At 40.8% G+C, this 72,089-nt stretch overlaps 2 protein-coding genes across 2 annotated transcripts; both read left to right on the top strand.

Moving 5' to 3' along the window:
- Positions 1 to 16,191: 16,191 nt before the first annotated feature.
- Positions 16,192 to 21,051, top strand: IL22 (interleukin 22). Its single transcript, XM_004583009.2, has 5 exons — positions 16,192 to 16,408; positions 16,821 to 16,886; positions 17,003 to 17,146; positions 17,993 to 18,058; positions 20,772 to 21,051. The coding sequence occupies exons 1-5, from the start codon at positions 16,226 to 16,228 to the stop codon at positions 20,847 to 20,849; spliced, it is 537 nt and encodes a 178-aa protein (XP_004583066.1). The 5' UTR covers positions 16,192 to 16,225; the 3' UTR covers positions 20,850 to 21,051.
- A 14,899-nt stretch (positions 21,052 to 35,950) lies between these two features.
- IL26 (interleukin 26) lies at positions 35,951 to 53,988 on the top strand. Its single transcript, XM_058673762.1, is given in 8 exon segments — positions 35,951 to 36,020; positions 36,023 to 36,120; positions 36,205 to 36,244; positions 36,247 to 36,260; positions 36,440 to 36,574; positions 50,250 to 50,315; positions 50,398 to 50,459; positions 53,814 to 53,988. Coding segments are annotated over 8 exon segments (660 nt in total).
- Positions 53,989 to 72,089: the final 18,101 nt, after the last annotated feature.

Raw genomic sequence — 72,089 nt, 5'->3', positions numbered from 1 at the left:
AGTTGGCTTTCAGAATGCATCATCCATGAACCTTTTGAAGAATGTTCCTATTTTTTGGTTGCTCACATGTCCCTGACACTGTTTTTAAGATTTGGAAATATACAACAAATATGGCAGATGAAATTCCTTTGGAGCTTGTGTCCCAATCATATAAGCCAAGCAATAAATGGACAAGTGAAATATGTTACTGTCAGGTAATAATGAATATCTTGGAGGAAAATAAAGCATGAAAGAGATTGTGATTTTCAAAGTGTGCCTGGATTCTTTACTGGTTCTCTTTCTAATAGGTTAGTCAATTCCCAAGAGTGACTTGGTTCATGTAAAGAGAGCAAAGCCAAGTAATGGCTTGTGGCTTTGGAGCCCACATGTTTTGAAGGCTCTCTAGAGTCCTGCATGGTGAGGAATTACTGTCTCCCTCAGCAGCCATTTGGAAACAGGGCCTGCAGCCCTGACCAGCATCTTGTTTACGGATTAGAAACTGCTTGACAAAGGTTTGCTGCTCTAAGCTGCCAAGCCCCAGGATAATTTGTTACACAGTAACTGGTAATTCATACAAAAAATTGATAAGGAGTCTTCAGCAAGTTAACTGGAAATGCCTATTAAGATATAAACTGTGCAAGGATTTCAAAAAAGTTTTGTACCAAATACATTTGTCTTTTAATTTTGTTTTCTCATAAACTTTATGACATGACTCTGCATAGGTTGGGTGGTGTTACCAGATACCAAGGTGCTTATGGGAGGCCTCACTGAGAAGGAGTTTGGAGCACATCCCAAAGGTGGTGATTTACTGAGGCACGAGTACATCTGGAGAAGATGGCCAATCATGCTTCCTGTTGTTTTGCCATTTTTGCAGAACTTGTCTCCCTTGTTGGAGCATATCGCTTTATTTTTCAACTCCTGGCTTTCCCAAAAATCACCTTCTCCATCCATAAGTTACCTCTTCCCACATTTCCACATCACCTGACCCCACTCCTGGTGCTGGCTGTCTCTAACTTGTTAGTCATTGATCAATCTTAGCTTGGATATCACTTTTTAAAAGACAGTTATTTGTGACTGCCTGTACTGGGGTAAAAGGCGAAAGATTTATACGATCTGAAGAGAAACCAGAGTATTGCCTGTACTGGGATAATTGTACCTTCTATGTGTTTCCGTGTGATTCCCATCATAACATTTGACACAACGGATGATGGTGGCCTTTGGTTTGTTGTTCATTGCATTGATTTTAGACTGTAACATCTTATGGAAACAGTAAATATTTATAAATTGCCAAAGACAATTTGCTTTTGAGACAACTCCACCACTGAATAGAGTTCCTCAACCCTGCTCTTTTCCATCTTCCCTCTTCTAAGCTGCCTCCCTTGTAGGAGGAAGGTGAGAATCATAAATAGGCTATGTAACTCACCTAGCACAGCAAGTTCTATGGAAGCAATGGCCATATGTTTAGTGATGGGAATTTGTCACCTTGCAAGCTTATTTTGTTCCATTGTTACAAATTCTATTTAGAAGGATACTCTTGCAACTGGCTAAGCTGAGAATAAATCGGAGGATAAATTCCTTCTTGAGGAAGGCTTCATTTTGATTTTTCTCAATAACGATTTAGTGGATATCTTAGGATACAAGAGTGAAATCTAACCTAAATCCTTCCTTCCTTCATCAGATTGATTGGAGGATAACAAACATAAAAATTCTAAGAATTTTGACTAATATATGTAGTCCTGCTACTGTTACCAGTTAGTGGGATTTCACTGTATACTAATTCTGTGTTGATGACAACTCAAAAATGCACTCTGCCAAAACGGGAATCTCCAATTTCAAATAGTTAGTCTTGTTTCTCTGTGTTTGGGCCTGGGCATCCAGGTTCCGTCTGTGCTGATGCCTGGTTCCTACAACCTAGAGGCCGTGATCACCAAACGGTTATTCCATTCTTTCTGATTCCCCTTACCATTTTTCAGAGCAAAAATTGTGGATGGGCAGGGATAATTCTTCAGATTCTCTTGAGGTCTTGAAAGCAACTTTCCTCCTCTTGTCTAACAAAAATAGAAAAGTAAGAGATTAAGAATTTCAAACCAGCAGAAATTTTAATGTGAAATTCGTTCATGTGTGCATTTCCCACTGCAATCTGAATCTGTCCTACTTGACGTCAACACCATCATTTTAATGGTCTCTCAAAGCTTCTTTGTCTGTGCTTGCTTCCACTCATTCGGTTAAAAATGAAGAATTTGCTAGCACAGGGCTAGACACTCTGTATTCGTCCAATAGATCAACACTCTTTGGAAAGAATGACTTACTGGGAGAAGTGGTCTTTGGTTCATTTAAGGAATGATCCTTGCAGATAAATCAGGATTTACAGATAGACTCCCATTTAGAATGCCAGGACTTAGAATTTGTTATGAATAATGAAGCTCTTGCCAGTTTGAGTGTAGTTTCATTACTCATGAAACAAACCACCTTACCACACAGAGTAAGAAACTGGAAGAAATAGGTAAAGTTTTGTTTCTTTCTGTGGGTGCAAAGAAATGAAAGAAGGAAGCTTTTGTGGCTCTTGAGGTAAAGCGATGCTAGCTTCCAGTTCTTTCCCCCAATTGTCCTCAGCTTCGAAGTCATTGTCGAGAATACTAAACCACTAAGGCGAGACCGGGGAATCCCATAGGTGAGCATGACATTAGCGTGAGGTTTCAGAGGGCCCTCTGGAAAAGGTTTCCTGGACATCCTCGAAGAGTCCAAGGCTCCCTGGAAGCAAGCATGCAGTGAACTCCCTTAAATCAGTGTGGTGCCAAGTGACACAGTTGTCCCCCCCCGGAACCCCATACCAAAGTGTCAAAGTACTCTCCAAGGCAGTGAATACAAATAACCACAAATATTTCCAAATAGGTCACAGAAATTTTAATGGTATAAGAAATCCAGAAGGTCAACAATAGGGCTTAGTCTAGCACACATGTGTAAGAGGTACAAAAAGTAGTCAAGAAACAGTCATGCAAAACTTTTATCCTATACACTCCTCAATTTTCCCATGTTTTCTGTTACCTATTCCTTTGTCATGAGATGTGAAAGAATCCTTTTTAAAAGTATTTTTTAAAAAGAAATATTTATTTTTATTGAAAAGGCAGATTTACACAGAGAAGGAGATTCAGAAAGAAAGACTTTCCATCCACTGGTTCACTCCCCAAGTGGCCGCAACGGCTGGAGCTGAGCCAGTCCAAAGCCAGGAGCTTTTCCTTGTCTCCCACATTGGTGCAGGGTCTAAGCCTTTGGACCACCATCCTTTCCTGCTTTCCCAGGTTACATTCAGGGAGCTGTATCATATATTGGGAGTGGAACAGCTGGGATATGAACCAGTACCCATAGGGGATGCCATGGAGGTGGAGGATAAGCCCGTTGAACCATTGTGCCAGCCCCTAAGATGCAAAAAAAAAAAAAAAAAAAAATCTTGCAAAACAGTGTGCATGTAAGCTTTCCTCATGTCTCCATGCGGGAAACAGGAAACCCTGTACAGCCTGGGCATCAACATAAGGGCCATCAGGACTGATGGGAAAACAGGGGGGAACTGGGTTTAAATAAAACGATTGCATGGTTGTCACTGTGGTTTAGACCTAGAGTGCCTTCAAGCTGGCCCTGCAAATGAGGTGGTGAGAGCTCAGTGGTGATCTGGGGTGTCACTGTCGCCAGGTCACTGTGGGGGCATACAGCGAGCAAAAACTGCAAAACTCCCTGGAAATACAGAAGTCATCCCTGGGGACCCAGCTTTCCTTGGCTGGGACCCCAAAGCATGGCTTTAACCCAAAAGATAGGATGCCAAGAGGCTGGGTCACTTGAATGGGCTGCTTACCTCAGGCTGCACGAAATGAAGTAGTGGGTCCCTTGCTTTCTCTTGGCCCCTCTTGGCACTCTCCCTCTTTCTCCTTGTCATCCTCTCCATCCTTCTCAAAATCTCTGCTCCTAAAGTGAAGGAGCAAATTATAAACTCCACCCCGTGACATCAGTGTTTAATTTGGTAATCTTATAGTTTATTGGAAGTCTGGAACTGTCTTGCTTCTTTCTGTTGTTCTTATTTTATTCCAGATCATCACTATATGAAATATAAAATGAGAGAGAGAGGGGGAAGAGAGCAAGAAAACGAGAGAAAGAGGTATATATTACTAGAATTACAAGAAGTGAGTAAAATCAAATGCATGCTTCCTACCCTGGTGGAAGCAAGTGAGGGGGCATATAAGCATTCAGTCGGACATGAGTGAGTGAACATAAAGTACCTTAGGCAGCAAGTGGTCTGACTTCATGGTTTGCAGCAAAATCTTTGCTGCCTGTGTGTCGCCTGCCTGGATCCCTCCTGTAAGTGGAGAGGCCTTTAGCTTGGCACTCTTCCGTGAGTCACCACGGGGAGTAGAAAAGCCCTTTTCTACTCCAGATTTGTCATTGTGTAGCAGTGTGACTTGGAGAAAACAGTTTTACCATTGTGAGATTTCTATTTCTTCTCTGTAAAATAGGAACCACATGATTTGACAGGCCATTAGGACAATCACCTGAGAAAGAAGCTAGGGAAGGAACTTGAAATTCATGAACGGTGTGAGTTTTATGTTTTATGGGTTAGGGTACACACAGAACAGCTTGGGGCAGAAGGAGAGGCTGAGAGAGAAGGAGGAGACGTTGGTGAGTAAAAGGGTACTGAAAGAAAGAGATGAAGGTCCTCTTGTTTTGTTCTGCAGTCTTGCCTCACAACAATCCTGATTGGAGATAACAGGTATTTTTGGAAATGTAGCTAATTAACCCTGGTGTTAATGAAAAAAAAAAAAAAAGAAAGAAGACTGATTTGTGTTGATTGTGTTCGTGGATACACAATCTTCTCTCCTTCCAGCAAAAATGATGTCAACGTCATCTAATTTCCTTCTTTTTTCTTTCTAATCCCAGAGAGTCTGGTGGAGTTACAGAAAGTTCCATAGCACTACAATTTCATGGATTTCTAAATGGTTCTGAGAACAAATCAGATTCAGAGACCAAAATGATGACATGTGTGAAACTCAGTCCTTGGGAACCTGAAAAAAGTCTTTTTAGGGACAGCAGGTTCGGGAATGGGGAAAAGAACCAATAGTATGTTAAAGTTGGGTGTGTGTATGAGTAATGAGATCATTCCTCAATAATGTGGATGAAACTGGGGACGTGTGTTTAGGGAAATATGCCAGGCCTAAAAAGGCAAACACCACACAAGCTCACTCAAGTGGAATATAAAAAAGTTGATATCCCAGAAGTTAAGGGTGCAATATGGTTATGAGAGGCTGGGGAGAGGTGGAGCAGGAAGGGGTGTGGGAGCTATTGATTAACCGGTATGAAGTTAGATAAGAGAAAGAAACGCTGTGTTCTATTGCCTAGAGAGAGAAACTATCGATAATAATAATAATGTGTTCTATACCATTTTTCAAGAAGAAAGAATTTTGGATCTTTATTCCATAATTAAATGTTAATTTTTAAGAAAATGGGTGTTTACCTTGATCTGAATATCTTACATTGAATACATGTATCAAAACACTACACAATACCAAAAATATTCACACTTTCTATGTATGCATAAAAAGTGCAGCAGCAGTGACATCCAGAAAGAGGCCATTCTAATGATTTTCCTTGAGTAGGAGCATTCTGGCTGTTTCCTTAACTTTTCTGGATAAAAATCCTATCTTACATAAGTGGTGGTGGACATTGGCTCAGTGGCTGAGGGGGTGTGGAACAGTTGCATCCCGTGTGAGAATGCCTGGGGTCAGGTCTGGCTTTGCTCTTGATTCTAGTTTCGTACTAATATGCACCCAGGGAAACAGTGATAATGTCTCTAGCGTTTGAATTTTGATACCCATATGAGAGAACCAAATTTAGCTCTAAGTTATTGGCTTTACCCTGGTCCAACTCTGGCTGTTGTGGGCATGGGGGAAAGTGACCTCATGATGTGAGTTCTGCTTGTATGTATGACTCTCACACAAGAAATAAAACATTTAGCATAAATCAACTTCCTTTGTGCTTCTCTCTGCTGGCAACATGCGGAGCTGGTAGCAGCAAGGGGCAGAATGGGCATCGAAATCAAAGAAATCAGTTCTGATTACTCACTTGACTCCTTACTGTCTGAATCTCGAATGAGGAATAGAAGTTTTGGTTTGACTCAATGCTTGGTTTTGCTCAGGTTGTGTTGAGAAGTTGTCAAAACAAAGAGCTGAAAGCAAAGAATCTCTGCCAACCAAATTGTTATTTGGTTTTCACCAGAGTTCTGTGGCTTAGTTGCGAGGCCATCTATGCAGGGGTCAATACAATCCACAAGCCCCAAACACATGATCTCCCCAGGCCCCAGACTCCTTTGTCCATAAGGAAAGCAGAAGTCGATCTTTGCTCTGGATGGTTCTCCCACCTGTAACTGTAGCTAAAAGAGGGAGGGGTATCATGACTGACCACTGGAAGAGCCCTTGAAGCCACTGTCTCAGTTCTCTGGGCCCAGGAGTGATGAAGAGTAAGCAGTCAGGAGGAGTTTGGGTTACTGTAGGTGCAAGCAGAGGCAGTAGCGATCCTATCTGAGGTCTTTGGCCTCAACTTCTGAGTGAGCAGCTTCTACTCCATTTGTCTTCTCTGAGGAAGTTGTGTCTTTCTCATGGGATCTCCTTCCATTTTTCATCTTTGAATTCTGGAGGTGCTGACTATTTTCCAGGTCTTTCTGTCATGAATCAGTAGTTTCTAACACATCTTCAAGTCAGCTTCCTGCCCTTCCCCCACATCCCAGCACTTTTTCCCCCCGCATTGCCTCCCTTATAGTTTTGAGAAAATGTGTATAATCACTATCTCAAATTAATGTTAAGTCTGAATGTGTGTTAATAAGCTGAATCTTACCCTTTAATGGCCCAAACATTTTGTCTTGCAATCATTCCTCCTTACCCCATTAATAGTAGCAATTTCTCCTACTGCTATTGGAAATTCTAAGAGGCAATAATAGGCAATGGCTTAAGTGACTGGGTTCTTGTCACCTATATGGATGATCTGGATCGAGGCCATGCCTCCTGGCTTCAGCCTAGTCCAGCCCTAGCTGCTGGTGGAATTTTGGGAGTGAACCAGCAGATGGAAGCTCTCTGTCATCCCACCTTAAAAAAATAGATTTAGAAAATAGAAAATCAATTTGTATTTGTTTGATAATACTACCTAGAGTTGTATTTTTCTCCTTGGATAACTGTCATCTTCAGGATTCTCTGCTCCAAAACAAAATAATGTGCCTCATTCTTCTTTGCATCCTTAATGTTCGGTCCAGTGCCTGGTACACAGCTACAGGGCTGAAATGTTATAGAATGAATGGTGTTGCTGAGCTCCTGGAGGGTAGGGCCAAGTTCTAGTCATTTTATATCCTTAAAGCCTCAGACAGTGCTAGGCACATGGCAGTTATTCAATAACACTCCACTGGGTACTGAAAATAAAGAAGTAAGAATGAACGTGTGTGATAAGATTGGAGATTAAATCTAGGGTGAGAGAAGTCAGTTTTAGTAAGCAAAAGTGTTTGTGGTTTAGTCCACAACTTAAGAAGAGAATCCTGAACAAGTTGTAAAGGCCAGCACTGGCCACTTCCTGAGAGTGTAGGACCGACTGATGAAGTCCTGGAAGTTAGGGTGTAAGTGAAAGGAAACAGCAATGGACAGACAGCTCAACAGATTGAGCAGTTGCGGAGGAATAATGACTCCACAAGTCCTTTCCTGAAACTATAAAATATAGGGACAAAAGTGAATAAATCACAAAGGTGTAGTCAATAAATTACACCAAACATACCCACCTTGTCAGCTTGATGCACAAAATCATACCAGCCTTCTAGAAACTTGTCTTAGCCCCATTCCAGTGCCTAATCACCCCGAAGGTAACCAACCCTTCTTTGGTTACTGATGCATTAGATCAGCGTTGCCTGTTTCAAACTAAACTTTATATAAAGGGGAATAGATGCTTTATATTTTCCTGTGCTTAGCTTGTTTTTAGCTAGGTTTATTCATGATATTTATCCCTAGAATAATGTTAGAAATATCATGCATATTTACATGTACAAATTTATACATCCTATCATTGTATAATATTCCAATGCATAACTGCATTACAGTAGAGGAGGAAAGAGAATTCATTCCATCAATTAGAAGGATACAGACTTAAGCATCTCAAGTTGTAGGCTCTGTCTCCTTACTTTTAGTTAGCTTATCACCATTTCCATTATTTTTCTCTCAGTTGTTACATGTTTTGTCCAGGGAAAAGCTCCTGTTTTTAACAGCTAATGCTTCTTGGACAAGTGCTGTGTTCCAGGCACAAATCCCACATACTTTATATGGATGGTCAACAACTCCAAGAGGTAAGGACTATAATTATTCTTTTCATATGAAACATTTAGGCCATTTACCTAAGGGTATCCAATTAATAAGAGAGAGAGAGAGAGAGAGAGAGAGAGAGAGAGAGAGAGAGAGGAAGGATTTAAATCTACATGGACTTACTAGAGAGCCCACAATCTTCATGATTGCCTTCCTGCTGTTCCGCATACTGGACTTCATGTTGGCCATAGCTCTTCTTATTTAATTCAAACTAAACCCCTGCCTCATCAAATGCATGTGACTTCAACAATGAATATGAAGAAGAAAATCAATTTCCTAGGATTGAAAAAGAGACAGAAAATCAAAGAGACAATAAAAGCAGTTGTTTTTGAGTTAAAAGAACTTATCTGTGACTATGAGATTCTTGGAAAATCACACACACAAAATTTCCCTGTAATGAGGAGATAAAAAAAATGCCGCTTTTACATTAGGGGTTAACTACAAAGATGACATGAGACCAAATGGATGAGTTACTTTTTGAATAAACCTTATTTGTGTCTTTTTCTAGGAGAATGATTATTAAATGCCTGATGAATGATGGGCATTGTGCTAAGAGCCTAGAAAAGCGGAATGGTTAAAGGAGATTTATTTCAAGAATGATGAAGTCATCTGCTCTTGTAATTCCCTCAGTCATCCAACTAGAGATCCTATTATGTCCAGGAGCTATTCCAGGTATACAATGTTTACTTTGCTTGCTTGCGTTCCTGGCAGCTGGGGTGTCACCATTATTCTCTGACAGCCCAGCTGCTGCCAACATCACTCTCCAGAGGAAGGAGGTGGGTAAGGAGGTCTCTATTCCACGGCTCCTCTAATGCAGACTGTCCACAATTCCAATGGTGATAAACCACTCAGGAAGCAATTGGTTACAAAGGCGTCTTGCAGGAAAGCAGTCTTAGCTGGAAGGATGAAGAAATCTCATCTTTAACATGCCCAGGACCATGGCATTTCTACAAAATGAGACACTAGCAGAAGGGTGCTGAGCTTCTGACTGACCAACTCCTCTTTCAGTGTCTGGTGTGAGAAATTGCTCAGGATGTCAAGAAAGATCTGTGTTCCTGAGTGTGGCTGTTTGATGCTTTGCAGTGGGCAAGAGCATCCTACCTGGTTGGCCTTTTTGAAAACACTAGTCCATGTGCTATCCATGACACACATGTCACAACTAAGCTCCAGGTCATCCAGCCAGTGTGTTGCGTGCATAGTGAGTGTGCTTTAGAACCCACTAAGATGGGAAACATTTGACTCAAGATTTTTTCTCCTTTTCCTGTTATTGGTAATTCTGAAAATTATTTATCTTTTCCATGGGGGTCAAAAAGGTCCCTAATGCATATGATCGCAAGTGGAAAAATAGAGGACAGAACTCAGGTATTGGCAGTTTTTCCATTATCATTTGTGTGTGAATTTTTAATATCAGTGTGGGGACATAAAGCATGAATGTAAGTCAAAATGTTTAGGTGAACAACTTTCAGCAGTTCAGCTTTAAACAATTATAAATAAACCTGTTACATTGCCAGAGTTTGCAATTTTTAAAAACAGGTGCATATTTCTTCTTGATGCAGCTAAATGGTGTTTGTAGCAGGTTTGTTATATAATAGATTCCATCTATTCACTATACTTTTCCGAGCCATCCTGCTTATTTTTAACGTTGTCTGTCTTCGAGGCAGTTTTTGCAAGTTTGCTGTTACAATATATTAAACTATTAAACAATAAAGTCTTTTGTGGAGGCTGCTGTTATAGTGGATGAATGAGTGAGCAGATGAATAAATGTATTGTTAAGGTATATTATCCCCTTTTGTCTTGTCTAGCACCTTACACACGGCTGTTTGTCTAATGTTTTCAAGACAAATCTCACTGAGAACTTTTCTCTCATACCCACGCACTCTCACACTGTATGTTTTGACAAATGATCCCACTTGTCTTCTTTATTACAACTTATCCCTTTTCTGGCAGGTCAAGTATGAGTATTCTGAGCACTCTTTCTGTTTCTAAAATTAGATTCCCCCCACCTCCCAAGTCATGCCAGTACTTCTGTTTTCTCTAAAGCCATGTTAATTAACTGATACATGTACAACTTAAATTCCAGATCTCTAATTGATATTCCAGTGTTTTATCTTAATCAAGTTTACTTTCCTTGGGTAACACAACACAACAACACAACACAATTTTAGCTATTTTTGTACAAAACTTTTAAGTATCAGATGTGGGTCCATGAATCTCTGCTTGTAAAAATGCTTGAAGAGCAACAAAATAGACATTTGTTAAACAGATGTTAAATCTTATTTGAACTAAGAATTTGGAAGTTTTAAAATATTGTACCACCTTTAAACATGAAGCATGTGGACTTGTCTGATTGAGAGAGCCGTTGTGTCCAGGTAACCCAAACTTGTTATGGTTCTTCCCATTTACAGCACACTCAGCCTTTGAATTTAGGACAGTGACAAAGATCAGGGAAAGGGGTCATTTTCTCAGGATTGATGGTTGTGATGTTTTGAAACCAAATCACCACAAAAATGTGACTACATCTGATTATTCATATTTTCAAAAGTTCAGTGGGGTTGTGAGACTATAGGAAATGATTAATTTCTCTGTCTTATGATTTTCCCATCAGAAACTGAGAAGGTTGAATCTACACCAAATGCAGAATTGTGAATGTGAATTTTTAAGGGTTATGTTTCCATAGCATATAAACTAACACAGCTTATTTTGAGTTTCCTGTGACAAATATTAACAATCATGAGGCTAGTTAGAAAATTGAAATAAAATATGATTGAATATCTAGTATTATAAATAGGTGTGAATATGATTCGCTATACCTATTTAGCGGTCAATATAAAAACAGAGAGCAGTGTTACGGAGCGAATGATTAAGCTTTCACCTATGAGCTTTTAATACAAGCACCTGTTTAAGTCCTGGCTTCTCCATTTGCAATTCAACTCTCTACTAATGTACCTAGGAAGGCAGCAGAAGACAGGCCACTTACTTAGACTCCTGCTACCCATGTGTGAGCAGTTCCAGGTTCCTGGTTAGGGCACTGCCCAGCTTAAGCCGTGGTAGCTATTTGAGTAGTGAATCAGCACATGGAAGATCTCTGTAACTCTGTCTTTCAAACAAATAAATATCTAAAACATAAAGCAGATAATGGCTTAAATAGTTGTGTCCCTGCCAACCATCTTGGAGATTTGGGTTGAATTTTTATTTTCCGGCTCCATCACGGCCGAATTCTAGCAGGTGTGGATATTTTGAGTGTGTACTAGCAGTTGGAACTCTCTCTTTGATTCCTGCCTTTTAAATAAAATGAAAATTAATTCATAAAGAAAAAGAAGAAATATGATGTTGATTCTTAATCTGTGGTCTTCAGGGACTGGTATTGTGGAACATCATATTAAGCCACCATCTGCAATGCTGGCATCCCAAATGGGAGCTGGTTCTATTCCTGACTGCTCCACTTCTAAACAAGCTCCATGCTAATGGCCTGGGAAAGCAGTGCAGGATGGCCCAAATGTTTGGGTCTCTGCATCCAAACTGGAGACCTCAAGGAAGTTCCAGGTTCCTGGCTTTGGCTTGACACATACCTGGTCATTGTGGCCATTTGACGAGTGAACCAGTGTATGGAAGATCTCTCTTGCTTTCTCTGTTTCTCCTTCAACCCCCGCCCCCCGTAATTTTGCCTTTCAATACAAATAAATCTTTAAAAAGATATCTGATCTTGTGCTAGAAGGGGAGAGTGGGTGTGACTGACAAGTGTCTCTGTTGACAGACTGTTGGAGGATGAAAGGAGCCTGGTAGGACCTAGTTCTGGGTACCAGCAGCTCAACCTAGAACAGAACAAGGAAGTAAACGAAATTGATGTTTGGAAACCATCATCTGTACCTTTGGTTCTTTTCTGGTACTTCTGTCCTGTCCTCTCTGCTGACCCTGGAAAAAAATCACTTGCTGTTCGCATTGTCAGGAGACTAGTATCCCTACAGTCTCTTTCACCAAGCTAACTTGGGGTGCATTCACAACAAGGTGACAGTGGCTAACAACAGCTTAACATTGTACTGCTTCTAAAAAGTAGCTAGTAATTAAAATTCATACATAAGACCCTAGGGTGGAAAGTTTGGTACTCTATCAAGTGTGATAAAGTTGATTTTAATGCAAAGATGGTCAATGTCCTTGGAAAAAACATTAGAAAGAGGAGTTCGCATTAGAAGACGTTAATTCTTTTCACATTGACCTTTAGATAAAATGAAAATCCACCCAAAAATCTCTGCTGCTGCATGTTTCCAGGAACTTGACAACTTTTGATTCTACAATTTACGTGAAATATATCTGAAAAGTCCATGATTACTAAATTGAGCCTCAGAATGTAGAACCAAGATGTAGCCTTTGCTCTCCAGATATAATGACACAAATAAAGACCCAGCCAGGAAAAGAAACACTATGGAATAAATAGGATATAAGATAGAATGAAACACTTGAGACCCAGACAGTGAGAAGCTTTTTAAACAAAGCTTTGTAAAGTACAAAACCATATAATGAAAAGTAATGTTTTGGAAGTTAAATTTCCTGCTTAAGAAACACCAAACGGACCAAGTCAATAAGCAGGATATTCTCTCTATTATGCCCAAAACAAAACACAGGGCAATAAGTGAAATCCAAGGAGAACACCCATAAATCAACAACAAAAATCACCAAAACCTCCTAGAAAAGTAGACAACTAATATAAGTAGTCAGCTCATAAAAGGGGGAAATTCAAGTGGTTTGAAATGTATGCAGCAAAATGTAACTGAGAACAATAGCGAGATTCTATTTTAAACCTCCAGAGGCTGGTAATGTTAAAGCTGGATTGACCCAGTTGGGGCTGTAAGGCAACAGACAGAAATGGCATTCACTGAGGTGAGATAGGAGATTGGGCCTGGCTTTTTGGAGAGCAATCTGGGAGTATTCAGTAAACATTAAGAATCCATTCCTGTGATTCAATGCACCTACTCTTACATAACTATTTCTATTATATTATCCAAAAATGCTATTTGAATGGCTTACACCTACATCCCATATTAGAATACCTGGGTTTGAGTTTCAGCTTTGTTCCCAATTCTTGGACGTCACTGGGCAACATGGAGAGCTGTATTACAAGCTCTGTTTTAGGTACTAGGGGTCATCCAGCAAAAGATATGGCAGAAGTCAGCCTCCTGGTTGGGGACTCTGATTAGCTCTTCCTGGTGTCACAGCAGTTCAATCATTGCGTGCATCTCAGAGTAGCCAAGGGTAGAATCTGAATGGGGCCTGGGAGCTTGGTGTACTGGTTGCCCTTTACATTGAGGGATTATGAAAGACTGGAAAGGAGACAATTAGAGGGAAGGTCCATTGTGATGTGAAGTTCCTTAGCACAAAGACACTTGCTTGTGTTTTCCATTGCACAAGCGATATATAATCTCTCTGAAAAGCAAATGTTTTGAGATTCCTGATAGAACTTCGTGGAAATCCACACAGGTCTCTGTGGTGGATTTTCATTTTTCGGAATTTGGTTAAGCTCATTGAAGCCTTAGATCTTGGCTTTATTTACAGTGTCTTACCAAGTTTTGTTCACCAGGAGCCTAACAAGAATAAGAGACATATTATTGTTACTAAAGACTACTTCATAATTTTCTGACATTTTATTTCTTATTTGAAAGTGATAATGAAGCTCATAAGTAGGACAGGACAAGGCTCAGTTTTATAAGTCTCCAAACTACCTCATTTTTCACTCCCAGAGACAACTAACACATTATTTAGGTACACAGATCTATTTATTCATTCATCCTATATAGTTTTATTGATTCTTTCCCATGCACTATTCTAAGTGTGGGTGATACAAAGATGAAAGAGACAAGACATTCTTCTCCCAAAGGGATATGATTCAATAATATCACAACTTATACCTGGGAACAAAATTATGTGTGATTCTCTGGATTCCAGGGGAGTCAACAAAATCCCTGTCACTCACAGAATCACTTAAATCTAGCACTGATTGAATCATGCAGCATTCCAGGCAACAAAGGCTATTTCTCAAGTGGTAGGAAACCACAAAGAAAGTTTATTCATGTCTTCTTGAGCTCATGAACAGTCCCAGACAAATATTTTAATGAGTCCAGAATGTCTTCTTTGAATTTAAAAGGGAAATTATTTTATTTTAAAATTGACAAGTAAAATGGTGTATGTTTAAGTATGCAGCAATTTTGGGAATATGCGTATATTGTGGAATGCTTACGTGGAGCTAACATGTGAATTAGGTCACATACTTTTTTTTTGAATCTGTGTTTTTAGAGATTTTCAAATGGACAATATATATTGCTATTAACTATGGCCACCAGGATCTATTGCAGATGAATTCCACTTACTCCTCCTGTCTAAATGAACTTTTTTGTCTTTTGATCAACCTTTTGCTACCATCCTGCTTGCAACCCTTGGTAACCATCATTCTATTCCTGCTTAGTGAGTTTATCTTGTCTGGATCCTGTGTATAAACAAGATGATGCAGCTTCATTTACTGCCTTTGACCTTCCACTTTGCATCTTTTCCCTTAGGCCACCCTCCCAACACTCACCGTCTTCTCTGGAACTCTTCTCTTAGGTCTGTGCCATTTCACAAAATGATCAAGACTTTATAATTCCTTTATCTCCCCTCCCAGTTGAAACACTCCTATCTTTATTAATCATGAGGAGAAAAGGCTGCTGAAATTAATTTGCAATAATTCGCATTCTTTGCCCTAGCAATAGGCACTTTCATTTGGTTGTAGCTGCCCCTGCTTCCAGGTTCCACTTGCTGAGAGAGCTTCTAGCTGAATTTTTCGATTCTCTCTAGGACTCAATTTATTTCAAATTGTTTAAAGTTAACATGGAACCACTAACAGATCTAAGAATCTCTTCTTCAGACATCCATCCATACAATAAAAAATTGTTAAGAAATTATTTCAAGATATTACTTTGAGGTTTGCATGTTGCTTAGAATTACTGCAAGTAAAATATCAAAGATGAATTATTCCATTGATGGGATTCTTGTATTGAAAGATCACACATATGTTGAAAATGATAATCAAATTCTTTAGTATTTGTATCTCCAAACTTAAACTGGCATTGAATATAATGCAGTTTTGTGGCCTTAATACATATTTACACCTACTAAAATTGTGTGATCACTCATCAAAAGCCCTGAAATGGAAAGAAATCAGTGATGAGATTAGCTGACCCTACTATTATTTTTAAATGTTAGGTCTGGTTTAGAATTCAGCGTGAGCTAGTCTCTCAGCTTATGCTATGATGGACATACCATGTGGGTCATTTTCTTTTCTGGTCACCTCTATTGAGATAAGAATCTACAAAGCTGATAGGAAAATCAGTCCATGACCAAAATGCTTACTCAGATTTTACCAGAGATCAAAGGACATTATACTAAACCTGGAATCTACTAAAACAAAGCAACTGCTTTCTTTGAAAAATGTATACAGCTGAGAAAATTTCTGGGATTTGTCTGTGAAAGTACCCTCTGCGCCTTGCTAGTGACGTCTTAGGGAAATACGTCTCTCATTGGGAAGGTTGAGAGGTGGTGTTTTGTGGGCTCCGATGGTGGTTGTGTAGTTCTGAGAAGACAGTGCTGGAAAATAGATAATTGCTGATGTCATATTTTTTCACAATAAAAAATTTTTTGGTGTCCCGGGGGGCTATAAAAGCTGTTGCTTCTGCCGTTCGCAGCACAAGCAGAATCCCCCACAGGTGAGTGGCTCAGCACACCGGGTGCTGGTTTCTCTGGTGTGATATTTCTTGGCCAAGTTCGTGGCCTCATGTGCTTGCCTCTTGTCCTCTTGCTGCAGGTTCTCCTTGCCTCTTTGCCTGTTGTTCGGGTTAGATCTTTCTGTAATGGCCGTCCTGCAGAAATCTATGAGCTCTTGGCTGATGGGGAATCTGGTCGCCGGGGGCCTCCTTCTCATGACCCTGATGATGCACCGAGGCACAGCCCTGCCCATCAGCTCCCGCTGCAGCCTCAACCAGTCCGAATTCTCATCCTATATCGCCAACCGCACCTTCATATTGGCTGCCCAGGTATTCATCTCCGTCTGTATCTCTTTCTCAATCTATCGAATTGGAACGCAAGTGGTTCTCAAGGGATTCCTCAGAACATTTCTAAGATCTTTAAGAATCCATGGTTTATCTACATGGATAGGCACTTTCCTATGGGTTTTCAAAGGCTCCAGGAATTTGAATTTGAGCAGGATGCTTTCCTTCTGTTCTGGCCTTTAGGATATGTACCTTGAGTTACACCCAGCAAGGAGCCACCCAGTGGCTATATAACTGAGTCTATCCTTCATTCATCCATGCACAACAAACCCATGTACACAACTGTGCTCTGTCTTTAGTCTTTATGGGGCTGCTCTGGGCAGAGGGGATGGAGCATGTTTCCACTTACCTTCCATCTCTTCAGTTTCTGCAAACTTAGCTTTTTCTTCTCTTCCAGGCAAGTTTGGCAGATAACAACACAGACGTTCGTCTTTTTGTGGATCATCTGTTTCATGGAGTCAATGTAAGCTCTGGTTGTAAGGGCGCCAGGACATCCATGGTACCTGGAGCATGGGGTTGAGGTTTGGTGTCTGCTGGATGTCCCCTAATGCCACCCCTGCTGTTTGCTTCTACCTGCAGATGACAGAGCGCTGCTATCTGATGAAGCAGGTGCTCAACTTCACTCTTGAAGAAGTGCTGTTACCGCAGTCTGACAAGTTCCTGCCCTACCTGAAGGAGGTAGTGGGCTTCCTGGAAAACCTCAGGAACAAGCTCAGCCTATGTGTAAGTTTCTCAGCCTGTGTCCATCCACTTGTCATGTCCATGTAGAGTTCTTCTTCCTTGGTCCTCACTGCTCTTCCTTAGACTCCAGCAAAGTATCTCCCTGTCCTGAGCAATCATTTAGAACGATGATGGTGGTGAATGGGATGTGGAAAACCAGTACAGAAAAGGCTAATTTGTTTGTTCTTGAATAGAAGGGAACTGAGGCTCTGTATGATGAGAATGGTGATGGCAGCTGTATGGAAAAGACCTCGGTGTGGATATGAATCCACTGAGTGTCAGCTGTAGCAGCAAAAAGAGAAAATAGAAGAAAAAGGGGCAAATGGGAAAGTTTAATGGTGTTGGTGGTGGGCAAACACTGTGTCTCGTTTAATGTCATGTGAAGTGACACAAACGGAGTAGGGTGACTGATGATCTGGGCCTTGAAAACTATGAAACCAGGGTGACGCAGGGTGGGCAGAGCAAAGGGGCCCTGGAGTTACTGAGGGAGGCCACCTTTCCACAAAGCTATTTTACCGGTGGCTCTTGTACTGAACAGGCAGTTTTAATGAAGTTAACTGTTTTTTTTTTTCTGGACAAGATTAATATAATCTTTTCCACCCTTCCCACCAACTTAAACAATAGTAGGTTTTCCTAAAGACAAAGAGATGTCCCCTGTAAGGACTTAGATGTCCAAGGGAATTCAAGAGTGAAGAAAATCTAGGTCACTGGCGAGATGTAGGTCATTGTGGGCAAGATTACTAAGAGCTTTAATTCCAGGTGCATGCATTGTCATGCACCTCAGATGGGCGTTGAGGCTACTAACCTTTCGACAACGTTACAATGGTGACTCTTGCTTTCATTTTGTAGCATCTCAAAGACGATGACCAGCACATCCAGGAGAACGTGCAGCACCTGAAGGACACCGTGAAAATGGTACTGTTTGTATCTATTAAAATTAAACCATACGGTGGGAGAGATAATGCTTTTCTTTATTTTTTTTCTTTCGTTTGATGCTTTTAAAAACTTGGGTCTCTTCTGTCATTCAGTGAATTACTTAAATGCATATGTATTTAGATTGTCTCTCTCTGTCTAATCTCTCACCTATCTAGAACTCAATCTCCAAAATGTTACAAGTCATAGAATACTAGTAATGGTTGGGAAGTTGGATCATCTAGCTTCTTACCCCATGTTCTGGGGATAGGCTGTGGAAGAGCCAGGGTTAGACACAGGTGCCCTGACACCTGTCCTGCATTTGCCTTGGAGAACATGTATTATGTGTTGACTTTAAAATGGGTTGATCTCTGGAAAGTTTCAGATCCCTACTTACTTGATGAATGCCTTGTTCAAAAGCATAAAAGTTTATGGGGGCAAAATTATTTAAAATTATTTTTGAAGTTATCAGTTTGATGCTCTGAAACTTGGTGAATCACTGACACTTTCACTGAATTATCGTATTATAATTGCCAACATATTTTTATTTAAAAGCAGAAGTATAGATCCCCTGATTTCCTTCACATTTCCCCCAATGGGTTTGTTTTAGAGAGATGAATGTCTGAATTGGAGTAACTTTCTTCCTCTATTCCTTTCCTTTGCTTGCTGGTTTCTTCCTGGACTGTCAACAAATTTCTAGTTGGCATGTCTCTCATGAGCTGGTATACTTGTTGATGGTGAATGGTGCTGTTAGATTGGCTGTTTGTGGGAGGCTCACACTAGCCACTGTGACTCACTGCCCAGCCAGGGGAATGATTTGCAGCAGCGAAAGTGATGCTTATATAAGCAGGTGCAAGTACACACTCAGAAACCAAGGGCTTTGAGTTGATCGAATTTTCAGTAACTAGCTTAAACTCCAGCCCTTTCCTCTGTCTTGATTTCTTCAAAACGTATTTCTTCTTAAGGTTTATTTGAGGGTGGTGATGGTTTCATCCTTTGATAATTTATGGCTTTGTGGTTTTTCATTGTGAAGTTCAGATCTCTTGCTGGGGTACTGTTTGCTAGACATGAAGGGTTGAATACCAGCAGGCCAGAGGTGGGCTTTGCCTTTCTTGTTTAAAACTTCCCCAAGGACAACTTACTTAGCCATCTTCAGAAAATTACAGTGTGAGAGAGAACAATCTCATGGTGATCTCTGTGGGAAGACAGGGATTCTAAATCCTTTAATCCAGTTGAGAACTCCAACTTTTGTATGTGCAGTGGGTTGCCACATGGAAAAGTGATCATGTGTTTCCCCCTTGTAGCTTCAGAAAGCACATACAAGAGAGGAGAACATGCAATGAGAGTTCAATAGGTGAAAAAGCTGGTCAGAGCTTACTGAAAATGGAGGATAGGGTTGGGACGATCGGCTCCCTGTCACTGCAGATATAAGCAGACAGCAGGCACAGTAGTGCAATGGAAGACACATTTTAAGGCACATTGGGCTTTAAAATTCTATATAGTGTTTGGGATATAAAAATACAATCTTTTGGCATATGACAAAGGAATGGGAAAGAGGGATAGTGGAGATCAAGAACAAAATATAGAGGACAATGATGATAAGAATTTTTTTTCTTCTTAAAAAGCAATATTTATTTAAGAGGCAGAGGATGGAGAGAGAGAGAGAGAGAGAGAGAGAGAGAGAGAGAGAGAGAGAGAGAAAACCTTCTATCTGATGGTTCAAAAGGTCGCAGCAGCCAAGGTTGGTACATGTGGAAACCAGGATCCAGAAACTCCATTTTGGTCTCTTGTGTTTGTGTCAGGAGCCCAAGCACTTGGGCCATATTCTGTTGGATTGGAAGTGGAGCAAATGTCACTGGAATTGGTGTTCTGGTACAGGAATAACGGGAATTTTCCTGAAATAATCCAGATAAATATCTGGATATATGCTATCCAGGTATAGCAGATATGGAGATGCTTTGATTTTGAATTTTGGATTTCTCTCCTACTCAGTTTGAGAAACTTAGCTGCACATAGTTTGGAAGAAGAGAAAGAGGGCTAAGGCATATTTCTGGCTTTTGTAAACTAAAGCAACCAGAATGGATATATTAGGTGTTTTACCAGAAAAATGAGTCTTTTTTTTTTTTTTTTTGCCAAGAAGGTGGGAGTGTAAAAAGCCGAAGTATTAATAGCTGTGCAGTTTTAAATCAAAGCTGTTTGAACTGAATTGTTATAAACTCTTGGTCACAGGCTGTTGTGGGCTGTGTGTAAGGGCAAGCCTTAGTGGGTGGCACTCAGGACCTGCTGAGCCCAGCGTAACTCCCGCTTGCTTTCTCTGATTACAAAGATGTGGGCAATTCTGCTGTAATTCTGCTCCCCTATTAGGTATTTTCATTTCATTTTAGTTTGCAAAAAATGGTTGTGTTTGTTTATTTTTCACCCTTTGATATTTTAATATCTGTATGTGTTTTTGAATCAATCAGCCTAATTAACACATCCATTAACAGCTTCATTAGTGTGAGATAGAAATAAGATTGATACCCTTTCAGCTCACATAGCCACAATTTGAGGTTTTTGCCAAATCATACTAGGTTGTTGCTGAAAGGGTGCGTTATCAACCCTTTGCAGTATATCAAAACTTGGTTTCTGTCTCCAGCAATTTAATCATACCATTTGCCTCTAACTTACTACTCTTCAGAAAACCCACTGTAAATCCTCTTGTGCTCTTATTTTGCAGCTTGGAGAGAATGGCGAGATCAAAGTCATTGGAGAACTGAATTTGCTGTTTAGGTTCCTGAGAATTGCCTGTGTCTGAGCGAGCAAAGCTGGAAAAGGAATAATCACTCAACTTCCTGCCTGTTAAAAATCCCTATAAGATTCCTAGAGGGAGTGTTTTTGTTTTATTTTGTTTACCAAAAGGAAAATGGAAAAACCTCATGGGGGGGTGGATTTCTGACAAATCTTTGCTTACTTGATAAGGAAAACCATGCCGCTTTTGTCCAGAAGACCAAAGGTAAATTTCCTGACCAAAAAGTGATTTATCAATAACATGTACTTGAGGCCAGTGTTTCACACACAGAAAAATATTTATTTTTTAAATAATTGTCTATTTTCACCAAAAGGTTACTTCTTATTCCTTTAAGAAGAAAATCTTGAATAACTTCATGTTTCTATAATCAATACTTTATATTTATAAATGTATTTATTGTTATAAGTATGCATTTTATTTATATGGGTTTATTTATAGAAACAATATTTCATATTGCCACTCAAATAAAAGACTGATGTTAATATTTATGACAATAATTAATGAAACTATGACATGATCCTAATAAACTTATGATATCCTCAGTCTTGTGGTTTGTGATATTTCTCCTTTAATATTGTTGCCATTGTCATCATCATCATCATGTGATCATTAGTGTGATTTTATTCTTGATTCTAAGCAAAAGAAGGTAGCTTTCATTATTATCATCATTTTCAAAATGTAAAAAATGGAAGCAGAGATATGTTAAGAGATATTTTATAACTAATGTCTAAAAGATTTCAAGACTTCCTGCCACATTGCCTGGATTTATGTTGATTCAGCACGCAATGCTACAGGAGATAATAGAGGAGATCAAAAAGATTCCATCTACTTTATTGGCAATTGTGGATAAAAGAAAGAAGTGATGTTGCTGGGAAGAACCACATGTAACTCTTCTTGTTTTAGAGGAACAGCTCTAGTCCTGTTTCAAGCCTATTAGGGAGGGTATTCTCCAGTCTCTCTGTAAATAAGGCAAGAAAAATAACAAGGGAGCTGTGTTTTGGAAGTCTTCCTTACCAACGGGGTCCAGCACTGATAAAGAAGTCATGGGAGATAGGCAAATATCATGAGAGAGAGAGAGAGAAAGAGAGAGGCATATATATTTGTACGGTGGGATTGAGAAGAGAGGGCAGAGGCAGAGAAAAAGATTGGATTAGCCCTCCCTAGAGGAACAGAGCAAGGATGCCAGCATGCAGCCGTTTCTTGGGAGAAGCGTTTCAAGAGATTGCATAGATATTTCGGTAGAAGGTCAGAGTATGGTCAGAAGTTAGGGGTTAGCACTCTGAAGAGTTTCCTTCTCAGACAATCTGAAGGCATAGGTTTATTCCACACATTACCCACAGTTGCTTGCCAAGTTCCTACATGTTTGGTCTTACTTGGTGTTGAGAAATTAGTACTTAATGTGAATTGCATATTCATGTGGGGAGTTAGTGCTTCCACGTTTGAGCTCCAAATGCTGGAAAGTGTCAATGTTAAGCTTCTGGAATAATGGAAATGTAGTTATTTCTGTGTAATATGAGGCTTCGAACTTTTTCCAACTGAGTCCCACTGGGGCAAGAACAAATCCAAGAGTCTGGATGGAAATGAGGCCAACACTATGGTATTGAAAGTTTATCTTACACCTGTGACACCAGGATCCTGTATGGACACTCACTTGGGTCCCGGCTGCTCCACTTCTGATCCAGGTTCCTGTTTATGGCCTGGGAAAGCAGGGGAGGATGACCCAAAGTCACAGATTAGGTGAACAGTGTTGTAGAAGAGACACTAACAAGATGATGATCGTCATTGGAGAAAGTGCCAAAGACTGATAGAGCTCATCATTGAAGGATGAAAAGGACTTTTTCAGGTCCAAATGCATCCTCTGTGAAGTGGTAGCTTTGTCTTTCCATTATCGACCTAAGTATCGCTGTTTGTTCAATTTTCAGGAATCTCGTGGACTAATTTGTACCTCTCTGTTGGCTTTTATCACATGGCAATTTAATCACTTGCTCTTGGGTCAGTTGAAGGCGTTCCAAGGACGGAAACTGTTCACAACTGTGTTTTGGTGTGTGAAAATGCTGGACACATTGTGGAAGATTGTTCAATGCTGGGAGGGAGGTAGATCAAGCTTGGCAACTGTCACTCATGAATACTTCCCCTTACCAAACACCTCACATGATTGTTAGAAGCTATTGCTGCTGATGGTACAGAATGAGTTAATTCAAAAGGCTAAATAGAAAGCAGTTGGGTCATCTCTGATATAGTCATACAAGAGATGTTACCACCAGGGAAACAAACTGTCAGAGAACAGCCTCCTTGGACCACTACTGTTGATGATCACTGATGCCCGAAGGCTCCTGGGAGCCCCTGGACTAAAGCCATAGTCTGTATTGTCACCCCTTGGTTCTGTCAAACTCTGTAGTTTTGTCCTCAGAGGGTAATTCCAGTGTCTTATGGCTTGTGAGTGAGATCTGCTCTCCACTGTCTTGTTTAGCAGATGCTTTGCACTTCAAATGAGGAGCTGACACCTCCCCACATACAACAGCATTATTTCATCTTGGCTGGAAGTGGAATTCTCTAGATTAATTTTGTGGCTGTTCAGAAGAGAGAAATGAAGTGCACGCATGTCCCTATTTGTCTCACCCTGACATGGACCCAACCCAGGGCAGATGTCTCACATCCTTTTTGGCCCCAAACTGCTCATGTGGACTGATGCTGTGGTGCAGAGTGTTAAGCCATCGCATGGGACACTGGCACCCCATAGTGTAGCGCTGGATTGAGTCCTAGATACTCCACTTCTGATTTGGCTCCCTGATAATGCACCTGGGAAAGCAGTGAATGATGGTTCAAGAACTTGCTTCCTTGCCACTCACATTGGTGATCCAGAAAAAATTCCTGGCTCTTGACTTCAGCCTCCCCCAGGCTTGGCTGATGTATGCATTTGATAAGTGATTCAGTGGATGAACTCGCTCTCCCACTGCTGCTCTGCTTTAGAAATAAATTTCTTGATTTTAAAGTACTGCTTATGTGCTTATGACAATTATTGGTTTAAATTAGGGAGGGAGAAACTTTATAGGAAAGTGAAGAATAGCAGATATTTTTGGCTTTGTGGGACACCCTGGCCTTTGTTGTATATGTCTGCTTCTTCTTCTTTTTTCTCAATCCTTTCTAAGCGTAAAAACCCTTTTTGTTCAAAGACTTACAAACCCAGGCTCTGCAGCCTATTTTAGCTGTAGCTTTCTGATTTGAAGCTTAAATTACTCACAGTTCATTTTCAGTGATGTGAAAACATAATGTCCATGTGTCGCATGTATGTGTGTCTATATTCATTTACTGAGCACCTATTAGGTACCACACAATATTTTATGCACTGACCAAGACAGAGCAAAAGTCCTTTCCTTGGAGGTAGGCACATTGTCACCCCAACCAAAGCTTCATGAGCAAGATACAAAAGGAATCATTTTGAGGGTAACTAAGATCTGCAATGAATATCAGATTGACATGTGTATGCACCATTGAGTGTATTTCAGAGTTAACAAAAATTGCATTAAATTTCTCTATCAACTATAAATGACTGAAGTGGAACAATGAACTGTAACTGAGTACAGTACTATTTTTTCTTGTGAGTCATCTTAAAAATTGATTAATATTTTTTAAAGAGTTTTAGGTTCACAGCATAGTGAGGCAAAAGGTGCAGAGTTTCTATAGACCCCTTGTTTCACCCATGCGCAGCCCTCCCATTATCAACATCCCTGAGTGAAAGAGAGAGAGAGAGAGAAAAAAAGAGGCATTAGTTACGGGGGATGAACCGATGCTGCTATTACCTGTACTTTGATGATCATGATTTTTCATTCTTACAACTGTAAAAGGTAAATCTCTGTGTCATCATATGAGAATCCTCCATCCCTGCACCATCTGGCCAGAGCTGAGCTGATCTGAAGGAACCAGGAGCCCAGAGCTTCCTCCGGGTCTCCCATGTGGGTGAAGGGTCCCAAAGCTTTGGGCTGTCCTCGAGTGCTTCCTCTGGCCACAGTTAGGGAGCTGGATGGGAAGCAGGGCCGCCGAGATTAAAACCAGAGCCCATATGGGATCCCAATGCGTTCAAGGTGAGGGCTTTAGCTGTTAGCCTATAGTGCCGCGCTCCCATCCTGGGTTTCTATTCACTGGGGAACCCAGGCTTTCCCACTTTCTTCCATGAATTTAGGCTCTATGAGGTAAATGGTGGCATTCCATATTGCTCAGTGCAAATGATAGGGCTTGGCACCTAATAGGTGCTTAATAAAAAGCAAATAAATCAGCATACACATATTTGTGCTTTAAAATAATAAATGCATTGATTCACAGGAAGATCCCTGGAAGTTATTAGCCCTGAAGCAAGTTTGCAGGAAGAAAAGGAGATCTCCTAGTGTTGATTTTCACTACCAGAGAGCAATCGTGCCTTTGTCAGACAGAAATACAGATGTGTTGAACTGCAGGAAGGGCAACAGCTGATGTGCGGGAAGACATAGAATAAAACGGAGCAGTGAGCATTAGCCAAGGTGACACTTTGCTTGAGGTTCTGTCTCACCCAATGCTCAGCTTTTTTGACCAATGTACCCTCTGATTTCTGGAAATGCAGAGGCCAAACAGAAAGCAACGATAAAGGCAGAGGAAGAGAGCCTGCTGTGGGCTTGATAGATCTCTTTTTGCAAAATTATAAGCTATAGAGTTACTTGTGTCTGCCTGACCCAGCTCAGAAATGACTAGAGGAGAATATTCTAGAAAGGTCCTCCCAAAGCAATGATTCTTGCCTTCTTGTCTAGCACACCTGCATTTCTCCATTCCTCTCCTTTGGAACCCTGACTTGCCTTGGGTCTTTCCTGTCTCACAGCGCATTGTGGGATAAGCACCTGGGTGAATATCTGGAGATTCAACAATGTTCATTGAGCACATGCCTCATACCAGTCAGTGTTTAGGACTGGGTAGCAGCAAGGAAGAAGCAGAGCAAAATTCCTGCCATGATAGAGCTTTGATTGTAGCAAAGATGGAGAAACAGTAAAAGAAGTACCTAAGTAAAGGATATCATATGTTAGGTAATAATAATGGCTTTGAGGAAAATAAAACAAAAATACAGAGAGAGGTTGTAGCATATGGCTGTACCAAAATAGCTGAGGCTGGATATTCTACGAAAAAAGAGGTTTATTTAGCTCACAGTTATACAGGCTCAAAGTCCAAGGTTGGGCAGCCCCATCTGTCCAGCTTCTGGTGAGGTGTTTGTCACAACAACGAGAAGAAAGACTTGCAAATAGCCACCTGCTCAAAGGGTTATGTGGATTGGGTGGCCTCATTTTACAACAGCCTGCTCTCTGAATGATGAGTAATTCATTCCTATGAGTAGCACACTGATCCTCCTCAAGGGGAAGCCCCCATGACCTAATGACCTTCCCTTAACCCCTATCTCCTTCTTAAAGGTTCCACCATCTCAACATCACCTCATTGGGGTCCAAGCTTCCAGCACATGCATGAACCTTGGGCTGCATACTCAAACCAGACCCAGTGCTAGCTGAGAAGTGAGAGTAGGGTGCATTCTAATTAGGGCATTGTACTTGTTTGCGGGGTTGCTATCGGCAAGTACCAGGGATGGGAAACTTCAACAGCAAAAACGTATTCTCTCACGGGTCTGGAGGCTGCAAGTCCCAAAACAAAGTGTCAGCAGGGTTGGTTTCTTCTGCAGCCTCTCACAGAGGGATGCACTCTTGTTTCTCCAGATGTCTTCCCCCTGGGTTTGTTTGTCCTGATGCCTCTTCTCGTGAACACCCAGTCGTATTGGCCCACCTCAACAATCTTCTTTAATCGGAATCATCTCTTCAAATATTCCACCTCCAAATACATTTGCCTTCTGTGGTACTGGGCCAGGGGTCATAGCATCACTTATTGAATCTGAGGCAAAAGATGACACACACACCCAGGGAAAAATCCCAGTGGGAAGGTGATGTTTGAGCAAAGAGTTTAAAGAGGTAGCCATGCCGAGATTTAGGGGAAGAGCAACCCAGCAGAGGGAATGGCAAGTGCCAAGACCCTGAGAGCAAGGCTTGCTTGGGAAGGGGAGGAAATGGAGATCTAGAAAGCTCTCCTAGCTGCAGCAGTTGAGCAAGAGGGAGGAGTAGGGCAAGATTCCAGCAAGGAAAGGTGAACAGAAAAAATATAGCAGGTCCAGGGGAAAGGACATTGGCTTTAACTCTGAGTGCAAAGAGGAGTCAGGGCAAGGGATCATGTTGCTAGTGGCCCACAAATTCAGGCGCCAATACACTGCTCACCCTGCACAGAGTCTATCAGGTGCTCATGCTGCTTGCTGCAGGCAGAACAAACAGGTGGTGCCACACTACCAGTTAAGACACTTAGATAGAAAAGAGATGAGAGGCCTTCAACACATTCATGGGGATGTCTGTGTTGTCTCAAATCCTGTTTTCCACAGAGTTTTTGGAGCCCCCTGTGCATCTCTTTCTGATGTATAATGGCAAGAGTAGTGGAGGTCGGAGTCATATCGTCCTCTTAGAAGCTAATGCAAAAACCTGCTTGATTCTTATTTATTAGAGAGAGAGAGAGAGATCACTTTCATGTTCTGATTCACTATCTAAATGCTTACAGCATCCAGGATGAACGCAGGAGCCAGGAATGCCATCTGGGACTCCCATGTGGATGGTAGAGATCCAAACACTTGAGCAACTCCCCTGGTGTGCACTAGCAGGAAGCTGGAATTGGGAGAAGCAATATGAGTTAAACTCAGGTACTTTGATATGAGATAAGAGTGTCCCAAGTGGCACTTTAAGCCAAAGAGCAACCCCTGATTATTTTTTGTCTGTTTTTAAATTTAAAATTTGAGTTTCGTTTCTAATTTTGTGAATGACATGCCTTTTATTGCACAACTAGTACGTATGACACCAGTTTGTCAAATCTGAAAGGGCTAAAATAGCTAGCAACCTTCAAAACTATGTTGAATATCAATAATGCGTAAAAATGATATGAATGTACAATGCTATTAATGATAGATTTGTTTTCACACTGCGCAAGACACCATGTACAAGTCATGCTTACTTGTTGGCCTCAAGGCAAGCTGCCACAGTGATCATCCTGCTAGGTGTTTGAGACATAGATTAAGTCACAGGTTTGCTATTCTCAGCTTTGTGTTTTCAGGCAAATCATCTAACCATTTAAGTGAGTCAACTTTCCTTCCTGCCATCCCGAGAAAGTAAGGCCGTTTTGGTCTCTTCCAGAACTATTGGAACCAAAGAAAGAAATGTCTCTGAGAAATGATATATATAACTTGACACCACTACAATGTAATGTCAGGAGTATAAAGTGTAAGTGCTAAAGTTGTGCTTTTCCTTGGATTTTCTTTTCTGGTTCAATTCATTCATTTTTCCTCTGGTCAACTGTCTCATCTCTCGTTTTTGTGATGTGTGCCACAGTCACAGATCTGCTCTGTGTCTGGCTCTGCTGTGTCACAGAGGCCACATGGGAGAAACATGTGCTTGGAGGATTGCAGGATTTCATGTCTCTAAAGAGCATTTATATAAATTGATTACAAGAAAACAGAACAAAATATTCTCTTCTTCTTAAAAACGGTTTTCCCACCACCCCAGGGCTGGTGCTATGGTGCAGTAGGCCAAGCTTCCACCTGTGGCACCAGCATCCTATAGGGGTGAAAGGTCAGTGTCCCAGCAGCTGCTCCATGTCCCATTCAGTTTGCTCGTTGCAGCCAAGGAAAGCATGGGAGGATGGCTCAGGTCCTTGGACCCTGAACCCATGTGGGATCTGGGATTTCTCTGATCTCCTCCCCAGTGTTCCCTCCTCACCGATTTCCTAAATAGTGCTACAATAGTATAGCTCTTCATAAACAATCATAAGTCCATCACTGCATGCATGGACAATGGCAGTGAGTCCAGCTTCCTATCATCAAGATATATTTAACAGTTTCATTGGGAGTCCATCTTTGATCTGGAAGTAGAGATGCATACCGCATTGTATCCTCAAATCTGGATATGATAGGCCCCATTACACAGTTACTACGCATCCCTTACATGAAACATCACAAAACAAAATCAACAAGAAGAAAAATAAAATTTACAATTCCATCCAGTTAAATAGCATGCTACTGAATGACTAATATGTCACCGAACAAATGAAAATCAAGAAACTTTGTGAAGAAAATGATGCTACTGTATGACCTATGAGTCAGTGAAGAATCTAATATGAGAAAAAAACTGTTTTGAAGAAATGAAAATGAAAATAAAAACATAAAAATCCATAAGATACAGTTTCTATTGATCTTTGTTGGTGAGATATATCTCCTTTAGGCAATAAATAGATGGGTTTTATTTTTTGATCCAGTCTACAAATCTATGATGTTTGACTCTATTTACAGTCAGGGTTAAAATGAAAAGGTGGTAATTTGGCCCTCCCATTTTAGCAATGGGTTATTTATAGATTTAGTCTTCTGTTGTTATTTTACTGGGATGTTTTTGACATTTGCCTTTGGTTTTGGTGGGTGATATTTCTTTTCTCTGTGAAGAGAACATCTTTAAGCATCATTTGTAGGGTATCTGGAAGAGGTATATTTTTTGAGCTTTTCTTTACTGTGGAAGAATTTCATTTCTTTTTCAAAGACAAAGAAAAGCTTTGCTGTGTATGTTATCCTGTGCCAATAGTGTTTTTGCTTTTAGAATCTGGAATATGTTACTCTATTCTCTTCTGGCCTGTAGAATTTCATGTGAAAGGTCAGCTGTAAGGCTGGGATTCCTCTATAGATCAATTGATTTTTTTATATGTACATTTAAGAATTTTTTCCTTATGTTTAAGTGAAGAGAGCTTGATTATCATGTTATGTGGTGAAGACTGCTTTAGGTCAACCCTATTGGGAGTTCTGTGCCCCTCCTCTATTCTGTTTCCCAATTCTTTCTCCATATGAAGGCAGTTTTCCTTTGTTATTTGATTGACTATCCCTTTAAACCCAGCTCCTCTTTCTGCCCCTTCTGGAACTCCTACAACACTTGTATTTTGCCTTTTAATAGTGTCTCATAATTCTTGAATCCTTTTTTATCTTGACCCAACTCTGCTTCCAGCTTTTTGATTATTTCCCCATGGTGACACGAAATATCTTCCAATTCTGAAATTCCTTCTTCTGCCTCTTTCATTCTATTATTGAAACTTTCTACTGAATTTTTAATTTGTCCTATGTCCTTCATTTCCAATAATTTGGCTTGATTTTGTTTCAGTGTTTGCTATTTTCTGTGTGATATATAGCTTAAGTTCTTTGAACTCCTGTATGTACTTCTCATTGTTGATAAGAAGCTTTATGATGAGTTTTCTAAATTCTGTATTCCCCATTTCCTTGATGTATTCCTTAGTTAACTGTGAGGTTGACAAAAGCTTTTGCTCCTTTGCAGTCCCCTGTAATATTAGATTTCAGTAATATTACTTCAGTAAAATTAACCTTCAGTAATAATAAAAGTCTTCAGTAATATTCATTGTGCCTCTGTCTCTTCTTTTGCTCTTAGTCATTGTACTTCTGGTTAGCAGGTTCTTTTTCTTAGGGCAGGTTTCCAAACTGTGTCACCCACAGTCTACAGTTCAACTTGCTGATTGCATACTTACTGATTGCATTTGGTACCTGGTCCTTGGTTTGCAGTCACTTGTGCCACACCCTCCAGTGAGTTTCAGGCCTGGGTTCCTGTGTAAGGCTTCCACCATAGTCTGTGAAGCTAAAGCTTCAGCTCCTGGCCATGACTCTCCACCTCCTGTGATACTGTGCTGTGGTTGCACCGTTGTCTGTACAAATTTTCTCCCGTTTCTGGGTCAAGCAGTTCCCAGTAGTAGAGAGACATCAGGTATCCTAAATAATTAGGTTGTTGGTGATACTGATCTTGCCAGGACGTTGATGATACTGATCTTGCCAGGACCTGCTGGCTGTTAGGTCTGAGGGCAACACAAACCAATTTTGAGTTGTAAGTTGTCAAAGTCAGTATTATTTTCGATGTGGGACCAGTGCAATACACTGAACTCAGTGAGTTCACTTCCAACTCAGTGCATGTATAGTTCACTATTGTCCCTGCAGTCTCAAAGCCTTTACCATACCATACAAAATGATGCCTAATGTGCCACTGGTAGAATCCTTGATCTGCTGGCCATTAGTTCTGGGGTCTACGTGGACCTATTTTGGGTGGAACCTGCAGTTTGCAACATTGGTGCAATGCACTGAGCCAGGAATGAGTTCGCTCTCAGCTTAGCGCATGTGCAATCCTGTTCCGTAGCCTTTGCCTCCCTACACAGAATGATGCCCTTTTCTATGTATCTAACACAATATCTTCCAGAGGACTTTTCCCCAGTAAGCTTGTTGACTAGCTGAACTGAGGCAATATGACCCAGTGATTTAGTCCAAAGACTCTTGGAGTCGGCTATGTGGGTTCAGCCATGGCTTTGTTTTCTCTCTGTTGACTTTGAGGAAGTCGCTCACCTTCTCTGCTTGTTGCCTCACCTACAAAAGATAATATAAATAGTAGCTGTTTCAAAAGATCGCGCAGGTGCCAGGATTGCAGTGCAGCAAGTTAAGTTGTTTGCAGTAGTGACAACTCTTATTGGAGCACTTTCAAGTCCCAGCTGCTTTGCTTCCAATCCAGTTTCCCTGTTAACATGCTATTATCCAAGTACTTGGGTCCCTGCCACCCATATGGGAACTTAGTATTAGTTTTAGGCTTCTGGCTTAAGACTGGCTCAACGTGGAGGCCATTTGGGGAGTGAATCAGCAAATGAATGACTCTCTCTCTCTCTCCCTCTTCTTTCTCATTCTCTCTTTCACTGTGTTACCCTGCTCTGCAAATAAATAAATGAAAATATTTTTTAAAAGTTCTCATAAATCTATATCATCAATCGTGCAATGCCTGATGTATGAATGTGTAGTCAACAGTACTAGCACTTCCCAATGTTCAGCTCTAGCCACACTCACAATCGTTGTTAGTTAAACAATGCCTTGTGGTTTTTTTTTCCTGGCCGATCAATTGAGGGCATGTAGCATTTGTCGCTTCTGAACCAAGGCAAAAAGTGAAGTCCCTGGGAATCTTTCCAGTTCTCCTTTCTTGTTCTTTCACCACAGTTTGCTCCCTGGCTTCATCTCCAAGCCGTAGCTTACTTCTACCGTTGCCTCCACTATCTCCTGGTTTATGATCCTCCCCATGTCCCTTTCAACACCTCTCTCTATTTACTCTATTTTACTCATCTCCAAACACCTATTATTTCTCAACTTTATTTAACTTATTTACAACACATGCCTGTTGTTTACTCCTTGTATGCCTGTTCTCGCCCCAATCCTAATCATTATTTACCTAAAGTAAAAAATGATGTCTGAAAAAAAAATAGGTAGAATGAATATTCTGATCTGCATGAATATTCTGATTTGCATGTAGGAAGCATGCCAGATAGCACACATGCCAGATCAGGAAAGGTAACATGCAACAGGATTGGCCTTCCAGCCATTAGACTTCGTTCTTTGCAGCTATACTTTCAAGAGTGATATCGTAACAATAATAAAAAAATAATGCTCTCTCTCTCTCTTTCTCTCTCTGTCTCTTTCTCTTTTTATAATGGATCCCAAACCCTGAAAGAGCCTTAAAGATGACAGGCAATCAGTAAATATTTGATGAATGGGTGTATGAATGATGCCGAAAGAAGAACGGAAAGTGTGGGGTACAGGTCCTGGCTCAGGATCAGAGCTCGCAGACCCAGGGTTTCAGGGAGTTTTGGTCCATTTCCTGTCTTTCTGATTCTCCGTTTTTCTAGCTGTCACATCTCCTACCCTGCATGAGCAGTCCATTTGCAGTGACTTTCATTTCTTCTCTGTTCTTCTCTATCTTTTTGTAACATGCATGTAAGATAAACAGGTTTCTGGGTGAAGCTGTACAATGGAAAGGGATCAACCTTTTCTAGAATGACAAAACCAGGGCATCATTGTCCTGAATGTATATATATTTTTAAAAGTTCTATCCTGTGGAGCACAACTGGAAAAAACAAGCTGAATACTCCTAATCCAAAAACATGAAATCTGGAATACTCCAAAATCTGACACTTGGTCAGCACAAATGGAAAATTTGTGATATATTATCACAGTGGAAAATTCCACACCTGATGTTTTGCAATAGGTCACAGTCAAAGCACAGTGTACTAACAGTGTTGAATGAAATTACCTTCAGATTAGGTAAGATGCACTTGAAATGTAAACAAATTTCATATTTAGATTGGAGTCTTATCCCCATCATATCTCATTATGAATATGCAAATATTTTAAAATCATAGCAATTCTGGATCCCAAATACATCTGGATCCCAGACTTTCGGATAAAATATATTTAACTTGTATTGGCTTTAAGCTTTCCTTTCTTTCTTTGCTCCCCTTCTTCCTTCCTTCTTTTCTTTGTTTCTTTCTCTCTCTCTCTCTCCAATAATTGGTTTCAAGTAGATTCACTGATTTCTTATATATGGCCTGCTATATTGCTATTAGGATTTATGGCCCCAAGCTATAATATCAATCACTAGGCTTACTAAATGCTGCATTTCAGCAAATTAAAGATGTCATATGCTGAAGCTGAAGCACTATTCTACCTACCACTAAGAAAGCAGCAACAAATGCTACTGATTAGACTGTGATGTAATACGTTTGTAAACTTTAGAAAGTAGTTGCTACATTTCAAGCAAATGTACCCTTTTGGCCACACATTTAAAAGGAAATGCTTGCTTCTTGAATATCCAATCGCACTTTGCTTCAGTCTGTGTCTTTCTGCGTGTGCATGGATTTTCGTTTCAATGCTGACACACAGAGCATTCTGTGTGGACATTTTAACAACAATTTACTTGCACAGCTATAGTCACAATCATATTCACTGTCAGCTGGAAGTGATTCCAACATTAGTGATTGCAGGCAAATTCCAGACTGTGCACAGTGGAGCAATTGCACATGGATGCCAGTGAAGTGACGTGAAAATGCTCTGCAGTTTGCAAGACAAACTGTGATTTCTGAAGCATTAAATGTGTAGGAACATGCATTTTAGAGTCATCTACATGGATCAGTAATTTAGGAATCCCGTTTGTTCTTTCTCCCACAGAAGGAAGGCGGATAAGGTCGTGTCACTGAAGACTTGGGGGGAGCTGTGATTGTTGTTGGCTTGAGTTGATGAATGTGTTTTGCTCACTCAGTGTACTGGGCCGGCAGAGGGCGCTGTTCACATTCTCACGAGTGAGAATAGACAAATTTAAAAGGAAACGACTACCATGCTGGGTCTAAGAATTGCAGCTGTCAGATTTTGGGGCAGACCAGCGAAATGAATATTCTGCTAATTTCATGGGAGTGGCTTTCCTAAGACATCCCCTTTGTGGGGTCAGTCTGCCTCTGGATGGGTGTGAGATTAGTCGAATGCTTTGGGATCAAATGAAATATGGGCACACTGTCGGATTGTTGCTTATTCTTCACTTTTCTCATTTTAAAAAAGATTTATTTATTTTTATTGGAAATCCAGATATACAGAGAGGAGGAGAGACAGAGAGAAAGATCTTCCATCCGATGGTTCACTCCCCAAGTGAGAGCAACGGCTGGAGCTGAGCCAATCCGAAGCAGGGAGCCAGGAGCTCTTCCAGGTCTCCCACATGGGTGCAGGGGGCCCAAGGCTTTGGGCCGTCCTCAACTGCTGTCCCAGGCCACAAGCATGGAGCTGGATGGGAAGCAGGGCCACCGGGATTAGAACCAGCGCCTATATGGGATCCCGGGTGTGCAAGGCGAGGACTTTAACCACTACGCTATAGTGCCGGGCCCACTTTTCTCATTTTCTCCAATGATTTCTCAGTGTTTCCAAAGGCGTAAAATGAACCAGAAAATTATCCAGAGTGTAACACATGCATTAAAATGGGGCAACCGCCATTCCTTCTAGAGTCTGGATGTGAGGTGACAAATACTCTATTGGCATTGACGTATGTTCCCTTATGATGGTCCCTTAAGTAGATCTAATTATCATCCCATTTTAATGATGACCAAAAAGGAAGTTCATAGAGATTTTGTGACTTCCCAAATATTCAGACTTCAGAACCGAATCTGTCTGTTTCTATATGCAGAAGTTGTGGAAGTGATAAGCATCCAAGCGTCTGATGGACGCCTCCTGGCTATTATGCATTTATGTTCATGGGTCTTTTGTTTCTTGGGATGCTTTTGCAACTCCTCTTGGAGATGTCTTCAGGACCTGTGTTTTGAGTGCCTTTTGTGGTGGTTCATCCTGTGAGATCAGATGTGGTCTTCTTCTTAAGGATACCGGGGGCAGGTGTGCAAGTGAAGATGGGATGACCATGGGCAGCGGGGCGGTGCAGCCTCTGCACATAGCTGCTGTATTTGCTGTGGTGTATATATTTGCTTTTGATATTATGGCTTTAGGGGATGCCTACCTCTTAGGAAGGAACCTCAAAGTGTTTGTTAAGAAGTAGAATTAAATGATAGACTTATTTTGGTGCAAGAAAACTTGAAATCCGTGCTTAGGTTTTTTTCTCTCTTTTTGGTAATATGTATTTGAGTGAACTTTTTAGGACCACCGTGTGTTGGGGGCTGTATCCTCAATGCCGTTCAGGTCTCAGTTGTAACAGGTGGGAGCTGTTGCACTCATCTCGGGAGTGAACCAGCAGGTAGTGACTCTGCCTGTCTCTCTGCCTTTCAAATAAGCAAATAAGGAAAATATCAGCATACAGTCCCAGAGGTCATGCTCTTATTGGCACTGCAGGACTTTAAAAGATGATGAAATCTGCGGTACTATGCAACTTTAGTTTTGAATTTTGGGGGAAACGGAGCCCTGATATTATCAGTGACTTAAGCCTTTTCATCATGTCACAGATGGTGTGTTCAACATTTTTGATTAGGAAGCAAGCAAAAAAAAAAAAAAAAAAACCAAAAACCAAAAAACAAACAACAGGCAAAGAGGTCTTTCGCTATGTATACTGTAAGTCACTCTTAGTATTTCACTACAGAGGCAGTTTTGAGGACTGATCTAAATAGGTTATCCTCCTGTCTAACCAAGCTGCTGGCCGTTTGGCTGCTGCAAATGCTACAAGGCCAGAGTGCGGAGGAAGGAGATGTGGGTCAACTGCATTGTGGGGTCTGGGTTGCTGCAGGTCACCCCGTCTTGTGCCATCTCCTCACACAGGCATCGCCTGTCACCAGAAGTTGTCACTCTTGGGAATCTCTGTCCCAAGTTGTGGACATCCTGTACGTCAAGGTAGCACGGCTCAAAGCCACAGTGCCAGTAAGTAGCAAGCTCTGGTTGAAGAAGGGTTCCAAGGATATTTCCAACCCTGGACACAATTTACTTCTCTTCGTTTTGTTACAGAAAGACCGCATTAAAAATATACGATTGCTAAAAAAGAAGACCAAAAGCAGTTCATGGTAAGCAAGAGAATCTTTTTCTCTTTGTGTTTCTAGTTGAGGCTTTCTTTTTTTTCTTCTGTGTTTTAGCTTTTTCCAGCTAATCATAAAGTAATAATCAGGGAGATGTATCAGTGGCACTAAAAATACTAAAATGTTCACGGTTTTATCTTTTGCAATGTACGGTATCTTATTGGTAGACAAATTACGCATCCCGAGAACAGCTTCTGTCCTTCTTCATGGAAGATGTTTTTGGTCAACTCCCACTACAAGTTTTCAAGGACATCGACTTTGTGGAAGACTCTCACAGCTTTAGGCAGAAATTGAGCCGTTGTGTAAGTATGCACAGCAAACACAGTGAGTATGATCCCAGAAATCTGTCCAGGATGCAGCCCAGGAAGCTGTCTCCACTCCAGTCGGAGTAGGAGGACCGCTGTGACAGCTCGCTGGGCGTCTGCGGGGAAGTCAGCCACTGGTAAGCCGCATCAAAGAACTACATGCAACTCACAATGCCACTGCATGATGTCTTAAATAATAGTATATACGACACATGGGGAAGAGCTAAAATGGTAGGAAATGGATGTAAAATAAGTATCTATTTTAAATCATTCTCTTGCTATATGATTTCTAAGAATTCATTCGTTCATTTGCCAATTTTGAGCCAAGCACTATGCCATGCTTTCTCTCTTCTTCCCCGACTTACTCTTTTTCTGTTTTCTTTTCTGATAATTTTTAGATTGCATTTTCTTTATTTAGCCATCTGCTTTTAAAAGTATTTGTACCTTTTAAAAGGCATAATCACATTAAAACTATAGGACACATCTTTGATACCTAAATTATCCCCCATTGTCGTACAAAAACAATGGGGAACAAATGAAGAAAGGAAGAGTAATTACATTCTACAAAAATGTCCGTGGTGGTAACATCTGGTGCAGGAAAATAAAAGCCAGTGTCAGTGCAATGTTAGTTTGGTTGGTGTAGCAGAGGGGGTTGAGTCTCTTCTGTAATTTTTGTTGAGGTTTCAACAGTGCTTTGTATAACCTCCTGCGATTGTATCTTGCAAATGTGGAAAGATGGAAGTGACCCTGATTATATTCTTGGTTATTGGGCCAGATGGTTTATTCCTAAGGAGCTAGAAGGTTTTTTTCCCCCTGTTTTCTAGGACTCAGTGTTAAGGCATTTTAGCAATAACAGGTGATTAGTTAGGAAAAAAACTTCAGTAAATTCCTATTTCTTGCTTGTTTGTGTAATGTCTTATTTAAGACTTCCATTGCAGAATTAGTCGCAAGCTCTAGTAATCACTTGATCTTAGCCTAAAGGGCAAGAAGTGATAAGCTCTAGTATTCCATTAAAATAAAAACCAATAAATGTGGCACTCTGGTACCTCTTGATACAGAGTGTCCTGGGCCAATTCCCTGGTTTGAAACAATGGAAAGATCATCCTTTGTCTTGAGTTCATTCTATTTTTCATCTATAAAGTCATCTTTTAAAGACAGTAAGTAGCAGCAAGTAGTGTCTAAATTGTAAGGAAAATTACTGTAGTTTTTAAGAGACAGTTTTCTAAAAAATTGTTTATTTGAAAGGCAGAGTTACAGAGAGAGGGTAACACACACACACACACACACACACACACACACACTCTCTCTCCCATTCACTGGTTCACTTTCTGCATGGTTACAACAATCAAGCCTGGGTCAGCTCCAAGCCAGGAGCTGGACGTTTTATTCCTGTTTCTCAGATGTGTGGCAGGGCCCCGCCTGGTTCACCAGTTCATTAGTAGGAAGTTAGATTGGAAGTGCAACAGTCAGAACACAAACAGGCACCATATGGGATGCTGGTGTTTCAGGAGGCAGCTTTACCTGCTACGTCACAACCCCATATCCTACTGAGTAATTTTGTGTTTCATTTTCTTCAAGTTGGTTGTTACTATTATTGTTCCACACCTGTAAGAGATTTTTTTTTTTGCCAGTAAAATACTTGACAAGGGATTGGTATATTTAGTCTAGGGGTGAAGATGTTGCTTATGATGCTTTGGTGGCTTAATCCTGAAGTTCACTTCCTTACGATGTAGACTTGGGGAGGCAGTGGCTATGGTACCTGTGCTCACATGGGAGACCTAACTGGGGTTCTTGGCTCCCAGTTTTGGTCTGGTTCAGCTCTGGTTGCTGAAGGCATCCTTGAAGCAAAGCAGTGGATGGAAGTGAATTCCTACTCGCTGTCTCTCAAACAACTAACCAACAAGTAAATATATGCCAATAAAAAAACAAGACTGATGATAAGGAGAAAGAAGGACTTGGTATTTAGGAAAATACCAAGATGAACGGTCCTCCCTGTGGGATGGAAAGGCTTCTCTAGGGACAGAAGACAGACTTTTCCATTTCAGTAAGGGAGACACAGGGGCCTTGGCAGCAGCTGAATTTAAAGAAGCATCTTGTTTTTCTTTTGGCGAAGTCCTTAGTTCCTCTGTGTATGTGTCTTCCATTGCATTAGCCATTTAAATTGACTTGATGTTATTCCAAATGAAGTTGCTAATGATGGTGGAACTCTGCAAAAAGTTTTTGCCTGGCACAGTACCGTGTATCCAGACAAGTGGAATTCCAAAGTGCATGTCTTTGGTTTCATTGGTTCAAATAGCTGGAGAATACCCAATGATAGTGACATCCCAAACCAGTTAAGACTCTGCAATAAAAAACTTCTATCTGATTTATTTTTGGAGTGCTTTCCCACAAAGGGAAAAAATCTGTCCTTTGCATGCTTTTTTGAGAGACTTGGCTCCCGAGTCGGGCGCTTACCTCTCTTGGCTTTGTTGTGCTGCTCACCAAAGTGGACTAGCTCCTCCTTGTGGCTGAATGCTGATACATCATCCTTACGGCCTCTCCCAGGGCTACCTTGTCTGCCTTGTTTGACCTTCTTGCACTGGTCCGTCTTGTTACCAGTTAATCGTTTTCATAAACTATGGAACCCATGCCCTAGAACAAACCAAGCACTCCAGTGATGCGAAACAAGAGGATTAGCCTGAGATTTAGAAACTGTCTTCAGACATTAGGGAAATAGTGCTTGGGCCAATCATTGTCTGCTATGTTTGGCAGCAGATGCTGGACTTTGTTTACTATAAATATGCTGAGATCCTGCTCCATGAGGAATTCTGATCTAACAATCGTGGCAGGGCGTAGCAGGGAGAAGTTATACAATGTGGGTGACCCTGGAAGTCATTCTGTCATGTATAATAAGCCAGGCAGAGAAAGACAGATGCCCCATGATCTTGCTTACATACAGAATCTGACAAAGCTGATCTGCAGGGGACTGAGATTGGAATGGTGGTTATCAGAGAGTCAGAAGAGTAGGGAGGAGGGAAGATGGGAAAGTTGGTCAATGGGCATTATGTTAGAGTTTGAGAGGAGCAAGAAATTCTGATATCCTGTTGCACATTCGAAGCACTGCAGATAATAAAAACATATTGTTTGCTTATTTTTCTTTTAGTTTTAAAAATTTATCTTTTTTTTATTGGAAAGTCAGATATACAGAGAGGAGGAGAGACAGAGAAGAAGATTTTCTATCTGATGATTTACTTCCCAAGCGGTCGCAATGGCTGGAGTTGAGCTGATCTGAAGCCAGGAGCCAGGAGCTTCTTTTGGGTCTCCCATGTGGATGCAGGGTCTCAAGGCTCTGGGCCGTCCTCTACTGCTTTCTCAGGCCACAGGCAGGGAGCTCAATGGGAAGTGGGGCTGCCAGGACAGAAACCGATGCCCATATGGGATCCTGGCATGTGCAAAGTGAGGACTTTAGCTGTTAGGCTACTGTGCTGGGCCCTGTTTTTTTATTTTTCTAAAACAACAAATAAAGAAAGTAGAGGTGGATATTAGATGGGGCACCGCCTAGGTGCTTGGCGGTCTATGGCTTCTGATCCAGGCCCATGCCAACGCACACCCTGGGAGGCAGTAGATGATAGGTCAGGTCCTGGGGACTCTGCCGCTGAAGAGGGGAGCTATATGATGTTCCTGGCTCTAGGATTCAGGCTGCTGTAGCTTTAGCTGTTGTGGGAATTGGAGAGAGAACTTGCAGATGGAAGATCTCTGTCAGTCTCTTCGTCTTTCTGGTTTTCAAAAAGAAGAAAAAAGAAAAGGAGAAAATTGCAAGAAAAAATTTCAAATTATTTTACTGTAAAATATTATATATTTTAGAGGATATGTATGTTTACCCTGATAGCATATTTTATGCGTCCATGTATGGGAATATCACAGGGAACCCTACGTATATGCATAACTGTTATGTGAGTTAAAAAATTTAAAAGCAGGCACTGTGAATTTAAACTGTGCATTCTTAATAAAAATGGATAATTCATAAAGTTAGTGCAAAATGTGTAGAAGCAAATTGTCCCTGTAGGAAAATTAAGTACAACCCTGTCCTTTGCTGAAGGAATTTTGCTGCAGCTTTTGTAGAAAGCAGTATGAAGGTTTCTTAAAAAGGTGGAAATAGACTTACCATTTGGTCTATCACTCCCACTGCTGGGCATGTAGGGGAGAAACCCGACCACATCGAACACATCGTATCAAAGTGATACTTGCTCTGCCTACAAACCTGAGAGGGCCTCCCTAAGAGGCCGTTGAACTTGAACTGGACAAGTGGGATGCTGGACTCTGCATGGTGTAAACTTTTAATTAGGGAATCTCAACGGAACTTGAGCTGTGGTTATGCATCAAGGTGAAGGAATTCATGATGGGGGAAGGGTTTGAAGTGAAGGGGGGGAATCCCAGTACCTATGAAATTGTGTCATGTAATGCAATGTAATTAATGAATAAATGAATATTAAAGAAAAATAAATAAATAAATAAAATGAAAAAAAAAAAAACAAAGTGATACTTGCTCTGTATATTTCTGAAGAGCCCTTCTATAGCTGGATGTCAAAAAGTTTTTTCACCAAAATAAACTTGCTTTTAAAATTCCATCCTTCCATGAACTTCTAAAAATGCCCTCAGAGAACCTCAGCACCCAGGGTGTCCTGGAGTCCTTCCATCTGCACACCTGCCCTGTTCACCCGACTTGGTCACTTCTGCTCGGAACTTTGAGTGCTTGGCTAGTCCTGCTGTTGAGGTACGTTTTTAACCTTCTTTCTCCCACAAGCACTATTTATGAAGTTACCTTATCCTCTTCTTGCTGCCCTCAGAGTTCTACCACCAACACCATACACACAGACACAGACACACACACACGCAGCAAAAACTCCTTCAGACAAGGGCTTTGTTATTTATTTTGGTGCAAAAAAATTTTGATGTCCATGTACACTCGTTTTACACTTGATCTTAGCCAAAAGGCAGAGAAGCGATCATGTACACTCGTTTTAAAAGATTTATTTATTTTTATTTGAAAAGCACATTTACAGTGAGCAGAGAGGAGAGAGAGAGAGAGAGAGAGAGAGAGAGAGAGAGAATCTCCATTCCTGCCAAATAGTTGCAAAGGCCAGAGATGGAGCAACCTAAAGCCAGGAGTCCAGAGCTTCTTCCAGGTCTCTGATGTGGGGTGGAGAGGTCCAAGGACTTGAGTTATCTTCTGCTGCTTTCAGGGAGCTAGATCAGAGTGAAACGGCTGGGACTCAAACTATTGCCCATATTGGGTGCTGGAACCTCAGGTGGAGGATTAACCTGCAATGCCATGGCACTGACCCTTGTCTACATGCATTTTTAAGTTGCTAATAGATTCTGAGTATTAACCCACTTCTTGGGTAGGTTGCTCACTCATTTTTTCTCATTCTGTTGGATGTCTGTTCATTCTATTGATCGCTGCCCTTACTGTGCAGAAGCCTTCCATGTGTGATGGAGCTCATTTGTTCAGGTTTGCTTTTGCCCTCTGTGCTTTAGGAGTCTTATCCAAGTTTGTATCACCTGTGCCAATGTCTTGGAGTGTTTCCCTTACGTTTTCTTCCAACAACTCCACAGTCTCAGGTGTTCAATTTGGGTCTTTGATCCTTGTTGAGTTGATCTTTTGTACGTGGTGAGAGGTTTGGATCCAATTTTATTCTTCTGCATATATACATCCTGTTTTGTCATCACATTTTGCTAAAGAGATTATCCTTACTCTACTGTATGACCTGAGCCCTTGTGCCAAAAATCGGTTGGTGTAAATATGTGGACTAATTTATGGGTTCTCTGTTTTCTTCCACTTATCTATGTGTCAATTTTTAAACCAGTACCATGCTGTTTTAATTTTAGAGTCTTGCAGCGTGCTTGAAGTCATGGCCTTGTGATGTCATCACCTGCCACAATTGAGGGAGCCAGTTGACCTTTCACCCTTAAGTATCCTTGTGCCTTCTTGTCCTGTCCTGTTTTTTTTTTTTTGTCATTATACACTACTGTGAATTTTCAAGGCTTGGATGTAAATGGCATTATACAAGGCTCTCTTCTCAGCTTTTGGTCTGTTTCCTTCTACCCGGCCCTCTACTCCATGATTATTTTTTAGATTCATTCCTGTTACTGAATGTGTTAGTAGTTCATTTCTTTTCAATTGCCAAGTACCAGTCTGTTGTAGTGAAATCCCAGTACTGATGACCTTTTGATGAACATTTTTTCTCCCTCCACCACTTTAAAAAATCTATTATAGTTAATGTTTCAACGAATATTCTTGTAGAAGTCTTTTTTTATATTTTGACAGATATTTTTATTTATTTTGAGTAAATACCTAGAAAGAGAATGGCTGCGTCACAGGTTAGGTGTGTGTTTCATGCTGTAAGAGGCTGCTCAATTGTTTGGGAAAGTGGTTGTATAGCTTTTCACTTCTAACAGTAGTGTACGGATGTTCACAGTACTTGGTATTCTTGCTATCACCTGGGCTGCCCAGCATTTAAAATGTTAGCATGTCTAGTTGGGTTATACACTTGCTGGTTGTTGCAATTGCTGGGTCAGTTCTGTTTCCAGCCCTGTCATCCACTTGAATCAACGGGTGTTGCAGTCCAGCTCAATCCTACCCACTTCATACTCGGTCCTCAAGCAAACCAGTGGGAGCTGCAGCCTAGTTGGGGCGACTTCCCATAACCCCCACCAGACCTGCTCCCTACCCTGGTTTCCATGCTTGCCAGTATGTACCGCAGACTCGTTCAGTCTGTCTCATATACCACTTAGTTCTCGTACATGTTAATGGGCATTGACGCCTAGTTCAACCCAACAGTCCTACTATCCAGCCCACACACATACTGGCGGGTGCATTTTTGTCTAGCCACCCCTGCCCCTGTCCTGGTTTTCGTGCTCTCCAGTGAAAGTGGTAACCCAAGAGGGAGGTGCCCATTATCTCCCTACTAGGCCACTTCCAGTCTTGTGGGAAGATTTTAAAGTATGTATTCTGCTTCTTAGAAACACAAAGATATTGGGTTATCTGTTTCCTCTTGAGTAATCTTTGGTGGTTTGGATCCTTCAGTTATTTAATTCATTTAGTGTGATTTGCTAAATTTACAGTCACAGATGTACACATGATGTTTCTTTAATATCCTTAAAATATCTGTATAGTGTACAATGATAGTATTTCTTTCATTCCTGATACTGGTATATTTTTCTTTAGAATTTTTAAAATATTTAAATTGATGCGTGGTTGCCCATTTTTCAATGTGTGTTTCCAACGCATCACAATCAGATTGTGATAGCTGATATTTAACTCGCTTAAAACACTTACAGTTTCTTTGTGTTGCAAATATCCAAAGTTCCCTTTTTATTGGTAATTTTTTGTTTTTGATTTTTTCCCTTAATTGATCTGGTTAGAAATTCATTAATTTTATTGATACATCTTAAAGAACAAATTTTAGGTTTTTTTTGAAAAAAGATTTATTTATTTTTACTAGAAAGGCAGATATACAGAGAGGAGAGACAGAGAGAAAGGTCTTTTGTCTGCTATTCACTCTCCAAGTGGCCATAATGGCCGGAGCTGAGCTGATCTGAAGCCAGGAGTCAGGAGCCTCCTCCAGGCCTACCATATGAGTGCAGGGTCCCAAGGCTTTGGGCCGTCCTTGACTGCTGTCCCAGGCCACACAAGCAGGGAGTTGGATGGAAAGTGGGCTGCCAGGATTAGAACTGGTGGCTATATGGGATTCTGGTGTGTTCAAGGCGAGGACTTTAGCTGCTAGGCGACCGCACCAGGTCCCAAGCTTTAGTTCTGTTAATTTTCTCTATTGCCTTTTCTGTTCTTTTACTTTTTTGTATTTTCCCTATGGGTAGTTTATATTGCTACATTTTCAAGTTCACTGGCCTTCACAGTACCATATTCTTTCATCCCAAGCATTATAGTTTTTATCTGTAGAAGTTTGAAATGGGTCTTTTAAATATTTCAATTTCTCTGTATAATGAGAATTCTTTCCTCTAAATTGTATAATATATATGATAGAGTTATTATAATACCTTTAAAATCCTTCCTTGTTTAGATATGATGGAATCATTGCAACTTTTGGATGGTTTCCATAAGTAGATTTTTCTCTTGCTCCTGGTCATGTCTTCCTGCCGCTTTAAATGACATTCTGAATTTTATTCCATTGGATTCTGGTCATTTTAAAAAGATGTCTATAAATATTTTTGAATTTTGTTCTTGGGCATAGTAACTTGCAAAGATTTTTATCATTTCAGATTTTATTTTTAAGTTTTTGCTAGGCAGAACCAACGTGCTGTCTGGTCTAATGCTATTTTTACTTGTCACTGAGGCAACACATTTCTTTAAACTGCCCAGTTCTTGAGATTTTCTTTTGTTTTGTTTTGTTTCTTCTTATTAGTTTTACAATTTGTTTGTTGAATACATTGGGTCTTTTGTCTAGCAAAGCTTAGTATAGTATGTGTTTTATGATTGTGTTTTCATTTATTACATTCTGTTTTCTAGTATTTCCCGTAAATTGGTAAGCATATGAAAAAACATCAGATCAATACTTGATGTTTTGGTTAGATTCCTTCCTAGGTAGCGTGGTGTGCTTTTTTTTGAAACACATAACTTATGTTCTCTGTTTTTATGCTGTTGCAAGCATTGATAGTTATTGCCTGGATCCATTAATTTATAAGGCACTGCAAACAGTGATTTTTGAATTGTTATACCTTCTTTATCTTAAGGTTAGATACTTTTACAAAGAGAATACCAAATAAAGTTGTATAAATAGAATACTCCCCTTACTAAATATTTTTCATGTCATGAGAAATTTGTTATATAATATTGGCAGTATAAATACTTAATTCTTTTCCTTTGTTTCTCAATTTTTCTAGAATGGATGTCTTTTCCAATATTTTCCTAGGATAAGCAATGAATTGTTAGTTTTGCTTGCATTTTCTCTCAGATTCATTAACTTACTCATAGATTGCATTTTTAAAAGATTTTTGTAAAACTGTGATTTCTAAAAGCTACTGGCTTCTGGGTTTCTTTGCCAGTCAACTAAAATCCTAAAGAAAATAATCATTATGATATTCTTAAGATGCAGCTTTGTAACATTGATTACGACGGACACCAAGGTATGGAATGCCCAGTGAATCTGTATTTGAAAGTTATCTCATTATTTTTGGTAACATGCTAAGCATTTTCAGCACTTAATAAGACAATATGCTTTATAATTATTTGGATTTAAGGAATTTGGAGGGTTTAATTTTTCAGGTCAAAGAAGTAGCAGATAACATAAACTTCTCTATTTTTATAATCCTTTCCAGACATGGTATTTTGAAAGTTGATTATGTATATGTCAAATGCATATATAAAAAGACATTTTGAGGATTCTTATAGGACTCATCACAGATTTGAAAGAATTTAGCACTTGACTCATTGGAGTCATAGAATAATTTGCTTAATTACTAGTGATCAAAGTTGAAAGCAAAGAAAAAACATTCATTAGTTTTCAAGATTTCATCATCCACTTTAATTAACATTTTGAGAGTCTGAACAGTAATTGGTAATTAGAGAGATACATTTCTTCATACTGATTGTGTGTAATTAATTTTAGAGTGTGATAAGATACAGTGTGATATTTATGTCTCGTTTTCTTGTAAGCAGTTTGATAAATCATCTTTATCATCAACTACAACTAACTTATTAACTTGAGAAACATCATCAATTACTTATTCTCATAATTTTAATTTTAAAATGGGGATTGTTTGAAATGATAAGGCAAGAAGCAGAAAGTGAGACTAACCCTGACCTTCACTTTTATTAATTGTAAAGTCTAGAAGTTATAGCTTTAACAATAACTTTAACCTCATATTAAGGTTGGTGGGAGAATTAAATGAAAAATCATGCCAGAATGCCCAGTTTGCTCTGCTATCTGTTGGTATCTTTCCTTGTTGTGTTCCAGTCACAGAACATTTTCTTTCAATCACATGTTCTCAGCAGTTTCCAAAGATGTGGTTTCTGTAAGCATCCAAACACCCTGTTTATGCATAATGTTAGCAATAACGTATAAAAATTACAGTAGTACTTTAATATGAAATGAAGAGATCATTTATGAGTCATTGCTCTTAATCTTGGTAAATATATTTCCTAATTATGTTGTAGAGTCTTTTTGCTGACAAATCATTCTTTGGTTAATGATATGTAAGTTCTTCATCAAAGTTGTGAAACAGCTTTATTGCTGAGTTAGGAATTTAGTTCACTTGCTAGATTATTTGGATTCACTGTGATATGAAAATGAATGACAATTACACTGAACTCCTAAAAAATGCTATTGTAGTTATTCTACCCTGGTATTCGCTGGTATTCATTAAGAGATTTAAAAACTGCTGTTTGTATTGCATCTCCCCCCCCCCCCCCCGTGGGGGGAACATTTTGGGAATCCATGGGCAAAGAACAAGACCAATCTTAGCCATTAAAGTCGACCACAATTTTTTTTCCAAGCACACACACAGATTAACCCCAACAAAACAAAATTGTTTGACCATATATGAAGTTATATACTGTGGGAAACAAAAAATTTAGGACATTGTGTATGATCTCTCACTTTCTCAATGACTGTGCTTATAGTATGACACCATGTAAGAGTCACACAGTAAAGTTCTTTTTGTAGGAAGGACTTGAGGCCATTCTTTGAAGTTACAATAATGGAGGGATTGTGCCACGTGTTGGTGTCCAGTCATTGTCCACATCTCTCATTTACTCAAAATCCTCAGTGGAAGGGTAGTTTCCATTTAACAGAGGGAAGGGAGGAAGAGAGAGTAAGAGGCAGAAATCTTCCATCTGCTGTATTACTCTCCTGCTGCCCTCCACAGCCAGGGCCAAGTCATGCCAAAGTCAGGAGCTAGCAACTCAATCCAACTCTTCCAGGTAGGTGGCAGAAACCCATTTGCTTGAGGCATTATTTGCTGCCCTCCGAGATGCATATTAGCAGGAAGCTGGCTTAGAAGCAGAGAGTACCCAGCACTTGAAACTGGCCTTCTGGTCATGGACGAGGACATCCCAAGTGGAGCCTGACCTGCTGTGTCAAACACCTAAGCCACAAAGGCTGCTATGTGTTTCTTGCTTCATGACTCTCTCAGAATTCTCTCCCTTTTTAAAAACACCCATTTTATTGATTGATTGAAAGGCAGAGTATAGAAAGAGGGAGAGACAGAGATTTTCTATCTGCTGTATCACTCCCCAACTGGCTATAAAGCCAGAGCTGAACTGCTCAGAAGCCAGCAGCTAGACGCTTCTTCTGGGTTTCCCAAATAGATGCAGGGACTCAAGGACTTGAGTTATTCTCTGCTGCTTTCCTAAGCCTTAAGTAAGGAGCTGAATCAGAAGTGGAGCAGTTGGAACACAAACCAGTATCCATTTGGGATGTCAGCGCTGCGGGTAGAGGCTTAGCTCACTGTGCCACAGTGGTGGCTCCTTAGATTCTTTCTTTTCTTCTTCTTTTTTAAAGCTGTGCACCAGCTGTTCTGGTTTTATTGATAAATTGCCTCTAGTTCACACTATGTCTGCTTCAGTCAAGTTTTTCCAATCATTCAGGCATTATTTCAGTGAAATTGTTGTCCTTTCATTGTGCTGTCCAATTTCAACAACTTCAACTACGATGGCATTTCAAATGACATTCTTTTTAAAACCTTCTTCCATGAAAAGCAATCTGAGTGCTGGCAGCAAAATCTAGCTATGCTACTGTAACTGTGGACACATTTACAACTGTTAAGCAATCTGAGTGCTGGCAGCAAAATCTAGCTATGCTACTGTAACTGTGGACACATTTACAACTGTTAAGAAGAACCTTCTGGAGATTTACTGGGGCTTATCTATGGTATAAGGAGTTCAAGACACCAAAAACATCAACCAGAGTGTAGCTCTGGGGCCAACACTGCCGCTGCTGGTGTTTCCTTTCACCAAGCCCTGTTTTATCCTTTTTCTTGTTCCTTACTCTTCCTAAGATAGAACTGCCTTGTGTGAGTGAAGTCAGAAATCTTTCTTTTTCTTCTCTGCTGTAGAATGCATCACTCGTTGAAGGCATTTGGACAGATGGCATTCTTTATAAGAATGCCTTAATGTTATTTAATTTTTGCAATGTCCAGATTTTGGTTGGATTCTTTGGTTTCTCACTCTCAATATCACCTCTTTATATCCTGTACATGACTATAAGAACCTGGAGAACAGTGCTGTTATTAAAAACAAAACCTTAGCTGCAATGAGCATGGAATTTTGCTGGAGTTCCCATTCATACACACTAAGGATCAGTTAGAACAACCCACCCATCCCAAATGTTAGGAACCCAGATTGTGGAGAAGGTGCAGTTGTAAGGTACAATAGCCCTAGAGACTGTTTTTCTGGCTCATATCCATTGCTTCTATGTAACTGGTAAGCAGTACCTTCACTGGCACGGTCTGCCTGCAACTCCTTGGGCACACAGGTCTTGGGGGCCTAACTGGGGGTTTCTTTTCTTATATGTAGAATCTGAGCTGCAGGCAGAGTTCCTGCTTGGGCAGAGTCATGACACTGTCACCATCACTAAGACTACTTAAGAGAACTGTTAGTTGATCTTGGTTAAATGTTAATCATTTGATTGATGTTGACACTTAGCCATTTCCACTCCAAAACTGTTGCCTTTATCGCTGTACCTACAACTAGTTTATCTCCAAGATAGAATCTCTTCATATGAGTCTTGAAGCAAGTGTCTTAACCAGCTGAGGACTTGTTTTCCTTCTCTGCAAATGGAAGACAGACAGCTTTCACCATCTCCTCGATCTATGCCAACACCAAGGCTTATGAGTGAAAATTAAGACATTGGGTGTTTTCACCCCCCCCCTTTTTTGCCTTCTTTTCTTCTTTAGCTAATCCTATGGAAATTTCTGGGAATGTATGGGAGGATGATAATTTCCTCCTCTTTGTTTTCTAAGTGCTTCCACATTCCAGAGAGAGCTGGAAAATTCACCTGTATAGTTTCCTTCACCCGGGCTACCATCTGCCTTCTCCAGATGCCAGCCTGCTCTCTCTTCTGATTTAGAAAGGTTAATTTCCAAGCGCTTTCTGCTGGCAGTCTGCACTGGACAGTGTGACAGTCACGGTGGTCCTTCATCATTCTCATTCTCTCGTTTCTCATACTTTCCTTGTTTCTCTTCTCGTCTCCTGCCATGCGCTCTCTCTTTCTGTTTTCGGAAAGCACAACGTTCTTTCTGAGCCCAAAGACTTTGCCACACTCTTTCTTCTACTTGAGTTCCTCTCTCTTGCTTCCCCCGCTTCCCTTTCCTCCCTGTCCTCATTTTTGGTTCTCATTCTCCAGATAGGTTTCAATTTCAGTACCATTTTTCAAAGGAGCTCTCTTGGACCACCCGAACAAAAGTTCGTATTTTTTTACCAGTTTCTTTAATAAATCTTTGTGCACTATAACCATGGCTTTAACTGTAATATGCATTTTAAAAGCTTTCTAATCTATAATCAGCATTTCCCTTGAAACACTAAACTCTGTGAAGACAAAGACTAGCTATTATTTAATTGGTTGGTACTAATGCATATTCAATGCCTAAAACATAATATCTGCTCAATGTTGACTGGATGGAAAAGTATTATTGTCTCTTTTAGCAATATTATCTATTCTTCATGTGGATTTTATAGATTGGCTGTGCTTCATCAGCTAGAGAGATGAAATCCATTACCTGGATGAAAAGAATGTTTTATGAGGTAAGTGTTTCAAACTCTTGTTTTGAATATTTTTTTTAAAGCATGCAGCATTTTTAATTTTATAGCTGTGTTTTACCTGCAGATTGGAAGCAAAGGAATCTACAAAGCCATCAGTGAATTGGATATTCTTCTGTTTTGGAAAAGGTCAGGAAATCAAGAGGCCAGGTATGTTGATTTGGCAGTCATTTCAAAATATTAGATCCCTAGAAATCAGTAATGCAATGTTTAAAAATTTTTTTTCAATGCATCTTGCTGACCTCAAGTTAGAAGATTCATAACAGATGACAGAGATTTAATGTAATACAGTTTTGGAGATATAAACATTACAAATTTGTACATTTTTCTGTGTTTTGAAGGAATATTTTTGTTCTGTTACTCTTTTGTTATTCACAAGTATGTTATAAGGATTTAACTTAAGTATGTTACCTGAGTTAACTCACACCATAGTGTTGGAGTAAAAAATGGTAGGATTCTGGCAGAGGATATAATGTTATTAAGAGTTAGGCAAATACTGGGTCTATGATTACTACATTCTTCAGGGTTTCATGAATTTTGATTAGTTGAGAGTGAACTTAGCTTTTAGCAGACTTCAATTTCAAAGAAATAAGCTGCTTTTTTCCTTGCCAGTGTGCTGGAATTTCATTGAGCACCATGGGTAGCAATGAGGGTACACTAGTTAACTAACTGCTTGGCAAGATCTTCTAGGAATACTTTTGGCAGACAATCCAGGCCACTATATCCACAGGTCACCAAACTGAAATGATGCTGGCTCTTGGTAGTGTTCCTCCTGAGAGTTGTATGATGAAGAAAGTTGATAAGGGGCTAAATCGAATTCTGAATGCAGCTTAGACTCCACTACAAGTTAAACATTATACTTCTAAAACCTCATTTTCATAATCAGTCCTTCAGTTGGATCAGTACTGTGTCCTTTGCCGTGATGTTTTACTCTGAGAGGGGATTTGCCTTGCTGGTATAGGAGACCCAGGCAGTTTCTGACAGCATGTCCTTGGCATCCAGCTAGTTCACCTCCACAGGCATTTGTCACACCCTTATTGCATCAGTCTCAGTTACAAATTGTTCCTAAGCTGCCCCATTGCTTAGGGTCTCCAGGCAGTAGAGAGGCTGGGAAGCACTCATTTGGCAAAGAAGTACTTAGGATGTGAGCCCTAGGCCCATGTGGATAATATTTTACTTGATGTCCTCATGTTTTGGAATGGTTGAATACAGTGCCCTTGCTTGATGGGTTGTTTTCCAAATTCTTTCCTTTGCCCAGGACAGTCAAAAGGTGGCTAAACGCCATCAGCATCAACATATGAATTCAAACAGTCATCACTGAGTAAAACATCAGTGTCCATGTGTTGGTGCCTCTTCACAGACAGGTTTTTCTCAGAGTTTGAGGTGGGAGAAAGTACAGTTTTTTGTACTTTCTTGTGTTTGAGTAGATCGGAGTGTTGAAAAGGCAGCTGAGAGGGGAGAAGACAAGAGGGGTTTGTTTTGATGGAATGGACTTGGAGGCGAGGCCAGCTGTACTGCAGACCCCACACTAGGCTTTGGTAGCACTGGAGATGATTACACCTCAGAAAATGGCTGTGTTGCCCCAGCTGCTCATGAGATGCTATATAAACCTCCAGTCCCTTTAGTATTTATTGTAGGCTATCCTTTTGGGGAAATTCCTCTTGGATTGTTCCCTTTAGAATAAATGCCCCACTAAAATGCCCCGCCCTTCAGCATCCAGTAAATCCTTAGCTCTGGTGGAGAGGAGGAACCCGAGTAACTGAGCACAATGAGGAACTTCTGTGAGGTTGAGAGATGGGGCCAGCCCTGGCTGCATCCTAGAAGGCGAGCACCCAGAACTCTCCCCGCACCCACAACCCCGCAAGTCAACACCTTGGCCCCACCACACTTTCGCCCTAACCCACTTCTCCCCACTGGCATGCTGGTATGTGTATTCCCTGCCTCTACCATAAAAGAATATTGGCTCTGTGGGCAGGAATGTCATCTGCTCTCTTTTACTCTTTTATGTAGTATCTGCAGCGTTAAGACACATCCTTACCACAAAGCACTACAAACACACATTGTACACATTCAAATTCATGAGAGAGTGCGTGGAAACCTTGACTTGACTGTCAATAGGAAGCGTAGCCAGTGTCAGGCCTTGATGTATCCTGGGTCTTTGTTTCTGGATTGGTCATAGTTGATGTGTGCCCCGATGACACCTCTATCCAGACATAAGCACACTGAAGGATCCAGGCCTTGTGTTGGTTAGCTACAATGGCTCTCGGCGCCTCGGATCCTCCTGGGAGTCCTTCCCTTCAACTGACTCCAGTACTCATGAAACCTTGTCTTGCCTGGTTAAATTTCCCTGATCCTTGTAAGATTCCATTCAAGCATCATCTTGCTTTTAATGGTTTCCTAAGAGCTATATGTCCTTATAGAACTTATTAGAATATTTTTAGTGGGTTTATATTTAATGTCTAGATTGAATTGCAGTGTATCAGAATAACAGTTCAGTGAGAAGGACAGACATTAAATTTTTTAAAAATTGTAGGAGAAAATGTGGCAGTTGAGAATGCTAGAGCCAAGAAAAGCTGGGGGGAGCATCCAACTCAGTTTACTATTTGGTTCCCTTATTCACTCAGTGGATATTAGGTGTATACTTACTATGTAAGTATCCTTATCTGCCTGCAATAACCAGGCATGTGCCAGGTTGAAGCTGGGCACCAGAAACTCTATCTCTATGTTTCACATGTATAACAGGATCAAGTACTTGAACCATCAACTGCTGCCTACCAGGGTGCCCACTGGCAGGAAACCGCAATCGGACACGGGGCTGGGACCCAAGCTCAGGCCCTCTAGATGTGGGATGTGGGTGTCCCTAATGGATCTTAACTGCTCTGCTAAATGCTGTGTACCTTAGGCCATAACTTCACTGACTGTTGTAAAACTGGAGGAAAAGAATATAAAGCACACCCCAACTTAGTCTTCTAAAAACACCTATCCTAGAATATGCATAACAATAAATTTTAACATAATTGTTTTTACTTCTACTAAATAAAAAATCAATAAACACATGGCTCTAAACATAAATGACTGAATTTTAAATGCACTCTGAAATGTATTCTAGATTCCACATGTGCCCTGGGTAGTCTATGTCTCATACGTTGGGAAACACTGCATTGTAATGAGTTTCCACTGCCTCATTCTGGTCCAGCTCAGAAGTACGCAAAAATTAGAATCGGATTATTTTAACCTACCCACAGATGCCAGTTCAGCAGAAGTCAAGCCATGATGTTCAAGCTGGTGTCAAGGCTCCTGTCATTTTTTCCAGAGATGAAGGGACGAAAGCATGCTCACGCAGTCAGTCATTCCATGGCTCTGGTGACTGGCTCTCAACAGAGCTGCTGGGGCAATCCTGTGGCCCTCCATCTCTCCCCCTCAGCTCTGAGTAGGAAGCCGTGGTGGATGCAGACCCATCAGAAAAGCCTTTCTGTTGGTGAGGCTTCTGGAGTCTTCCGATGTCCACAGAATGACAGGAACAAAAAGTGAAAGCTCAGTCAGGCTGCTCAGAAAATCTCCGATGCAGATGCAGAACTGTATTGTGAAGCATGATACGTCCTCAGACTTGGTGAAAATGCATGTCCTTCATGCAGCTGTGCATCATCAACTAAAATGAAAGCCAATTGACTCTGTTCATGGTGGTGATGCTAATGAGCAATACGAGGATACTCCACAGCATTGGTGGAAAATGGCCCAGACGATAAGTTTATTTACATGCAACAATTTTTGAGATGTATGCATAGTTTTTAAATGATGTATTTTTAAGTGAGCTTCTTGAAGACCTCTCATATGGATTGGTTTTGAACGTCTTTGCCGTGCAGTAAACTCATCGTTTCATCCCATTTCCCCCCTGGCTGTTAGAGGGACTTGGGGAGTGAACCAGTGGATGAATGTTCGCTTACTCTCTCTCTCTCTCTCTCTCTCTCTCTAATTTTGCCTTTCAAGTCAATAAATACATCTTTAAAAAATTTTGGACAGCCATCCTTTCCCTTTGCTTCCAGTCGGGTTCATTGCCGCTCCCCATCCCCACCTAAGTTTCTTCTCTCCAGACTGCATGGCTCCAGGTCTTCCACCTGTTCTCCCAGGGCAAGGTTTGGGTGCTTTCCACATGCACAGCTTGTTCTCCGTTTCCGGATGCATTCCCTTTATTCTCCACCAACCCTTGTTGCGTTCATATTGACATGTTTTCCCATAGCCATTTTTCTTTCTGGTCTCTTTTGTTAGAATTTTTGTTAATGAGAAAATAATAATCACTTGTAAAATGTAAATAATGTTAAGCCATATCAACAAACATTAGTTACATCTACCTGTCTTTCCACTTCTACATTCCCAAGTAGGTCCAAGATATCAGTTGGCTGGGTCTCTTTCCATAATTTTCCTACTTAAAGCTTTCACAGTAAAATATAGGTGAATATAAAATTTCTTTCCCTGCTTTAGGAATAAAGCTTATTTTACCTACTTTTGTTCACATCAGAAACATCTTTTCAAGTATGTATGCACTGTGTGCATTAACATACCCCCCACCAACACACATATGGAAGAAAGTTTATTTTTGGTGAAAAAATTTTTTGAAATTTATGCATAAATTTTTTCATAGTGCACAATTTTTGTAACCTTTTTGAAAATGTCAGATATCTATGCATATATAGATAAGTAATGTATCTTTCATATGCAATTCATTTTAATAGTTGAAACATATTCCATGGAAAAATATTGCACAATTTATTCAACTATTCCAGTATGTTGTTTCAGTTTTGTTGGTCCTATTACATGAGCTGCAGTGAGAATTCACATGGTATCTCCTGATCTGTGCTTTTATTTTGTCAAGGAGTATCTTCTAGAAGTGGGATTGTGGAACCAGAATTTATGCTTAATACTGCCAAATTCTTTTCCTAACCATCTTTTTGCTATTTTGTTGCATTCTTACTACAAGGGTTTTACCACTAATTGGAATTTTTCCTCCATTTGGTGACTGAAAATGATATCTCACTCTTTTAGTTTGCATTTCCTCTTAGCATTGGTTTCATTGATCATCTATTCTCAAGCCTACTCCCCACTGGCACTTTCTTTTTATGAGGTTGATCCAAAATGTCCTATGGGTCAGTTATGGATGATTTTGAAATTTGATGACAATTATGCATTTTAATCAGTTCCAATATTTCAAATAACGGAGAGAAGTGGCAGGAAGACACACACATGCTTTGGTTCCCCACTGTGAGGTAAGTAGCTCTCTGCAAGAGGTTCTGGGAAATTGGCTTCTTTGTGAAGTCCATGCCCAGATGGGAGTGAGAGTGTCCACATCAGCTTTCCCACTGTTGCTCTGAGTGTTCAAGGAGGAGGCAGAAACTCAGCTCTGCGTGTGAGCAATGGCACTGCTGTGGGGTTGGCTGAGTGGGGGCGTGGATGGAGACTGAGAATCCTCAAAGGTGAAGGATAACTCCATTGTCTGTCCATTCAGGTCCTGTCCAAAGGCTCTACCTCTCCCTGTTCCCCTGATCTCCACAAAGGAGAGTGGACAATTCCAGCTGACCTGGAATGAGAAATGCTTGCTATACTATCCCAGAGATGAATTGATTCATTAACACCCAGAAGCTTCTAAGAACATAGGCTGGCTGATTCATTGGTATCACTTACAGTTCTACCAGTCCCCTGTCTTAAACGTCTTCAAGTATCGCTGGATTTTTTTTTTCCCACTAAATAGGAAAAGCATTGTTCATAGATAAAGGTAGAAAGCAATGTGAAAGAGACATGACCATTGCTTTTCAAACTGCAAACTTCTTATCATACATAACATGGTTACAGGTTTGTTTTGACATCTATCACCTCTAAAACACTACGACAATCACTTCTGTAGGATTTTCATTTAGATTTCCTTGCTAGAATATAAGCTTCTTGATGAGAGGAATTTTTATATATTTTGTTCATTGTTGTATGTATATTTGAACAGTGTCTTACTGGAGAAGGTGCTCAGCATACTTCTGTTGCATGAGTCCATGTTGTGCTTAGAGACCAGGAGTACAAGAAGTCAAAGGAGTGCTGTAGCCAATGATGAAAAAAAAAAATTGTAGCCGTGGCTGGTTCCTGGCCTCGCCCACTATAACAGGACAGAAACTCTTAGAAGTAGTGGGTGAAACGGCTTCCCAACCTTGTGGTCGCATTTCCTTTAAACAGAAGTCTTTTCAAAGCAGTTGATTCAACATGAGGTCTGGTATTTTTCTATTTTCCATTCACCCATATCATTTATGGCTGACTCCTTTTAGAGTAAACTTAGTGTCTTGGACTGAGAAGGTGTATTTGGGGATAGAGAGGAACAGCCGTAAGTGTTGCTAACTTTTGCATGAGAACAATTTATTTAGGAGGAGAGAGAAGATGAGGGTGGGGACACACATACATACACAAAGAGAGAGAGAGAGCGAGGGAGAGAGAGAGAGCGAGGGAGAGAGAGAGAGAAAGCTATTTCCCATTCATTAGTTAACTCACCAAATACCAAATGTCTGAAACAGTTAAGTATGGGCAGAGCTAAAATGGATAGGAGCTTAATCCATGTCTCCCAGTGAGTGACAGTGACACACCCACTTGATTCATCCTTGTTCTTATGCAGTGAATATCAGGTAACTAGCACTGGGAACAGCGTTAGGATATCAATTCAGGTGCTCCATCATGGGGTGTAGGCATTTCAAACAGATTTTCTAAAAATTATTTTTTCACTTGAAAAGGAGAGAGAGAGAGAGAGTCTTCCATCTACTGGTTCACTCTTCAAATGGCTTCAATGGCTAGAACTACACTGGCCTAAAGCTGAGAGCCAGGAGCTGCTTCTGGGTCTTCCACATGGGATAAGTGGCCCAAGTTTTTGCCTTATCCTCTGACGCTTTCTCAGGTCCTTAACAGGGCCCTGGATTGGAAGTAGAACATCTGTGAGTTGAACTGGTGCCCATATGGAATGTTGGCACCACAGGCAGAGGATTAATCTCATATACCACCACAGAAGCTCCATTTCAACTGTAATCTTAATCACTAGGCCAAATGCTTATTCCATAAGATTGTCTTGTGACACTTTTTTCTTTTCTTTTTTTAAAGATTTATTTGCTTTTATTGGAAAGTCAAATTGACAGAAAGAAGGAGAGGCAGAGAGAAAGATCTTCCACCTGCTGCTCCACTCCCCAAGTGGCTGCATCAATCAGAGTTAAGCTGATTAGAGGCCAGGAGTCATGAGCTTCTTCTGGGTCTCCCATGTGGGTGCAGGATTCTAAGGATTTGGGCCATCCTCTACTGCTTTCCCAGGCTACAAGCAGGGAACTGGAAGGGAAGTGGTGTAGCCGGGACATGAACCGGTGCCTATATGGGATGCTGGTGCATGCAAGGCAAAAACTTTAGCCACTAGGTTATTACGCTGGGCCCCTGACACTTTTTTGAATAGATGAGAAAGCATTTATCATAAACATCTTTCATCATTCTCTTCATAAAACACAAGTATTTCTGGTGCTTTTATTCATGATAATTTTCAGAATTATGATGACATTTTGTTAAGGTAGAATGGATGGTGGATGGTAATGGCTCAGATTTCTATCTGTATGTTATGGATGGGACCCTACTCTAGAGATTTCTAATCACAGTGATTGTGCAGAATTTAGGAGGGGGCTTGGGGTCCAAGAAGATCCAAAACATAGTACAGTCTTGTACTTGTAAATGGGCACTGTATAACAGTCTGTCTTTTCTATGACCCTTAAGCTTGAAAGGTGTAGGCTGGAACTATTGCAGTGACTTTGTCACCATGAAGACAGAATCTGGCTGAGAATCAAGCCAATATACATATTTTTAAAGATTTATTTACTTTTATCAGAAAGGCAGATTTACGGAGAAAAGGAAATACAAAGAGAAAGACCTCTGCCTGTTGGTTCACTCTCCAAGTGGCTGCAATGGCTGGAGCTGAGCCGATCCGAAGCCAGGAGCCAGGAGATTCTTCTGGGTCAACCACATGGGTGCAGGGTCCCATGGCTTTGGGCCGTCCAGTGTTTTCTCAGGCCACAAGCAGGGAGCTGGAAGGGAAGTGGTACAGCTGGCATCCATGCACTTGTAAGGTAAGAATTTAGCCACTGAGCCTTCATGCCAGGCCCCAAGCCAATATTATTTTTAATCCCTCAGTTCTTGGAAATCCAAATTCTCCTGGGATTATATCTTTCTTTTTCTGAAAAGAAAAATGTTTTAAAAATTACTTTTAAAGGCTTATTTGAAAAAAGCAGAGTGGGCTTCCATCTGCCAGTTCATTTTCTAAAAGCCTGCAATAGGCAGGAGTGGACTAGGCTGAAGCTTGGAACTGAAAACTCCGTTCAGGTCTCCAATGTGGATGACAGGGGCTCAAATGCTTGAATCATTCTCTGCTGCCTTTCAGGGTCTGCATTAGCAGAAAGCTAGACTCAAGTGGAACTGGGACTCAAACCCAGGCACTCACAAATGGGGTACAGGTGTTTCAAGCGCTATCTCAATCATTGTGCCAAACACGTATCATGCTCCTGGGATTCCTTCTGCTTCATGTGGCTGATGCTTCCTGGTCTTGGCATTGAGTTTCTTATCTGAGGATCCAAGCACAGGTGTTCTGCCTCTTCCAATCTCTGTGTTCTACTGTCCTAAATATATCTAATTCAATCCCTTGGATTTAAACTGTATCACTGTGCTAATGTTTGCCAGCTTTACCTATCCCTTGATTTCTGTGCTCTTGCATTTGACTGTGTACTTCCTATTTCTGTATCCTTCTAAAAATATTGTGCCAAATAATGAAACGCTGTTTCTTCTTTAAAAATTAGCTCATCATTTAGTCCTCAGAAACGGGAATATAAAGCAGAATAATGTCATGATTCACCATGCAGACTCTAAAACCGACAAAACCTGGATTCAAAATAGACTATAATTTAGGCAAGTGAACTTAATTGATTCCTCTCTTCCCTTGTCTTCACGCATGACGGTAATAGCATATGTCTTGTAGGCTTGAGGGGTTAAATGAGGGCAAGGTGGTTAGACCCCGAGTTATTAGTCTCCCATGATAAAACACCACCTACTCCACTGGTAAGGTCTTCATTGCTTCTTGTGCCTCATTTACCAAATCTGATACATCTCCATGTTCTTTCCACTCTATTTCCCAATCATGCCTCAAGTTCTGCCTCTCTTACTCCATCAAGACACCCTGGCCTGTTTCATTGTCACTTCTTACCTGGACACTTCAAAATCTCTCCCTCTTAATGGATCCAATCTCTGCTCACTCTTACCTCTGTGTCCTGCCTCATCACAGCTCCCAGAGAGATCTGAAATAATGAGGGCAAGTGTTTGGCCCAAGAGTGAAGACGTCAGTGAAAAAGCCTGAGACCTGTATCGAAGTGCCTGCTTTGACGTCTGGCTTGGGCTCCCGACTCCAGTTTCTTGTTAACGCAGAGTCTAGAAAGCAGCTGTTAGCCCATATGATTGGGTTCCCATCTGGGAAACCTGAGTTGCCTTCCTGGCTCCGGCCTGCTCAGGACTGTTGTAGGCTTTTGGAGACTAATCCAGCAGATGAGAGTTCTCTCTCTCTCTCTCTCTCTTTTTTTTTTTTATCTTTGTCTTTCTTTATCTCTCTGCCTCTCAAATAAAATAAATTAAAAACATATAAAAAAGTATAAATAAAGCAGGGCATACCTCCCTGTTTGATCGTTTCAGTTGCTTTCCTATCCTGAGGATAAACCTTAGTGTCTGAGCAAGAAGGCTCTGTCCGAACTTCCTGGCCTCCTTTTTTTTTGTTTGTTTGCTTGTTCAATTTTGAATTTTATGGCACAATTATGTAGGGTCTGGGATTCCCCAGCCCCTAAATTCCCACCTTCAACTGATTCTCCCCATATTGTTAACAATAGTATGGTCCTTCAGAACAAGTTATAATACCATCATCCTGTTAGTTAGGTGTGCCCCGACATCGCTGGTACAGACAATGTCAGACAGTCCAGCATCCTCATTGTCTAGAGGTGTCCAACAGTTTCATTGGGAGTCCATCTTTGATTTGACTTCCTGGCCTTCTTCACCATCCTCATCTTTTGACTGAATTGTACAGCTTCGCTCCTTGCTTTGTCTTCGTGCATGCCTCTCCCACCTCCTGGAATACTTCCCTTCAGTCTTTGCACGGTCTGGTTTTTCATTCAGGTCTCAGTTCATGTGTTCCTCCTGAAAGATGATGTTCCTGACCTAGGTAAACAAGCTTCCCATGCTTTCTTGTTGCCCTCATGTGATCTTCCACCCAGGAAATTATCTTGTTGATTTGTTGATTTTCTTGTTTGTTACCTTCCTTCTTCTGATCCTTCCAAAATGCAAGCTTTCTGGGAATAGAGCTCTTGTGCACAAGGCTGATGAATCTTCCTATACTTTATTACTGCCATTTCTCATATTTTCAATTCTAGTACTGGTTTAGTTAGATTCTGACCTGGATTCTTCTTGTTGGCAAAGTATCTGCTAAATACAGATATTTTCAAAAACTTCATGGAAAATGGGTGTTATGAAAAATTGGTGAAAGGATTTAAAATATTTTTCACCTAAATATACTTAGCTTTTAATTCTGGTTTCCACGACAGTTTTTAAATTTCTGTGTACTTGTGAAATGCCAAGTGTCACTTGTATCGCAATTTTAGACTCTTGAATTTCTCAACAAATCCAGAATTCTGGAGAGCAGGGATTATGTCCTGTTGATCTTTGTTTTGCCAACATTGATGAGAAAGCCACTTGGGATATAGTAGGGGCTCAAAACAATAATTAATGGGATGAATTAAATTAATCACTACTTACTATAGTCTCCCAAGGGCTTGACAAGTTTGTCAGATTGAAAAGGCATGAACAGTTCTTTGAGATTAAAGTAATTGTTCTCATATTATGAAGTGTTTTGGGGAAAATGATTTTGCTATTAAACTGATTAATTTGTATAGTAGAAGAGTACTTGGGGAACATAATATAGTTTTGCTTTTTTTGTGTATTCCAAGTAGATGTTGGATCTTGTGTAGACTGTTGCTTGTGTTCTTCTAGTCTTGTAATTTTCCATTTAGCAAATGCTGAATGACGTACGAGAAGAATCCTTGATTAGTTTCAGAATACACTTTAAAAAAAATAATCTGTGTCTAATCTTGGAAAGATTGAGTTTGTAACTTATTTCTAGAACTTTCTGTTCTTAAAGTATGAATCAAGTCAGTTTCTTGAAGGTGTTTAATCTATTTATGGCCTTACCACTTTCTCTGCAATAGTGCATTTGAAATTCTGGCACACTGTGTGCTGTTCAGAAATGTGGTGACTGTGGCAATCTGGTTCAATGCATGGTCTAGGCTGCAGCTTGCACTAGATCAGTCCCCAGCAGGGCAATGGCACACAGGCATTGTTGAAGGGTGACAGGTGCCCTGAGTGCCCTGAGTGCCCTGAGTGCATTTCCATTGTTCATGTGCCATTCATTGAGACTCCTTCCTCAGGCATTTTACTCTCATTCCTAGCTCAAGTTGAGCATGTTGTGAAGGTTCCAAAGAATGTGTTGGTAAATGACCGGATGAATTCATAAGTCGATCTCCACCCTTTGATATGTGTGTGGTTCCCACAGCCAGTCACTTAAAATATATATATTTTTTATTTATATGAGAGACACAGAGAGAGACACAGAAAGAAATGTGATGATTCACTCTCCAAAAACTCCACACGCTGGGAGCTGCAAACTCCATTCAGTACTGCCACCAGGGAACTAAGACTTCAAGTAGCCAAGCCATCACTGCTGCTTTCTGGAGAGCACATTAACAGGAAGATGGAGTTAGGAGCTGGAGCCAGGAATCAAAGCCAGGTACTTAAACTTGGGCTGTGGATGTCTTAACTGCTAGGCTAAATGCCTATCTCATGATTAGTTCCATCATCATCATTATTATTTTAGAAGCCCTTCCCCATATAGGATAAACTTATATCTGGTTTTCCATGATCATGCTGTTTTGTCCACTTGCTGGGTGCCCTTCATTCTACTTCAAGCCAAATTCTGCATTTTCATCAGTTTTTCCTGATCTACCGAATTTCCCACATTGTCAAAAATGGACTATACCTACAAAAATGTATTGTAGAAAAACAATTTAAGAAAAAGAAGAGGAACAACGCTTGAAATAAAAAAAATATGTGGAACTTTCCTCACCCTGTACTTGATTTTATTAATATCGCTTCCAATTCAGGAATTTATTCTAATATAGCTTTCTGAAGGTTCTTACAGATCTGGCACTATTGCCTTTTCTGATCATTGATGAAGAACGGCTTGTTTTACTTATTCTGTGTCAGTCTCGGTTTTGAAAGTGTGTGAAAATACCACTCTAACTGGAGAGACACACACTAAATCACTGTGGAAATCAGTAGTCAGTCCACTGATAGCAGATGTTAAGAGAATGCAAACTGGGCGGGAGGTCAGAGATGTTGGCTGAAAGAGATTGGTTTGTTCTCTACAGAGTAGGAACTCTCCTGCTAGGCTGCAGCTCCTGCTGGTGACCATGAAAGTGGGTGCTGGGAGCAGGCTAGACCAGACTGGACTGCAGCACCCATTGGCATATGTGTGAGCTGGGTCTGGGAGTGGGCAGGGCAGGATCAGCCTACAGTACTCACCGACATGAGAGACAGGACAGGGTACAGGCCAGGCCAGACTGGACTACAAAACTTGCCAGTCCACATAGGGGCTGGGGAAGCCAGGCTGGGCTAGGCTGCTGTACCCACTGGTGAGAGCTGGGGCTTGGGGTGTGGCACCTGCTGACAAGGTCTGAGACTGGAGCAGGCATGATGGGCCCACGGAACCTGCTGGTTTATGTAGGACCTGGGGCTTGGAGCAGGCCTGGATAGAAACTTCAGGTACTCCCTTGCTGAGTAGCTGCTTCCACAGGCAAGTGTGAGAGCTGGGACTAGGGGTGGGCAGGTCTGGGGGTGGGTCAGGCTGTTGCACCTGATGGTGTGCATTAGAGTCAGAATGGGTGCTGGGTGATTAAGCTGGGCTGTAGCACCAGCTGGCAAGTGCCAGAACTGGGTATGAATCATGTCAGGCTAGACCACAGTGCTCCATGGCAGGTGTAAGATCTATGGGGTGGGAACATGCCTGCTGGCAGGGAAACTGTAGGCATTCCCTGCTGGGCTGTACCCATCACTGGTCAGTGCAGGAATAAGGGCTGGGGGCAGACCAGGCTGGACAAGGCATCAGCACCTGTTGGCATATGTGAGGGCTATGTCTGGGGGTGTGGCAGGCTGAATTAAGCTACAGCACCCTAGTGTGTGCAGAGCAGCCAGATGGGATGTGGTCTGGGCGGGGCTGGGCCACAGAGGAGGCTGGCATGCATAAAAGTCCAGGCTGAGAGTGGCCCTAGTATAGGTTATTTGCCCCAGCTGGGCTGTGGCATCTACTGGTGTGCATGAGAACCAGTGGGCTGATTGGGCTGCCCCCTGCAGACACAGGAGAGAAGAAGGGAAGGACTGAGGTGTGTGTTTCACCTATCTTTCTCTATGCCTGAGTCTTTACACCCTGATTGGAGGCCCATAGGGGCATGTGTCCCTGTCAACTATGTAAACAGTGTGAAAGAGTGTGGTCAGGAAAAGGGGCACCAAAGAGGTGACATTACCCCTCACACCTGAAGAATATCCACCACAGCAGAGAAGGCAACAAAGTGGTTATACATTCTATAATTTGTGTCACTTGGGTGGTTAATAATCTTCAATTGCATCTCTTAGCTATGAAGCCGACCATAAGCACAATCTTTGTCTTTCTCTGAACTGCTTGTTGTTCCTAACAACAAATGAGATCACAATTGTCAATGATGACTTTAGATGAAGGGCAGAAACAATTTCTTAACCATGGCAAATTATGTTTTTGTTGATTCACTGAAGTATTTCTGTATTGCACATATAATTTTTTAAAAAAATATTTTATTTATTTCAAAGAGAGAAAGAGGGAGATGGAAAAAGAGATAGAGTAAGTGGAGGAGCGAGAGCCGGGGCATGGGCATGGAAGGCGGAATTTCCGTCTGCTTGTTCAGTCTGTAAGAGCTGAGGTGAGCTTGTGCACAGGGATGCGGTCCAGGCCGCTCATGGGTGCCAGGGTGTCCACCTTTGAATGCTTCCCCTGTGTGACCTGTACAGAAAGCAGAAACTGGGAGCAGAGCCAGGATGTAACCCAGGCACCAAGCAGCATTGTCCCTGCAAAGCCAAATGCCTGCCCCAGCATATTACTTTCTGAATAAAAAACAGAGTGTCGGTTTCTGAAAGACCTTCACTGATAGCTTAGTCCTCAGTCTGTACACAGTACCTGGGATATTATCAATAAACTTTTGGGAGGAGAGGGTTTAAAATAACATTTTTTAAAAAGATGTGGGGATTTTCTATAGTTGGACTCCTCTGTCATGCCTGGATCTCCCAGAGTGCATATCTCCTGACTTATGGGATATCAGAAAAAGTTAAAATCAAGCAAATAAAGGTTGAACTTGTCACTGAGATTGGGCTGGTGTTTACTCTAGCTTTGACTATTTGAGCACATTCTTGATAGAAGATTACTCTTGCCTGATAGAGCTTGACCTATTAGTAGACAGTATAAACAAAGACTACCAAAGGCTGGACAGGAGGCTAGGGGAGGAAATGGCTGGTGAGCAAAATGCTGCTCTGGTGTTCTGTAGCACAGTAGAATAAACATTGTTGGTAGTAACTTATTGTCTGTTTCAGAATAACCAGGGAAGAAGATTTTGAAGATTCCCCCTGGAAACAAACACCACATACTTGAGGTAGGGTACTCTAGTCACCCTGTTTTGGTCATCACGCATGTGTACATGTTTAAATATCGTACTGCACCCCACAAGTATGTACAGTTAGAATATGCCAATTAAAAAAATAAGATGTATTTTTCTCTCTGAAATGCTCTTGTTAATGATTTCTTGCCTGGTGCAGTAGCCTAATAGCTAAAGTTCTTGCCTTGAACTCGCCAGGATTCTATAAGGGCACCAGTTCCTGTCCCTGTGGCCCTGCTTCCCATCCAGCTCCTTGCTTGTGACCTTGGGGGGCAAAGCCTTGGGACCCCGCACTCACATAGGAGACCTGGAAGAAGCTCCTGGCTCCTGGCTTCGGATCAGCTCAGCTCCAGCCACTGCGGACACTTGGGGAGTGAATCAAAAGATGGAAGATCTTCCTCTCTGTCTCTCCTCCTTTCTTTGTATATCTGACTTTCCATTAAAATAAATAAATGTTTTTTCTTAAAAAAAGATTTCTCCTTTGTACATGAGATTTGTGGCCTGTACTGTTACAGCTTCCTGGGCAATGTCCCCATTAACTGGTGGCAGCAGAAAGCCTGGATCAGAATATCAGGCCTCCATTTCAGGCCTTGATCCTTCAAGAAGCTGTGCTACTGCGAAAGCGCAAGCAGAACCTGAGTGAGAAGGGAGAATCCATGGATTCTTGCAAGCAATTGGACAGTTCTGACTTGTTTGCAGGACTCTGAATTCCAGCATAATTTCCTGCTAATCTTGGATTCTGTTAGTATCTTGGCCAAATAGAATGTGGCTTATGAGTTCTACTTTCTTGCTTTCAGTTATAAAGCCTGAGAAATACAGATATTGTCAAAGAAGAACCCTACATGTAGTTGAAATAGCAGCTACAATACAAAGACATAACTGTAGAAAATGTTACAGAATTAAACAAAAGAACTGAATATACAAATACAGTGTTCCAATCAAAATGGAAATGAGCAGTTAATCAATCATAGGTTGAGAGACAATTTTCTAAATACAAAAATAGCATGTGATATCACAGTAGGTTATGTAAATGTCTTGTTTAGTCAAAACCAGAAAATTGTATTAGGCAATTTCTAAACAAATTTAAAAGGAAGAAAATGTATTTGGGGAGTGAACCAGCAAATGGAGGATTCCTCCCTCTTTCTCTGTTGCTGTCTCTCTAACTTTGCCTTCCAAATAAATAAATAAATCATAAATGAGAAAAGATTCTTTTTAAAAATCATGTTCATATACTTGTTGGGATGTCTGTGACTCATATCAGAGTGCCCGGCTCTGCTTTGTGTTCCTGCTTCCTGTTAATGTGCACCTCGGGAAGCAACAGGTGATGGCCTAGGTATGTGGGTCCCTGCCACCCACATGGGACACATAGATTGAATTTATGGCTTCTAGCTTCATGTCCAGTTGTTCAGGAGCTGCTATAGACATTTGGGCAGTGAACCAGCTGATCTTTGGCAAGTCCCTCTCCCTTTCTTTCTCTTTCACATAAATAAAACTACCATGACAAAGATTTCGTATCTTTAATAAAGGGTTCCTGTTAATAAGGAAGTACAAAAACCATTGTAGATACATAAGTGCCACGTAATCTTTTTCTTTTAAAAATCAGTAGGGAATTATGTCAGTTTATGATGGTCACAAAATACTATGTGACAAATATTCACTAAATCTCAGTATTACACGAGGAACACTGATTTAGCTCCAGGTCTACAAATCATCTGGCACCTGTAGACCAAGGTTTGGTTCTTTGGATGAGATTACTCACCTCGGCTTGGCTCTGAGTCCATAATTTCTCATCTGCTTCCTAGGAGCCCAAAGGGATGAGTAAAAACATACAAAGTCTAGGCTCAGAACTGTCAGATTGTTATGTCCTTTGATTGGTGATGTAAGTCAAACAGAGCTTAAAATATGCTGCATATAGGGCAGGCATGATCTAATGGTTAAGCCACCATACAGGACATTCATATCCCACATTAGTGCCTGGATTCAAATCTGGGCCCCAACTCTTCATTTCAGCTTCCTGCTAGTACACACCTTGGGAAGCAGCAGGGAACTGCTCAAGCATATGGGGCCCTGTTATCCACACTGGAGATCCAGACTGAGTTCCAGGTTTCTTTTTTTTTTTTTTTGACCTGGCCCAGCACTGGCTGTTGTGAGTATGTAGGACATAAATCCAATGGCAGAACACCTCTAACTGCCTGTATCTTTCTTTCTTTGAGTTCTCAATAAAATGTTAACATTCCTTTTACCAAACATTACAGTAGGCCAATCCCAATGTCGCTAGGGGAGGGAAATAAACTCTGTGTCATTTGGAGGATTATGGTTGTCACATGGCAAAAGGACATGGATGAATAATTTTAAGAATTACAAAATGAAGTTGGAAGCATAATCTAATGTGCTTTAAGAGCCTCATGGAATTGCTGGGATTTTTATTCACTTTCATTCACACTATCTGATGGGGTTAAATCACAGTCTATAATTTTTTGGTGACCTGCATGAGACTGTCCCATATGTCCCAAGAAAGAACATTGCTGGTAGAGGAAGCTACAAGTGCAAAGGCCTGGAAGTGGGAAAGACCTGACTGTGTTCAAGAAACAGAAAAGGACAAGTGAAGTAAGCGATTTTATATCTGAGACATAAAATTCAAATCCCTTGCTTGAGAGCAAAAAGGCGTTTTTGAAGGGGTTTCTTTCTATTAATATTTTTTAACTCTATTAAACAATCTGGAAACAGAAAGAGATTGAGTAAAAATATTGTAAATAGTAAAAATACTGCAAAAGAGCAAATTCTAAGCAGCCGAAACTCACCAAAAATTTCTCAATGTTGGCAATCTTGATTCATCCATGTCTTCCAGACAGATTAGCTTACAGAAAGTTCCAGATATAGTTTTGTCTGTAAATACTTTAATATGTCTAAGAAATAAGGACTGTTAAAACGCCATCGGATTATCGGACACAACGAATCATATATTGTTATCAAGTTATACATTGCATAGCTTTTTAAATAACAGATTGGTTGAGTCAGAATTCTAAACAAAAGTGCAGATATATGAAAGCTTGTTAAATTTCTTACAGTCTGTCCCCCCCCCACCAACCTGGGTTTCTTTTTTCTCACACTAGTTATTTGAAGAAGCCAGATCATTTATCCAGCAGAGTATCATACATTCTGGGCGTTGTTGCTGATATACCATGGTGGCATTAACCAGAATTTTTTTTTCTTCTTGAGAATCAGAGAAGAAGAGAGAAGAGAGATAGGACATTCATCTGCTAATTCTCTACTCAAATGCCCATCACAGCCAAATCTGGACTGGGTTGAAACCAGGAGCCTAGAATGCCAAATGAGTCTGTCATGTAGGTGGCAAGGAGACAGGCGCGTGCATTGTGATCTGCTGCCTCCACATTGCATTAGCAAGAATGCTGGTTTGGAGACAGAGTAGCTGAGACTTGAACCAGCACTGCAATATGGGATGTAGGTATCCCAAGGAGTGACTCAGCCCACTGTGCCATAATGCCTATTCCACCATGGTGACATTGAAATTTTTTTTCTCACTTAGAATTTCCTGTACACTGGAAGTTATATTTAGGGACATTATTTTATTCAATTTTTAATTTTGGGCAAAAGTACTTCAGGTTGGTGCTGTGAACTCCTTGTTGTGTCACTTAGATGGTACCAGAAAGCTTGGTTGTTCTTCCTTGCTTGATGTTAAGATAGATTAGTGGTTTCAGATCTTGTCAACTAGATAAAATCATGATCATCAGCAGAGTGGCAAGCCATGATTTATGCTGCAAAGAACATGCTGCTCAATGTGTGGTGATAGGCAGGGATGGTACTAAAAATGCTTAACAAACTGAGTTGCAAGAGCTCTGATCAGCCAGAGAACTGCAGAGGTACCTGTTGAACTTCTGCCTGACTGTGGGAGCTCATGCTTGCCAGGCAATGAAAAGGCACTTGCAATGGCACATGTGAAAGAAGATGATGACCTGAATCAGGGAGGAGGCAGTAGAGATGGGTGAAGGATGGATTCAGGAAGCCTTGGAAAGCTCTGGAAGTGCCCAAAGTGAGGGTCATCAAAACTAGAGCTGTCCTCTAAGCTCAGGTTAACGGATTCATGACTTGAACCCCACTCCAAAACCAGGTTCACCTACCATTTCCCTAGAAGAAAATTTGATTTTAGAAGCAAAGATTTTAGCTCTCATAGTCTCTTTGAGTTGCCAACTTAATGGAAGAATAGAAGAATCAGAATAACATTGATGAAGAGAAAAATTAACTGAGTTTCTCTTCAAAGAAAAATAAAACATTTAAGGGAGAAGAAGATGAATATGCTGTTTTGCTTTCAGGAAATTAGAAGAAGAAAATTAAGTATAAGGATATCTCATAAAGCTTATGGAAATGGAATTAAAAGATAAGTTTACTTTGAAGCAAAAAAATCTGAAATCCTGGCATAGTTTTTTCATTTTATGTATTTCTCACACATTTTTGAAAATTTGTTGTAGACATTCACTTTGAGGTTAGCTGTTTGTGTATTTATTAAAACAAAAAACACACCCTAAGTATGAAATTCACTGATGCTTGAGTCTCCTGCTTAGCTCATCTCTCAATGAACAACATAGTGGCTTGCCTTTAACCACAAGAGTAGAACTAAACTTTGTTTCCTAGACAAAATGTAAGACTCAACAATCCTCATCATGTCTAACAACTTGGGAATGGCCAATGACATTTTCCTACTGAGAAAGAAAACTCTTCAAGGTAGCAGTAACCACAAGTTCGGTTGATTAGTCAGATTTTTTTTTTTTTACATTAGTAACATCTTTTGTTCTATACTCCAAATGGGGAAAAAAGTGCTGTATGCAAAACCACAACCTTAGCTGCCGGTGGAAATGATAGTTAATGGTACCTCACAGCTGCATCACAGGGCAAATTCTTGGTAGAGGGGATTGTCTTGAATGTGGTTTCTAAAATAAGGAATAAGGGTGAGTTGTGGCAGAAGATCTACAATCCAATTGCATGTTGCACTTTTAAATAGACTGTTTTTTTTTGTAAAAGAAATTTGGTTGTAAATGAAAGCAATTGGCATAAAATGCTGTATAAATGTAGATGTATGACAAAAAGAATCACTAGGTATGGAATCCATGTGTTCTTTCTAAATATTATTGTAAACAGTACCCTAAAGTTTGACAAAATTTTCAAACATCATTGAAATCAAACATATTTTAGAATAATGTGTTTTCTGTATGGGTTATTTCCTGCTGCTTTTTCAGGTGCATTAGCAGGGATCTGGAACAGTCAGGGCTTAAATCGGAGCCCATATGGGATGCTGGGCTTAAATTGGAACCCATATGGGATGCTGGCACTATAGGAGGAAACTTAAGTTCATACACCACAGTGCTAACCTTCCCTTTATCTTAACTTTAACCATGGGCAGATCCTAGAACTTGAATTATATTAACAACATCCCCCATTCTCTAAATTACCTCAATCTCATGAATCCTTTTCTGTGTCTTTCCAGCTTGTTTCACTAAAACCCACTCCAAGAACCATTCATCTTCACTGAGATCAACAGCTACTGATCTTAATCTCCATTCAATGTGGCTTCTCCCTTGATGTCTTTACTTCCCTAATTCAGCCTAAATTTCAATGTTTGCTGTTTTCCCTTTCACTTCTTCCTCACATAAAGCTCTCAGACCTCTGCCAGGCATAGAATGAACTAGGATATTGGTGGTGATCATCATTGTTATCAGCATTAACAACACTTATGCTTTTAGTTTACAATGCAATAGGGACAGCGGTTTTTTATAGGGCATGTTAATGAGACCAATCATGGTCATCTCTGATTCTCTCCTTTCTCCGCTGAGCTCTGCACTTGGTAAAAGATACTCAGATGGTAGGGACACATTTTTTTTTTAATGAGACTTGCACTGTAAACTAAAGGCATTAATTCTTAACTATGCTGATAATAACGATGATCACCACCAACGATGATCATTCAATGCCTGACGAGGATCCAAGAGCTTCATATACACCAATGTGTTTATTCTACTTTTTAAAAAGAATTATTTATTTTTATTGCAAAGTCAGATTTACAGAGAGGAGCAGAAACAGAGAGGAAGATCTTCTGTCCGCTGATTCACTCCCCAAGTGTCCGCAATGGCCGGAGTTGAGCTGATCTGAAGCAAGGAGCCAGGAGCTTCTTCTGGGTCTCCCAAGTGGGTGCAGGGTCCCAAGGATCTGTTCTTGACTGCTTTTCTAGGCCACAAGCAGGGAGCTGGAAGGGAAGTGGGGCCACTGGGATTAGAACCAGTGCTCATATGAGATCCTGGGGCTGCAAGGCGAGGACTATAGCCACCAGGCTACCACGCTGGGCCCCAACGCATTTTTTACAGCTATATATGAGACAGGTGTTGTTTAGCTTCCCTGAGAAAAGTAAGGTTGTGGAAGGCTAAGCAAATTGTCCATTGTCACATAATCAGTGACAGTGGTGTCAGGACCATTTCAGGTTCTTAGACAGGAGATCTCTGAATCAAGGTTTTGTGGCTGTAAGTTCTAGAACTTTAATTATCATCCTATTCTGCCTCCCTATTTTACATTTGCTCAGTAAAAAACTCAAAACCAAATGACAAGAGTGGAAAAAGCATATGTGTTTATGCGTTAATGCAACCCAGGTAGGGAGCTGGCACTCCAAGGACTTCAAATAAGCTTGGGGTTATCGGTATATGTAGCGGGCAATACCTGCTCCACAACCACCCTGTGCCCCATTGTTGTTAGGGACGTTCTCTCCACCCCTGCCAGGGAACTCCATGAGCAGAACATTTGGCCCTCGTTCACCCTCACACATTGTGTCACTTGGATGACTTTGTTGGACTGCTGTGTTTGGGAGGATGTCCAGGGCGTAGACACCCAAGCCCTTTGCCTTTCTCCTTTCATTCCTTCCAGGAGAGACTGCCTTTGGGGAACTTAG

The sequence above is a fragment of the Ochotona princeps genome, chromosome 15, assembly GCF_030435755.1.
Source record: "Ochotona princeps isolate mOchPri1 chromosome 15, mOchPri1.hap1, whole genome shotgun sequence".
NCBI lineage: Eukaryota > Metazoa > Chordata > Mammalia > Lagomorpha > Ochotonidae > Ochotona > Ochotona princeps.
This window is presented reverse-complemented; position numbering and strand designations above follow the sequence as displayed.

Bases quoted from the DNA above. Each gene is read 5' to 3' on its own strand.
- IL22 (XM_004583009.2), top strand. From the start codon at position 16,226: ATGGCCGTCCTGCAGAAATCTATGAGCTCTTGGCTGATGGGGAATCTG. The intron at 16,409-16,820 runs GTATTCATCTCC...CTTCTCTTCCAG, and splicing joins CCTTCATATTGGCTGCCCAG to GCAAGTTTGGCAGATAACAA. The intron at 18,059-20,771 runs GTACTGTTTGTA...CTTATTTTGCAG, and splicing joins TGAAGGACACCGTGAAAATG to CTTGGAGAGAATGGCGAGAT.